Below are 72,089 nucleotides of genomic sequence, written 5' to 3' on the forward strand. Positions count from 1 at the left end.
GGCCCGGGACGCATCACTTTTCGGGCCCGCTCCACCACCGTACACGATATTGTCCGCTTTGGGCTTACCATTCCCTCACAGTTTTGTTTTTGGGAACTCACGAGCAACTTCCCAGTGGGTCACCCATTATGGGATTGCTCTAGCCCCCTTCTTGCTTAACTTCAGAGTTCCTACGGAACCCGAAGCCAGTGAGCTCCCAAAAGGCTTCGTGCTAGGCAGGGATGGAAATATACATATAAGGATCACTCCCCTGGGTGATGTGGGATGTCACAATCCACCCCCCCTAGGAACCCGAAGCCAGTGAGCTCCCAAAAGGCCTCGTGCTAGGTAGGGATGAGAATATACATATAAGGATCACTCTCCTGGGTGATGTGGCATGTCACAATCCACCCCCCTTAGGGGCCCGACGTCCTCGTCGGCACACACGGGGCCAGGGTTAGGCTCTAATACCAAATTTGTCACATCCCGGCCCGAGGGGGACCACTTCCCGGGCCCGATCCACCACCATAGCACGATATTGTCCGCTTTGGGCCCCGACCACGCCCTCACGGTTTTGTTTTTGGGAACTCACGAGCAACTTCCCAGTGGGTCACCCATCATGAGATTGCTCTAGCCCTCTTCTCGCTTAACTTCGGAGTTCCTACGGAACCCGAAGCCAGTGAGCTCCCAAAAGGCCTCGTGCTAGGTAGGGATGAGAATATACATATAAGGATCACTCCCCTGGGTGATGTGGGATGTCATAGAGTGGGTCGGTCAAGTCTCACAATAGGCTAGCAATAATGTGGTTCAAATTCGTTTTTGGTGAGAATCGAACTTAAGACCTCTCACTTACAAATGAAGAGAAATACTACCGGATTGTGATACTAAATGGCATAGTAGGATTTAAACTAAAAGTTCCTACAAAATATTTCCAAGTTTGAATAAAAAAACTAGTCCATAAATACAAAAACAAAATCATATGCAAACATACAAAAAAATATATATTAATCACAAGATTATATTAATTTAGATATAAATTTAAAAATATTTGACAACTTAATAAAGAAAGGGGTGAATTGCCAATTTAGTCCTTGCATTATCACCTGAGTGAAAGTTAGGTCCCTAAACTTTTTTTTTTTTCAGAAAAAATCAGTCTTCAAATTTTAAAAATCTACTAATTACATCCCTAATATTATATTCTAAGCTACTATATTTAATTTTCTATCAATTTAAGTTACGTTACTTGTTTGTGATATACATTGGAGGGTAGATTGATAATTTTACATAAAGAAATAGTTTATGGAGTTAACTTTAGAGGTTAAATTAGACATCAGATACACACCCTATATGAAATGTTAAGGGCTTATAAGCGAGAAAAGAACGGTATTATACTCTAAAGTATGTCAAATGACTTAAGTTGACGAAAAATTGATAAAATAGCTTTGAATATAATAGGTGGAAAAAAATTCCCAAAATTCCCAAACCAAACAAAAAAAATACTGATCCCAAACCAAAAATGTCCCAAACCGATTTTCCCAAAATTTCGGTATTCCCATACCGAAAAAATACCAAAATTTCGGTATGGGAATTAGGATTGCCTTTCCAATATTTTGGTATTCCCATACCGAACTGAAAATATATATTTTTAATTATTATATATATATTATTTTTTTAATTATAATTAGCGTTAATTTGAACCATTGGATTGTTTCACATTAATCTATTCCGTCCATCTATTCCTTGTTAGGCTTTCAGGTTTCAGCTTTGTTTGTCCCCGTTGAGGATTGAACTAACTCTACTCCAGTTTCTAACTTTCATTTCATTTCTCAGTCTCTCTCTTAGCTTGGTCTCACTCAAATCCAACTCCGGCCAGCCATTCACCGGCCCACCACCACATACGGATCATCCACCGATGTCTCTCCTTCCTTCACGATACACAGTCACAGCCACCACCGGTCTGAGGTCTCTCTCTCACGATTCTCTCTCTCGCGATCCTCTCTCTCAAGAGTCTTTGACTCTCTCACGCAATTCTATCTCTTAGATTTAGACACAGGTAAATAAATATGGGAATTAATTTAGGGTTTGAAATTTAATTTAGGGTTTGTGAAATTTAATTTATGAATTCTAGATTGAAATTTAATTTATGAATTCTAGATTAGGGTTTGTAATTTGAGGGTTTTTGAAATTTAATTTTCGAATTCTAGATTAGGGTTTGTTTGGTTTCACAGATTAGAATCTATTTAATTGATCTAATGGTTCAGGTTCTTGGGTTCTTGAGTTTTTGCAGATTGGTTTAATACTCTCTCAGATTCTGGTTTAATAGCATATGTGGAGCCGTGCAGGTTATTCTCTTCTAGTAGGAAGCCATTATTAATAAAGTGGATGTCACATTAGTGACCCATATTTACCAATGTTGATCAAAGTTTAAGCAAGATCAAAATTTTTGTCTTTTTATGAGAATTACTTGGGGTATTAGGTAGACAACATTACTGATGATATTTCAAATGTTGTTTTGTTGGTGTGTTATTGTTAACAGAGAGAAGTGTACAAACAAACCAATGCCACAAAGACATCAAGGACAAGGTAATTATGTTTGCCTCAACTGAGTAGGATTCATCTCCTTTCTAGCCTTGTCCAGCTTCTCCATATTTACCGTTATGAATGACTGTATAAACATCCTATATGGATTAAATCCGAGATGTAATGTACATGTACTGTCGATTTGCTGTGTCAACTTAGCCCATCACAATTTCTTGTTTGTGTGGTGAGCATGCTCGACAAGATTCTTCAAACTTGAAAGGTAAAATGCATAGTTGAACAAATTCTATCTCCGTCTGCTTTGTAGCGTTTCTTTTACTTTCTATTGTATATATTCTCATTTAAGCTTACCATCAAGAACTTAAAGGGTAAAATGCATAGTTTATCGCCCCTTTTGAATTTAGTTGAGACGATTGGTTGAATGCATTTTTAAGCGGGAACAGATCAAAGTTTAAGCAAGCTATTTCTAGACGAGCCAAATGTAGATAGGTTAGGTCAGTTCATGTTTTCTTTTATACTTTTTGCAGGCTATTTCTAGACGAGTCACATATAGATATAGTATAATTCTTTATATATACTTGCCACTCCATTACCTGCTTGAATTAAGGCTTAAGGAGATCGGTTTTGAATAGGCAGATTTGTGCACAAATTAGGCAAATTGGCAGATTGCTTTTGAATAGGCAGATTGTGCAGTGTGCACAGATGCTTTTGAATTGGCAGATTTGTGCACAGATTAGTAGAAACAAATTAGCAGATTGGGGCAGCTTATATGTCAAATTTTCAATATAAAATGTTGAATTTTAGCCCAAAAGCATAATATGTCAAATTTTTGTCCAAAAGCCCAAAACCATTTCGGGATTCTCGATTTGTCCCGAAATCCCGAAACTATTTCGGGATTCTCGAAAATTGGATTTGACATCAGTATTGAAATTGGGATTCCTGAAAATTTCGGTTTGGGAATTGGGACAAGGGTTTCGATATGGGATCCCATACCGAACCATCCCTATATAATAGTATGAATGAAATTAGAAATTTTTAATGAATTTAGGAACTTATTTTACTGAAAAAATAATTCAGGTACCTAAGTTTTATTATGATGATAGTTTAAGAACTAAATCAGCAGTTTACCCTCAAGAAAAACCAACTTAAAATACATGAATTATTAAAAAACTCATTTTCTTGTTTTGCTTTATTAAGTTGTCAGATATTTTAAATCTTTATACTTATAATAATTCCTTCTTTCTAGTTTGTTTTTATCAAAATTCCTTCTTCTAGTTATATACCCAAAAAGAGGGAGGAGAATTTAACCCAAAACAAGTGAGGAGAATTCTTTTCTCTCATAAACTATCTTCATTTGAATTACGTTAACATTTTGTATTAATTTTTTTTTATTAAAAGATAAAGAAGATAAATTTTTTTTTTTTATTAAAAGATAAAGAAGATTAAAAAAATGTACGGAAAGAGGAGTGGAAAGGGGAAGAGAACATAAGCGAGAGAGAGAGAGAGAGAGAGAGAGAGAGAGAGAGAGCGCTCAGAAGGAAACGTGGAGGGAGATAAAGCGGTGAGACAAAAGGAAATGGAGGGAGCAGCCGCAGCCGCAGCAGAAGGGCGGCATCCTCTCAAACCCCATCCTCGTTTCAATAACCGTAACAGCTGGAAACATAAGGTCTCTATCACACAAACCACGAACAATTCAAGTTTATGATTCATTTATTATTTCGTAATTTTAATCCTTGCTTGGATTCAATTTTATGATCCAATTGATTTTGATTGTACAAATTGTTATGCATAATTTGAAAATATTTGTTAGTTTGTGTTGTATGTAAGCTTAGCAAAGTGTATTGGTATCTGTAATTTGTTTTGTAGCTGAGAGAGAACTGTTACAAAAGGGTTCGAGAAGACAGAATGCGGTTGCTTTGGAAGATGAGAATGCTGCCCACTCCACAAATTCTCAATCACATTCCAAATGTACTCCACAGTCTTCACTCTGTCCCTAATTTTTTCTTTCGTTCTTTCCTATTATTTTTCTCTATGAAAATTTGGTTTGCACTTTCCAATTGGATGCTTGTAACTTGTGTTTGCAGGATTTGATCAAATCTGCATTCCAGGACATAGTTTCTGCTGAATTGGAAAAAATTAAGGAATCGTCATTGGATGAAAATGTAAGAAGTTCAACATCTGTCCCTGAGGCCAATGATATGTTATGGGAATACGATGGCCTTACAAATGTATACCAAGGTGATTGTGAAGAGATATTGTTAGAAATGCAAAGGATCTTTTATGAAGACCTGACTATTCATCCAACTAGAAAAGAAGGTGAAAAAGTCGGTGCTTTTTTCTCGATGAAATTAAGTTTGTTATAAGTTCAATTGTTGTAGTAGAAAGTCTTTTGACTATCAAAGGTTATAATTTTCTCTAGCCCTTTGCAGAAACTGAAATCTGTGTTGAAACATGGGAAGATGAAGAGGATGAGTATTTGTCCCAGGCAGTTTATGAGCATATGCAACTGAACGACAAGCAGGTATAACAGCATAAGTTATGAGTATTCCATGCAACAATTTATACGAATTTGTATCCAGTTTGCACATTTGATTATATGCATAATAATTAATAACCATTGAATTTATGATTAGTGATATTATCGATTAAATCTTTATAATGACATTTGATATTTTAATGAAAACCTGTACTCAAGAAACTTTATAGTTGGCATCTGAGAGAGTATCACTTTAGCTGATGATTAACTCCAAAATACGTTTAATGTTGTCATTGTTTCATTTAAATCCAATTATCTGTTGTAATGAACATTGACCCTGCCTATAAAGGGCTACTTATATAATTTTATTTCCCCCAGAGATGGTTTTAGCAAACTATGGAAGATAATATTATTTTCTAACTTTTATTGGAGTGATATTAGAAGTATCATATTTCTTGAGAGCACATCTAGTCGTGTGATGTGTCTAAACAACAAGCTATACTAGATTTCTTGACTACACCAGAGTTAAAACTTGATCTGACCTTGAGCTTCTAGATCATGTGACATTTGATAGAAGAATATGGTCATTCTAACATAAGTTGCCCCCCACTTAAGGAGATTTTTGGCTCCATCCTTGCTTGCCCTGCACAAAGAGGTGTGATCCAAAGGGTAAATTGTGAAGCCAAGATCTCTTGACTGAAAAACGGAAGATTACATGAGGCAGATGTAACCAAGATGGTTGAGGAGATACCGTGAGAAGAGTACAAAGTCCATTTGTTGAGTCTCACATGGCCTACTTAAGTTGAGGGGAAGTTCTATATATGTCGGCTTAGTATCTCTTATAATTGGAGGCCTTTCAGCTCATGAAGGCTAGGTTAAGCCCCAAGCGGGAATATATATGACCAGTGGATGTGGGTCATTCAAATCAGGAGTTAGAGAACCTGGGGCTCTTAATCAGGCTGTCTTGCGCTTATGGATCCTAAGATGATTTTTTATTAAGGAACATTCTCAGAATTTTATTTCAGGAAAAGAAAAAAGAAAAGGAAAGAGAGAAGTTGTGCCATAAATGAATGCTTGGTTGACTGACATAGAGTTGTGCCATAAATGAAGGCTTGGTTGACCAACTATGTCAGGAAATGAAGGTTGAAATGGATGATCTGACCATCGAGTAGGACCCAATTAAAGCCTTATGACATGATTAACTGATATGAGATCTTTGCTGTTTTCTCTGTTCCTGTTGCTTATTTTCTTGCTGTGTGAACAAAACCTGCATACTAGCCAATGTATTAAAAACGTGAGCCGTGGGCGAGGCGTCCGAGGGATAGCCCGGCCTAGGTGTGAGGTGAAGTCTCACGGGACCTAAATTTTTTAATATATACATTGAGCGTACACATATTATATTTAAAAAAGAAGAAGATTATTAATCAATAATCACCCTGAGCACACATATATTATAAATATATATACACACATATATATACATACATACATAAAGTATATATATATATATATATATATATATATAATAGAGGATGAAAAGCACAATGAGCACACATATAACAATGCACGCATATAGCACACACATCCATTATATAAAAAAATAAAAATCAGAAAAAAAAAGGCAGAGAGACGATGGTGCAAGGAAGAGGTATGAGGTAGTTAAAACCCTATCCAAAATTTGGGTTTGGGAGTTTAAAAAAAAAAAAAAAGCCCTGAGGCGCGCCTAGGCGGCTCTAGCAACACCTTCCGCCGCCTAGGAGGCTCCGGCGACGCCTTCCACCCACTCCCTCAAAACAGAGGCGGCAACCCTCACGCCCAGCCTCAGAAGGCGCCTAGGCGCGCCCTAAGGCGAGCCTTTTAAAACATAGATACTAGCTAACATTCTGTTACAGCAGCAGCAAGTCTGATACTATGGCTAAATCATTCCTCTGTATTTGTTAGTATTATAACTTACTTTTCCACCATCTTATTACAGCTGTGGTCTCAGCTTCTAATTATTTTTCCAGTCAAATTACTTCCCTATCTATCAAAGTGTAGTAAAATTAATAATAGAATGCCATATATTTTATATCCATGTGAGAAAAGGCTAAATCATTCCTCACTATCAGTTCTTTGGTACTGATTATATTGTTTTGGCCGTAATGCTAGATGCACAAGGAGGAAGTTTGGTGCCCCGTCTGTAAGCACGGAGTACTACAAGAGAATTACAATCGAATATACTGCACTCTATGCAAGGTTCAGCTCAACAAAGGCAATGAGGTATTGTTAACTCCTTATGTTTCTATCTATGCTTATGCGTTATAATGCAGATATCATAATCCAAAATTTGACCAAGTTCTCCGTAATTTTTGGAAGTAAAGAAATAAAAATCTCAACTCCCAAATTCCCAAATAGTCTATTTTGTGGTCTTGGAAGGGGCAAGAAATAAATCGTATTGGATAGATAGTGGATATGGGTGACAGTGCTGGTCAACTCCCAAATTTTGTTGTTCTTTTTCTCACCCAGTAAAAAAAGCAAAAGGAGTTTTAAACTTGTCTCAGTGCTGGTCACCGAGCTCTCCATTAATATAAGATACTAGCTATCAAAAGATTCTAAAAGACATCATTTATTAAGTTATGCATGAATGCGCTACTTCTGTAATTTTATCTTCTTTTTGTTTTGTTTTGTTTTGTTTTGTTTTTTTTATTTTTTTATTTTTATTTATTTTTTCTTGTTATATATATTGTGAAAAAGGTATCCTTGAAAATGAAATTCCAAATGACATTAGTATATGTAGTTTGTCAATTTGATTAATAATCATGACCGTCATATGGTTATTTAGTAATATTCCTTTTGCGACTGAAAAAAAATTTCATTTATATTACGAGTTAAAAATTCCAGGTTAATTTGGAAATATTGCGGGGCAGGCTAGCAGAAGTTCACACAGAGCATCTGGATCGTGGCTGCAAATTGAAACCCAAGTTTCGCATTGAGATCAGATTTAATATAACTGCACTGTACATTTTCTGTGCTGCTTGTAATACATTTGAGATTGTAGTATAGACTGTATAATGAATACTTCCATGCTTTAAAGATGAAATATATCATCATCATCAACTTGTTCACTTGGTTGTTATACATTTGAGATGGTAGTATAGTGAATACTTCCCTGTCGATATCTTTAAAGATCAAATATATCATCATTAGCATCATCTTGTTCACTATGTAATATTCCCTACTTATTTTCCGAAATTTTCAGCTAGCGCGTACTGTTTCCATAGGGAAAACCGTGGGTTTTCTAAATTCAAGAGGAAACAAGAAATGAAACTTGCAGGCTTCTAGAACTTGAATCCAGTTGGAGGAGTAACCCAAAGCCAATCGAATTCAATGCATAACATAAAACTTAGTCCCAATTGTATTGTTTGTCATGGTAACAAGCATCTTGAAAACTATTGTCACTTGTCAGGTGGTAGTGGCTGTAAAGATATATATGCATGAACAAATATCACATGCAATGCCAGGTTGCACATAAGGATTTCATCGTCCATAAAAACAGATCAGTGATGAGTGCTAACCACTAACCAGCAGCCTAGTCTAGATCATACTACCATCTTTGAAACTCCTGGACGCCTGAACCAAAGGCCTCTCATCCATCGGATTTGGTGTAGGTGCTATTACTACTGATTGGCCAATCGAGGAAATTGTAGCCTTCAAGTGAGGTTGGTAGATATGCCTGCGTGACACTGGCAGAGGGATTGTCGTGCATACCCAAGTTCCTTCATTAGCTTGGTAGGCGCATTCCTCAGATGAAGAGGCACTCCCTCATTCTGGCCGACAGAGTCCCTCACCACTTGTGTACTCCCTATTGCTTTATAAACAGCGAAAGGTTTAGGAGCCTATGCCAAGTAAGCCACACACTGTGCAAGAATGACATTGCACTCTGGCATTCCCAGAAAATGGCAAGCCCGATGACAAGCAACGGCCTGGTTCAGTGCTGATGGGTCAGCCAACCCAACATCTTCAATGGCGAACCTTATGAGTCTGGCGGGCAAGATAGAGAGGCTCTTGGCCTCCTTCTAGCATCTTTGCCACCCAATAAATGGCCGCATTAGCATAACTTAGTCTCATGGACTAGTGAAGAGCACTGATGAGATTATAGTGCTCTTCCCTCGCTTTGTCAGAAGCAACATGTTTGCATTACAAAGCCTCTTTGGCATCCTCTAAGGTAACAACATCAGTAGCCACTAAATTATTATGATCATCATCATCATTCGTAGAGGAGAGGTAGAGTTAGAGGTCGAGGAACTAGAGATAGAGGCCACTCGGGCAGCTGTTGCAGAAACTTCCAGGCATCCACACTTTGGGAGTCAATCCCTTATTATCGGAGGCACTGGCGGCCCACTTGAGAAGGAGCTCAACCACGTGGGGTCTCAGAGGGCGGAGAACAAGAACTCGGCTGCGAGACAGAGACGAGCGGCCTGATCAAATGGAAGGAAGGGTTCTCGGTGGTGGCCCCATGAAGACTATACAGTCTATACTGCCGTCTGCGATGACGGGCAAGAACGAGTCATGCTGGGACTTTTTGAACCTGTGAACCTCGTCCACGAACTGTTTTGTGTTTTCTCCGCCGCCTTTTTCTTCTTGAGAACAAATCACCATATAAACCCATGTATAGGAAAACTTGGGTCTCCAGTGTAAAGTGAGCCTTACAGACTTAAAAGGGAATCTTTGTCTCCCTAAAACTATCTCCAAACCATTGGAGTAAAACTTAAAATTTTTTGCTCAGAAAATTTAGGTTTGAACCTATAAATAGTTTTTCTGCTCTAACCTTCTAGCCTAAAATTTTAGCCTCAGATTATTGAAGAATGAATTTAGGCTAATTTTGTTTTTTAGATTAACTTTAAAAAAAATTGTGTAGACTATCCTAAATTAATTTTATGAACATTTTAACCTAAAAATATTTAATTCCGATAAATATTGAAAAATCACTAAATCGACACATGAAACTTATGAAACACTATGGAATAATATGAAACACTTGATACAGATGTATAAACACAAAGCACATGTAACACACAAAACACATATGAAGCACATATAAAACACATGATAGAGATGTATAACACACCAAACACATGAGACACACAAAACACATACCAAAATACATACAAAACACATGAGACACAACGAAGAAGCCGAATTTGCAAACTCTCTTATGCAATATGAGCACCATGCCAAATCTAGCTATTGTGGTTCCGTAACGGGGTGTTCATTTGTCCTATGTAGAATCCTAAATTTTAGGTTTTTATAATTTTATGTGATAATTTGGAATGTATACTTGGTGACATCGAGACCCTAGCGCGGGGCTAAAATTGGGAATGGTAGTTTAGGGTTTGAAGGATGTGGGCAGCAAATAGAATGAATATGAAAGAGATGGAAACCTCATTTTGATAGTAAGAGGATAACAAGACAAATAACAATCTAATGAATGAGATTGAGATAAAAAAATCTAATCCAATTGTTGCAATAATTGATCATGATATATGCATTACAAAACGCAATAATGGAGCCATTACTTACAAATGAAGAGAAATAGTGGTGTCAAAATTTTTTATTTTTATTTTTGTCAATATATTCCCAAAATATTTTACGACAATGTCGAGATGCTCTCAGTAGTAGTATATAAGATAGGGTAAATCTCTGTTTACTACCCTCATGTTTCATGGTTTTCAACATTTAGTACATCAAATTTTTTTCATCCTAGAGTCTTACCTAAAGTGTAATTTTGGGACAGTCTCATACATGTGTTAGTCAAATTGTTAACTCTGTCGTTAACTGATGACCTGGCGCCTATGTGGACAATGACTTAACGCCACGTGTCATTAAAGGGTCCACGTGGAATTTAAAAATTAAAAAAAAAAACACATAAACTGTCTTCTACCTCACCCCAACCCCCTCCCTCCCATTCTTTCCTCTGCAACCCCTATCCTTTACACACCCCTATCGCTCCTCTCCACTCTATTGTCCACCAAAAACACCTCTGATATCGCCTCTAGTATGAACTTTGCTGGATCGACACAATCGCCCAAAGCTAGAGGCATTTGCAACCTCAGAGCCTCCAATTCCTTCTTCTTGACCGTCACGAACCTCCAGAACCCATTTTCAAGAACAACGACTTGAGATTCATCAGCAACCCCTCACCATCGTCCACCCCTCAGTACTCGTCGTTGCTGTGAACCCTCCATATTCTTTACACTCCTCCTCTACTTTCTTCCACTTCTAAACCCTTAAAAAAAACCAAAGAAATTCACCTTTAATTGCAAATGGGCATCTTCCCCGAGCCCTAGAAACCCCATTGCTCAATCCCCACCCAGATTCAGCTCCAACCCACTTCATCCATGGCCGCATCTTCCATCTCCACCCATTTTGCCGCATTAGCTTTCCTCGTTTTCTTCCTCAGAACCACTTCTGCCCCTACGAGGTCTCCTTTCTCCGCCTACTCGAGAAGGTCTCTGATGACTAGGTCGTCGAACTTAACGAGCAAGTGACCTCCATGGTTAAGATCCACCTGGAAAAGCTTCAGGTCAGCGATGTGGGACTGGCAGCCATGTAGGATTGGTCTCCGTCAAGAGCCTTGAGTGGACCAATGTAGGATTGGTCTCCGTCGCTGAACGCTGCAAGCTGCTAAGGAAGCTTCACCTTGACGGATGGAAGGCTAATTGAGTAGGTGACGACGGGAAGACGAACCGGGTGGAGTTGTGGAGGGGTGTCGGGAAGACAAAGAGCGTTTTTTTAAATTAATTATTTTAATATTTTAAATTTGGGCGAAATTTTTTTTTTAAAATTTTAAATTCCATGTGGACTCTTTAATGACACATGGAGTCCAGTTATTGTCCACATGGGCGCCATGTCATCAGTTATGGTAGAGTTAATAGTTTGACTAACGGATGTATGAGATTGTTCCAAAATTTACACTTTAGGTATGACTCTGGAACAAAAAAAAAAATTTGATGTACTAAATGTTGAAAACTATGAAACATGAGGTAGTAAACAGAGATTTACCCTTTTAAGATATTAGACAACTGGGACTCATTTGTGGCGACTCGTCCGGTCAAGTCCTCCTAATAGGCTTTGGTGAATGGTGATGGAGAAAACGAAGCCAAGCCGATGCCTCTCATAACTCGTCGCTGGCTGGCTGGCTGGCTCGCCCGCTCACAGAGCTCAATTCACCTCTGGCCATGTCACTATGGTTCTCATTGCTGATCTTCCTCTCCAGGGAAGACTCCTCTTCAATCCTGACTTCCGCTGAGAATTCTGGTTATTTTAAGGAATTCAGCCATGGCTGCCGGTCGATACTTAGGCCATCTCCAACCGATGGTTGGCCAGAGGGCTCGATTTAGCCCTCTAGCCCTCTAAGATATTAATATTTTAATGAACAGTATAGGGCCATATTTGCCTCCGTCTCCAACCAAGGGTCAAAGGGCTAGAGGGCTCGTTTTAGCCCTATCACAAAAAACCGTCTCCAACCGAGGGTCATAGGACCAAACATAATTTATTATTTAAAAACTACAACTTAAATGTTGTTTAAGTTTCATGTTGTTAAATGTTTTTTTTTTAACAAATATGAAAAACTAGAAATGTTTTTAATAATTTGTTAAATGTTGTTAAAAACTACAAATTTTGTAAAATAAAAGTTATAGGAAAAAAATAGAATTTAAAAAAAAATATGAAAAATAGAAGTTACAGGAAAAATTTCGTAAATAAAAAATAATAATAAAAATGTAAAAAAAAAAAATTCAAATCATTCTGTCGGTTAAAACCAATAGCCCTCTAGCCATTTGGCCCTTTCAGATTCTGTGGGGCCCTCTCAGATTTCACGAGCCCTCTAGCCTAGCCCTCGGTTGGTGATGGTTTTCAGACTATTTTCGGCCCTCTGGCCCTCTGGACCTTTCGGTTGGAGATTGCCTCATGCCCGTAGTCCTAAATGTTTTGTTTGCAATGCAGGAGCTGGTGCCGCCGCCGGTATGTCATTATTTATTTATCGTTTGGTTTGGTTTGGCCGCAATTGGATCCTAATTGCCTGGCAGCCTGGGTAATTTTAATTTGATTTTATTTAGGGTTCTGATTGCGAATTGGAAGTCCATTTTTACTCAATTAGAGCACTAGCAGTCAGTGAATGATGTATTGATTCCCTACACACACATATCCATATATGTTTCATTAATTATAATGGCTGTTGGTTGTGGTTTGGATGTGAGTCTTCGAATTCTTCTATTCTTAGCTATTGATGTTTGAATTGGGCTTGGGCAGGGATTATTGCTGCAACCTTTGTGTGTCCCTTAGATGTTATCAAAACCAGGCTTTAAGTTCACGGGCTTCCAACACTCGGTAATGCTGCGAATGTTAAAGTTATGCATTTTGACTTTCCACACCTCTTTATTTTGTCTTGTAGCTCACCTTAGCGGTACACAAGTACCCGATGGCTTTTTTCTAGCCTGCCTTCTCCTTTACATTTATCTTTTATTTCAAACATTCTAACAGTTACCTTTTTTTTTTTATGAGTCTCATGGTCATGGGAGTTTTTGATGTTTATATGGTGAGTGATTTACGTTTTCACGTCATTAGGGAGTCTCATAGTTGGTGGTTTGGAACAAATATTTCACAAGGAAGGGTTGCGTGGCATGAACCGTGTGTTCTCTTCCATTGTGCTAGCGTTACTTCCTAATTGGGCGGTAAGTCTTCATAGTTCCTACTTCTTGCTTCTTGCCATTGCTGGTTAGCAAATTGTGGAGGACGGTTAAAAATTGACGTGTAGGAAACAAATTTCTTGTTGGTATTGATAAGCTTACATAAACTTGGGCATTACTTGACGACTTACTACAATAGTCTTTTCCCTCCTACCTATGTTTCGCGTACACACCAGATTTTAGTATCCATTAGGGATACACACACGATATGGCCGGATATGTAAGCATTGAGAGTATCCATTGAATTTTAGCCCTTTGACTTTTAGATACGACACCAATACGTAGAGGCAAGGTCGTTATACGGTTCTGATACAGGAAGGGTCGTGTCGCGATGTGTGTTTTCAGAGGATGGGGTCTGATTGCTATTCCAAAAACAAATAAAGTCAAGTTATAATTCTGTAATTTAATTTTACCCCTCTTTTCCTGGTTTGATAAAACAAAAGGGGCTAGGGTTTCTAATTGCTAGGCTAGAAGAGAGGAATTGAAGAGTATAGCTTGTAATAGCAATGCAATAATTCATAAGTGTTATGACAATCAAATGTTAAGTATTATATATTATACAACAATTGCACAGTTTATTTCGAATAGTAATTTCACAAGGAAACAATATATATATATATATATATATATATATATGTATATATCTATATATCTCACAATATAAACAATTACAAAACTGAATTAATGAATCACAAAACACTGACTTGGTTAGGAAGATAGAGGCTTGCAGTAGCAATCTCCTAAGACAGAAATACGCCCCTACACCAGTGCAGTAGTTCAAATGGACGTCTATCTTGCAGGATACAACTATCTAATCCAAGTTCTTGCACTCGAACTTGGATTCTTGGCGAATTGGTTGTGTGGTTCTCAGCGAAATATGGAGGAATGAATATGGAAAAACTTGATACTGGTTTCTGATTTTTATTGCCATATATATAATGGCATAATTCGAACTTCTCCAACCGTTCAGGCTTATCAGTTTTTGTAAAAAGAAAACCGAATGCAACTGTTCAATAAAAACTGAACGTAACTGTTCAATCAGTTTTATCCTTTTCGGAAAAAACTGAATCCAAAAAATCAAAAACGTAACTTGTGTTTTTCGTCCATCCGAGGCCCAAGATCCATGGCTTTGGCCCAATTCTTTTCAAACTATAAGTGAGTGAACTCACTTATAAAGACTTAATATGAAAGGTGTTTAGGCAATGTGGGACTCCAAGTCCCACAGAAAACACAAGTTCCAACAATAAGTAGAAAGGAGGTTTGGATTTTTCTGTTTTCATGTCTCATTTTATAAATTGCGTGTAGTCACTTACAACCAAGTATCAAAACCACCAAAAGGTGTACCTTCCTAATCCTGTACAATGTATCAACACCACAAGTATTGTCTTTGTTTCTAATGAACTTCCCCTGCCTTCTTACCTAGGAACTTCAAAATAAATAAATGAATAAAGAAATATTGTAACCTTTTGCAGGTTTATTTCACAATTTATGACCAGCTCGAGAACTTCCTTTGCCCTGATGGTTAGTGCATGACCATATACTTTTTACGCCTAAAAAACTTGTTTGGTAGGATTATTTTCAAAAACTGAACTCAAAACTAACTAAAAAATATACTCTATTATCTAAAAACATAAAAAGTAAGTTTTTAGAGTTTTTAAATTTAAACTCACTCATTTCTTTTCCCTTCCTCTTTCTCTCTTCTTCTCTCTCTCCTTTTTTTTTTCTTTTACCTTTTTCGTCTCTCTTCTAATCCGCTCTCTTCATTCTCTCGGTTCTTTCTCTCACTCATCTTCCCCTCTATCTCGTCTGATCCTCTTTCTTCTTGCTCTTTCCTTCAATCATCTCTTACTTTCTTTCCTCCTCTCTCATTTGTCTCCCTCTCCTACGACCTCCTCTTTTTAGATCTATTTGTCTAGTTTAAGTCATAAGATTTAAAAATTTTAAATCGCAAACCAATCAAGTTTTGAGTCTTAAAGAAAATTGTTTTCAAGAGATGTTTTTAAGAAATGTTTTGAGAAATGATAAAAAATTTCAAATAGGATACCCAACAGGCCCTTAGATTTTAACCATATTTCTCTTTTTAGGTAAATTCACCATCCTTCTATATCTTGTTTTTGAGTGTGTGTGGGTGTGTGTGTTTGGCATTGTTGCATATATAGACGAGAATCACCATCTTTCAATTGGGGCTAACATGCTAGCGGCTTCCCGTGCAGGAGCTGCAACAACTATTGCTACAAATCCGCTTTGGGTTGTCAAGACTAGACTTCAGGTGTGTCTCATTTCATTGTAGTTGTGTTTACTGAGGAGCATATTGTTTTTTTCTAGAGTTACCAATACTAGCAGCTTCAGGATTAAATTAATTACTGATTTAGCTGCCACTGTTGTTTTTCTAAGTATTCCCATTTTTCTTGTTCTTTTATGCAGACTCGGGGAATGAGACCTGGTGTGGTTCCATATAGGAGTACGCTTTTGAGGAGAATAGCTCATGAGGAAGGCATCCGTGGTTTGTACAGGTTCGGTAATCCATATGATTAATAAGTTGTATTAACCGATGTATATCTAATTATTTATATTGATGATGATATCGGTGATATGTTGTGTTTGATAGTGGTCTTGTACCTGCTTTGTAAGTTGACTTTTGTAGCCTCGTGCCGTCCTCGTGGACATTGTAGATGAAGTTGTTTTTTTGAGGGGTAAAGTGAGAGGATTGTTCTTGTACTTCACAGTTGCAGGGATGCGTTTTATGTGATTTGAGTACTCATGACATCAAGTCCCATTGTTTCTTTCTTCTTTTCTTGTGTTCTTGTTAGTACTAAGTGCTCATAATTTTGACTTCTCCTTGGAATTGACGCTTGTACGTTTCATTAAGTACACACCCCGCCCCACCCCGCCCTCAGCACACAAAATAACGTTTGTTGAATTGCACCTCCACCGTGTTCCGTTTATTACTCGCACCTCCCATGGACTAAATTGCCCAGAGTAAAAAAAAAAAATGGATTCCCTTTTATGTTTAGGGCAATTAGCATGAATGATCAGTTTTTGACTTTTGGTTGTAGAAATGATCATTTTTGTCATGAGATGACCTACACCATATGCCAGCACCATATCTCCCGGACCATATGCCAGCACCAGATCCTTACCCCTGGCGGAATGGTGACCACTAGATACGCAGAAAAACATTGAACATAGTCTTTCCAAACATAGGTACATATATCTCAAAATCATCATCATAGTATAAAGTCATCCATCATCTATAGTATAAAGAAGTGCATGAAAACATGCTATAAATAGTATATCGTCATCCATCAGATAACCTACAAGAACATGGGTTCGATAGAAAATATGGTATTCCAAAATAAGCTCAATATAGCATGAAAATCAATTTCTCATAAAACATTCACAAAATGCATTCAATAAATCATACTTTTCATGTATGCATTTCTACTAATAAAACATGCATTTTAGAAGGGTCTACTCACATATACTCTGTTGTAGATGAGTTGTACAGAAAAGGAATAACGAAATCGCCGCTAGTAATTGCACCTAAGCACATAAAGAGTACAATTAACAAAACTATATTCAAACGATTTAATTTGGGAAAAATGACGTAAAAAACGGGTCCAAAACGTCAAAATTATCCTAGGAAGGGTTCTGGACGAAACATCAAAAGTCAACGTTGACCATTGGCCGATCAAAATCAAAGTCAACTAGTCGGGTTGGTCAAACCGAGTCAAACTAGATTGGGCTTGGGTTCGGTTTAGGCTGAGGGCTTGGCCACTGGGTTGGGTTCTAAGGCCCAAGGGTTTAGGGTTTTGGGTTAATGGGCCGAAGACCCTGGTTCTCACGGCCCAAAGGTATGGGTTCAAGGTTTCAAAAAGGGCTTAAAGCCCTGGGTTGTTTAAAAGGGGCTTGGGCTTGAAGTTTGTTCTAAAGGCTTTTGGGTTTTTAAAATAAATAAATAAAATTAAAAACTAAACGGGTTGGGCTACTGGGTTAAAACAACTAACGGGCCTAAGACCTTAGTCCTATACATGGACCAAAGGGCATTGGTTCAATTGGGTTGGGATGAGCCGACCTAATGGCCTGGTCTTGATGGGAAACGAACGATGGAGCTTTCCTAGCTCCAGTCGATGACGACACTCCACCCTAGGCTACACAAAGGGTACCAAAAGGAAGCTAGAGATAAGATGAGGAGTTTTCTCACCTTCGATTCACTGTGGGATGACAGGCAGATCTTGCTTGAAAGGTCGCGGGTACGCTGAGGGATTTTCCCTGGGCTTCTGAGCTTCGCCGAGCTCCACCGAGGCTAGGGAGAGGGAAAGGAGGTCCTCGAGGGTGGTGATGGTGCTGTATCGTCGTCGGGGTATCCCTAGGGTATGAATAGGTGTGGATTGGGAAGAAAGTCCGAGAGAGAGGGTTTGAGTGAGAGGAAGGGAGAGTTGAGCTGAGAAAGGGAAAATGTTGAAAGTGTGTGAGAGAGAGAAGTGTTGACTCGGGGGAGAAAAGATGAGAGAATTCAGTGCTTACCATGTGGCAAGCTGTGAGAGGATGAAGGGTTTGAGAGAATCCAAAAAGTGGATCCGGATAGGGTAAGAAATGAAGGACCAAATTGTAACTTTTATAAAATTTCAAGGACAATATGGAATTACAAATTAATAACGAGGGTGGGGTTTCACATCCTTTTCGGTCAAGGACTCGTTACAGATTTTGAGAAGTGATTGGATTCGACAAACTTCATAATTATATTCATTCACAGACTTAAAGTCTTAGAAATGCAAATGCTGCCAGTCATGTCTTGGTTCAAGCAAGAAAATATCCTTTTAGTGGTCAAAACGATTAGCTAAAGCGACTCAGAGTGCTCGTGGATAAGTTTTAGGATGAAGATCATGGCAATGGCTTTCTCAGCTTCACCAACCGGGTTGTCCTTCTTATCTTTAATGGTGGGACACAAATTCTTTGCAGTGAGGTGGAGCTTCATATCTTGGACCCACTTGAGGTGGTTTCTTCCAGAGACCTCCAAAGTGCTAAAGTCGAGTTTGTTCAAATTCGACATGTTCCTATATCAAAATAAATGGACAAGATGTGATTAGTGTAATGGAGAAAAAAATCAATCCATTCACATAGGAGTAGAACATTCAGGTTCTAATAGACATTTATTGGTTTAAATTTACATGAAAAAACTTCGGGTTTTCATGGGTGATGTTTTGAAGGAAAACTTTAGGTTTTCAAACAAGACATGTTTCTAGAAACTTCAGGTTTCGAAATAATTATGAACTTCAAGTTCATATGTTCCTGTAGACAAATACAAACTTCAGTTCTATAATGATAATTGAATTAATTATTTTTAGACTTAAGGGCCAAATTTAAAATGTGGGTGAAAAAATTGCATAACCCAAATTGTGAAGCTTAGGGCCTAAATATCATGGACCAAAGCCCACAGGTGGATTGAGTAAATTTGTACCGTGGTCTAGGTAGGCTTAGATAAACACGGGCTGATTAGGCCTCAAATAGAATTTGGGCTGCAAGCATAGTAGCAACAAACAAGTTGCAAGAACCGGGTCAAAGAAACAAAGGCCCAGATGGGCGCTGATCAAGTGTAGTGCGGTGTAGGTGCACCAATGCACCAGCTGCAGGTTGGGATCATGTGCATGCGAAACATGGATGCACTAGCACGAGGTTGGGATCCGGTGCATCTCGGGCGCAAGGACACCTGATGCGAGATTTATACGCACACAAATTAAACCCTCTTTTTGTCAATTGTAGTATAAGTATAAGTAGGGATCGTTCTGGACCGGGGATTAGGAGGGATTGTTAACCACTTGGATTTGACTTCAAAAACGTAAAAACAAGTTTAAAACACTATACTAAACTCGAAGAATGCAAAACTAAAAGTAAGAAAGATTAAGACTAAAACTTAAAACAAAATATGGGGGGGATTGTGTTTGGACGAGATTAAATTAAATGGACAAATTGTAATTAAAGGCAAAACGTAAATATGAATGAGATGAAAATATGGATGATGGAATAGCCAAGGGGTTCATCTCCACACATGTTATACTTGCATACAAAATTGATTCTCAGTTGGTCTTTCGATAAATTATGAAACTCAACACTCCGGATTAATTAGGTCCGCTTAAATTAACCGTCAAGTTTTCTTTAAGTTAATGAATTGGATGGGTTTGCGCAACGCAATTCACAACATTCTCCAAAAGTCCTTTACGTGAACAGCACAATAAAGATACAATCAAAGATCATTAAGCATTATGAAAACTATAAGTGTTGACGAGGCATTCGTTACTATGATGAGCATGAAACTCGTGCCAAGAATTCATTTAACGCGATTGTTTATAAGCAACCTCCACTACTTGTGAATATAAGTTCATAACGATTAGGTGAAATTCACTTATATTCTAGCATCATATTTATGCATGAAAATTAAGCGCGCATTCTTAATAAACATTCATAAATAAGTTATCAATCAAACGGTTAAACAAATTGAATCCACAACTTATGAAATTCCAACGAAAGTTAATCAATTCATATTGCAAATATAAACATAGTTTCGAATCACCCCCTAGCTAAAGGGGGTTTAGTTCCTCATAACTTTGAAATCAAAGAAACACCTAAACATTCCAACAACTCAAAACTTGAATTGTATGAACGTTTAAGCACTCTTCTCTTCCATTCCTTATACGTACAAAACAAAGAGAATTAAAATGAAACTTTGAAATCAAAGAAACACCTAAACATTCCAACAACTCAAACTTGAATTGTATGAACGTTTAGGCACTCTTCTCTTCCTCGTTGTTGTAGCACAAGGTTTAAGGATAGGTTGGTTGGGGGGATGGAAGTGTGGAATGGAGTGGAAATGGAGAAGATGGAGAAGGGGAAGTGTTTGTGTATTACAATGGAAAATGAGATGATTTGGTGAATGGAATGAATGGGTATTTATAGGAAGAGAATGGGTGTTAATGGATGTTTGTTTAAGGTATTTGGTGGATGGGAAAAGGTGTGGATGGTGGGAATTATGGTGGATGGATGGTTTAGTGGATGTAATTTAGGGTTTATTTAGGTGAATGTGGATGCATGGTTTAGTGGATGTAAAGGATAATGGGATGGTGTGGAATTAAAAGCTAAAAAAAATGGGATAATGGGCATTTAAGTGTGAATGGAATGGTGGGATGCACTAATGGAAATTATGGAATGGAATGGTGGGATGCACTAATGGAAATTATGGAATGGAATGGTGGGATGCACTAATTAGGAGGAAGAATTAGGGTGAAGGGCTTAATGCATGGATTTGGGCCAATTAGGGTGAAGGGCTTAATGCATGGATTTGGGCCTAAAATGCCTCCCCTTGCATGGCAAGGGAAAGGACTTGGGCTAAAGCCCACGGCAATGGCTCTAAAATGGGCTAAGGTTAGGGTTTAGGTGCGGCATAGGCTTAGGGTCCACAAAGAGTTAGGGTTTAGGTCATCTAAAAGCCCAAAGCCAAGAATAGAAACTCACGACAATGGAAACCTCCAAGAATAGAAACTTCCAACTTTAGAAACTTTGGTTACCAATTCCGACTTCCTTGCTCTTCACTTTCATTTCTTCATTTCTTAAGCTCCTTTGACCTTCAACCTCGTTCATTCCTCGTGCTCCATTTGCATACACCACATTCCAGCTCAGTTTTGCTCCAAAAGCTCCCAATTGCATCATTTCATGTAATATGTCCTTTAAACCTCAAAACACATGAAAGTAGCTTAAAAGACTACTTTAACGAATAAAACATAACAAAAATGCATAAGAACTAGCTAACTAAGGCGCATAAATATGCTCCTATCAACACCATAGCCCTCAAGCTGGTGTCAAGTGTTGGGCTGAGCCATGGTGTTGAGCTGCTTCAGGCGAGTCTAGTTAAAATTTTTTTTTTTTTTTCACTGGTCGAGTAGGCCAGCCCAATATGGGCTTCGAGTTTGGCATAACACCCTAGCTTGTGCTAGGTAGCTTCACCGGAGAAGGAGATTGGCCTCACCGGTATGGGCGGTTGAATTCTGAATTGAAAATCATGGTGCGTGTCCGTGAGTTTGATGGGGAACAAGTCCAAGTGATTGAGAAAAGGTTTCTTGATCGACGGATTTAGAACCAAAGATTAAAAAAAAAAAAATTTGAAGGAATTCTTCTGGAATTCTGTGTAATCATCATCCAAGACAATGAACGTAGCCTAGGAACACGACTTCAAGTTGTGGTTGCCCAAAAAAGAAGACGGCAAGGTCGTGGCTCATAACGGCGAGATGGGTTTTCTGGGTTTTGGGATGACGTCAGGAACGACATTGTTTTGGTTCATTCACGGGGTGAAGCTTCAGGCTCCACAAGGTTGGGTCGGGTCCTGGGTTTGAAGAACCCTAGAAGAATCATATTTTAATTTTTTTTCAATTAGTTCAATGCATATGTATTCAAATAATTTAATGTATGGACAAATATTTGATGCAATTCATGGCAATATCAAATTCACATAATTAAACAATTATGGATATAATGCATACACAATTTATGTAGAATCTAAAATTCAAAAAATGTAAAGTTGGGTCATGCATTATGGTGAATGTTCATGCTATCAGGGCTGCAAAATATTGGGATAAAAACAGTTGTTTTGGAAGACCCTAATTGCATGGTGATATTGGTGAATTGGTTTGATGCAGAAAGCTTCCACGTCAGATTCCTAAGCGTAGTGGTAGAAGCATGCTGATAACGTATTGTGCCCTATACTTAACTGACAGGGGATGGGGGGGTCGACGGCACAAAGAGAATATAAAGAGAGATATGTGTTTGTAGGGTTGTGTAGAGGAATGTGTTATTCCCCTTACGCAGTGCCTTTATTTATAGTAATAAGAGAGACAAGAAATCCTTCTCCTCCAAGGAATACGAGTCCTAATAGGGAAGAATAACTAGAATCAAATCTAATATAGGATTTACACAATCATACTTAAAAAAGAAGTTTATAACATAGAGTAGTTTCTAATTGATTTACACAAAAATGTTAGTATAAAAATGTTAATATTTATATCGTCTCTAAATTATTATTTCAATTATTGGAAAGGCATGAAGACTTAAAACATTAAAATACGAAAATACATGTTAAATGTATCTACAATGGTGTTTAACTGTCAAAAAAAAAGAAAATCGTGGCAAAATTCTTTTTTAATTTCAAATTGTTAATAAAACATGTAGACCGGTTAAAAATGGGGTAAATGGGTAAAAACTTGGTGAGCGGTTATTGTGGATGCAAATTTTCGTCATCTTCTCCTTTGACGAAAATGCACCTACAAAATAATAACACTTAAGATTAAGGCCAAAAGCCTCATGGCCCCACGATGAATGGGGGGCTTTGGCTGAAGAATTTTTAATGCCAAAATTAGAATTATGAAAAGAATGTGTTTAGAAGTTTATAGGTAGCTAATGCCTTCGCTTTTTAGTGGGATAATATGACTATTTATAATGGAGTGGCCGATCTTATTTGGAGAATAGTGGCCAACCATTTATTGTGTAATTGGGTGAATAATTGCAAGATATTATGTGAAATAATATCTTGTAATTAACATGACAATTAATCCTAAATTAAATAGGATAATTGGGAGTTACCTTTTGAATAAGGATTTGATGAAGAGTGATGAGCGAGATTTGAATAAATACCATTTTGATCACTTTTTGACTCTTCCTTGATTAAGTCGTTATTATGAGTTACACGCGTGTGAGTATCCCGGTGCGCCTCGAGGGTAATTTTGTCCTTTTCACCCAAAAGTCCACGTGTCACCTCTATAATTTTCTTGATTATTTTTTACTCCACAAATGCCCTCACACTTGTTGGGCTGCTCATAGGAAAGGGCATCAGGTGTAGAATTCTTTTCTTGCTTTAGAAAACACAAGATTGTTTCCTATTTTGATGTAGATTCCCACTTTAAATGGAAATTAGATCCTTCTAGGAAAGGGAAATAAATTACTTCTAAAGTCTATGTAAGTCTACCTTATGTAGATGAATAAATCAACTTCAGACACCAATTAATTCTACCCTACACAAAAGAGAATGCTAAAGGATATTTGTTCCCCCTCTTTTAGCAATCTTCTTCACTTGCTCGTGTAAAGGATCGTCTTTCGTTGCTTTCTTAGTCTTCATGTTGCACCAAGGTAAGAAAAAAATTAATTTTCCTTGTCTTATTAATTTTTTGGAGCCTTGGGGCTTGAAATTTGGCTTGCCGAAGGTCGAGGATGTTCAAAAAGTGGCTTAGAAGGGCCACGACATTATTGTCGTGGGTGGCTTGGTACGGCGGCGGCTCGGCGTGGGCCGAGGGTTGGCTGCAGCGGCGTGGACCATGTAGACAAGCTGGGGCTCGACTTGGGTTCGGCTGGTATAGGCCAAGGGCTACTTGGCTTGGGCCAATGTTGGTAGGCGCTGATGGGCGAGGTCTGGGCCGTTTGGGCTCGGGCCTGTGCGAAGATAGAGGAATAAGGTGTGGAGGCCACTGCCCCCTTTCTGTTGGTTTTGGGTCGTCGACCATTGCGCTGGCCCGTATAAGAGATGAAAGAGGAAGGTGCAGGGTGCCAACCTCCCCTTCAATTAGATTGGGCCATGAAGTTTGCTGGGTCGAGAAAACGAGAAAAATGGGAGTCAGCGCAGGCTGGGCTCCCTTGGTTGCTACCATTGGACCGTAGGGCCTATTGCACATTTTTTTGGTAGCCGTTTAACAATTCTTCCTTGCGTCTTTGTAGAATTTCTTTGAGCATGTCTTATTCAAGCCACAAAAGTGATGATGGTGTGCTGTCGTTGTATCATCAAGGCGGGTTTTTGAGTAAAGTGGGCTACTTTAAGGCTACTTACTTCATAATTAATTTTGATGACTCGTTTAGAGATTTCCTTGAAGTATATAGGTATGCCATTCCGTCTAGAATACGTGTGAAGCGTGTTAAGAAGGGTAGCAACGGTGAGCCATGTAGTAAGGCTCGGAAAGCTATAAAGTTTCACTTCTACTACTTTGTGTTGGGATTTACTTTTCCCATGCAGCGTTTCTTCTAGGAAGTGCTTTGCTCCATGAAGTGTGTTATCACTCAACGTTCTCCAAATGTAGTCCATGTGATGGTGGGGTTCCTTAATCTAAGCCAATTTTTTGACATGGATCTAATTGTCAACAAATTCTAGTACTTCTTTAACATAGGCTATGTTGATGGAGTTGGGCAGATGGGATCCCACCATAGGTTCTTCAATCATTTGAGCAAGAGAGATCATGACTGGGCCAATAAGACTTTGCAGATAAGTGGAGAGTGGGAGTCTGATTCTTCCCCTAAGCTACTTGTTTCGACGATTTTCATCACTGGTAAGTAGACTGTTTGGTCTTTAGGCTACTTTGTGCTTTTGTTGAGCTGTCATCTAATTTGTTGATTATCCTTCTTTGTCTATGTAGATTCAGAATTTAGCTCAACTCCCAAGACTTCTCCAGATATAAAAAAGGTGCACATTGCTTTAGGTATCCTTGTTGAGTACCTTGAGTGGCGTTGGCTGCTTAGTCTTTTTCGCCGATAGAAATGTTGGCTGCCTCCAAGAGAAGAGGTAAAGCGAATGAAGGCGGATGCATTGGCTCGTCCGATTCTTGTTGTGGAGCCTGCTATGAATGAAGGCGGAAAGAAAAGATCTTCCATACCTGCTCAAGAGATGCCAGTTGAGAAAAAACCAAAGGCTTCATCCGCTGTTCGTGAAGGTTCGCCCACTGCCGATAGGCTCATGATTGAATTGACTTGACTTCTTCCAAGGGGAATAAAGATGAGGTTGCTAGATCTAAGCCTGTGATGTTTGCCATGCTGAAGATAGCTAGTACGATTGTTGATAGGATTGCTCAGTGTAGAGGTTCCATCATGCCTTAAGTGCCGAAGTCTGTGCCAATGCGTCCGTTGGGAGCTGAGTTCGGTTCACCTTTGGAAAGGCTTGCTACTAAGAAGAGCGATAAGGTGGACCTTGCTGCTAAAATGGTGCCAAGGCCTACTACTCTTGTTGCTGAGACTAGTTCGCTTGCTGAGAAATAAGAGACTGTTTGCTTGGGCAATTGTGAGAAATGTACCAAGCCTGTTTCTGGAGAGGTTGCTGAGATCTGTGTGCTTTCAAAAGAGACTTTTTGGGACCAAATCGGAGTTGATTTGGTCGGTCAAAAGATATTTTCTCATGAAGTCCAAATTTTAGTTCAAATAGGATACCTTTTACTTTCTGTTTTATCATTTAATTATGTTTTCTAATTTTATTCTAAGACCTTTTCAAGGTAGGATTTTATTTTCTAGTAGTATAAATAAGACTTTTTAGCCATTAGAGAAAAGGGGGCATCAATTTGGAAAACATACGTGGAAATTTAGCTAGGCTTTGATGCTTTGTATTTTCAAGGTGTTTTCTATCATTTTTCTATTTCAATATGATTCCTTGTGTTTTATGATTGTTTGTAACTAGTTTTCGTTTGCTAGGACGATGCCTTGAGCGTTAGCATGAATATGTAGTTTTTATTTAACTACTTATGATATTATGCATGCATACTTTGAATTATTAATCACTGTGCTTAAACTATCTCTATATCTTAATGCTTAGCTACCATTAGGATGTTTAGATAAGTAATCAGATGCAATTTAGGCGGAATGCCACCGGGGAATTGAGTGTTGCTTCTTGTGATTAATAGTTGTAATTTCACCTAGGGCGAATGTCACGTCTTAGGGGTTGCATGGTTTTTCAAAGGGTTTTCACAAAACGTAATGAGTCATGCATGTTTATATTTGATCTGAATGCCACAGACGGATTGCATGTTTGATATACGTTCTAGCTTGAATGCCACAAGTAGAATATGCATAAGGAAAACTTAACCTTCAAAGTTGCATGGGTAATTCATAAGTAATTGGTAAATCTACATAGGATTGTTAAAGAGACGACAGAACCCTAGGGTTTTACAATTTGGTTTTCAAAACGTTTTCCTTTGTCTTCTTTACTTTGCTAATTTCTTTATTCATTTTTAATTAAATTCATTTTTATTATTTTTAAATTGAAAACCAACCTCTTCCAATCCTTATCAATGCAGAAAACGACGATTTTAGTAGCCGAATATATGCTTATTGACCAAGAGGATAAAAGGCTGCCAAGAAGATGGCAACGATTATGGCAGCTGAGCCTTACTTTTCTGCTGAGAAGATCAAGAGGTTGGAGTATGAGCTCGTCGCTTTGAATGGGTCCAATATCTCTGCCCCTTCTTCTCTACAGCTTGAGACGTTCACCAGGAGATCATTGACTTGAAGACTAGGCTTGACGTAATCCAAGTTAAGTATGAAAGTGCAAAAAAGGAGATTGGATGTTACATAACTCATATTCAAGATCTTGAGTGTGCTGTTTCTAAGCTTCGTTTTGTTGTTTAAGCAAAGGATGAAAAGTTGATTGCTGCTTATAATTAAGTGATCCACCTCAAGAAGATTGTTGATAGGTTTAAACCTCAAGTGTTGGAACTCTAAGGTGTGTTGAAAATCAACGAAGGTCTGAAGAATGATGTGGATGAGCTTCTGCATTTTTGTGTTGGTTTGCTCGAGGAGAACGACCAGTTAAAGGTGAGAACCAACAGTTGAAGTGTAAGAAGTTTGGACTCGAGGCTTCACTTGTTCAGAGTCAGGTTGATTGCTACAAGCTGGGTTATGTAGATCATCTATTTGGTAGGTTGTCTGGCTTTGAGTTTGCTGGGAAAAGCTTCGAGACTTTCTCTATTTCTCTGGAAGACTTGCATGCCTTTACTTTTGAGCCTTCTATTGGTGAAGTAGTCGGAGAAGTTGGTACCCAAGCTGGGGCAGCCTGGGGCGAAGTGCTGGATGATGTCGCTGCTAAGAGTGTAATAGCTACTGAAGGTATGGCGATCGAGTAGTCGTGGGATGTCAAAGCTGCTGAAGAGTAGTCTTTTAGGTAACCTTTAGGATGCTTGTAGTGGCAGGGTGTGAAACCAATCTTGATCCTTGCCCTATAGAGTGGTGGCGAATATCTTGCACATGAGTGCGTCATTACTCCAATAAAGGATCATTGCGCTTCAGTAATGCTTTAGGTGTTTTTCTGTGTCTTCTTCCCCTTTAAAGGATGTGAAATGTGGCATGCTAAACTTGTATGGAGGCTCTGCCTGCTCGATCTTATCCGTGAATGGTGACCTGTTTATGTTGGTTATGTTTCGTCGTAGTGCCTCGTCAGTGACCTCGTTGCATTGGAAATCGTGCAATCGCTCAGTCATAAGCCTCTCTATTTCTTCTTGAATTTGCCTTTGTTAGGGGGTAGCGGAGCTCTCGACTATCCTCAGTCATGACTTGCTGGTCTAGGCTGTTTTTCCATGTGTTTGGCTTGTTTATGCTGCAGCTGGGGTGCATGTGGTGCGTTCTTAGCATGTGAACGAATTTCTCGCAAGCTACCAGTTGAACTTGAGCTGAATTGAGTGATTGTTTCTCTCTGTTCGTCATGCTGCTTACTCCAATGTGAGGTGAAAGATGCTCATTGCGGGTTTAGCCATGAATAAACATTTCGACTGAAAGGTTGCTCATGTTGATTATCAGAGCATAACCCCAACTGTGAGTGTATGCTCGTCCCTAGGCCTAGCCAAAAGTGCACACTCATCTGCGCTAAGACAAGTGTATACGTTATCTCGGGGGCCCAGTCAGGAGTGTACACTGCCCGACCACTCGGTTTGTGGCTGGTCAATGAGCTGCTTTCCAAGACGCTGCTAGAAAGGTTTGTCATTTGCCCTTGTCTTACTTCAGGACACCTGGTCTAGGGTGCGCTGCATCTCGGTACGCTGCAAGAGTTGATTCACCAAGGTCGTTTGCTATGCGAAGGCACTTGTCAACTCTATGACTTATCAAGACAAGTGTTGTTCGACATTTGGGTTGAAAAAGCTTGGACGGTATGCATCTCCTTGAGTAGTGGAAGTGTAATGGACTTTGGGCCTGAGATTTGAGTTGGGATATGTCAAATTTGCAGAAAAATATGGTGAAAAAACTTTTGGTTCAATCGTCGATCCAGAAATCTAACAATTTGGGATGCTAGATGGGCTACGAGATAGACTGCGGGAACAAGTTGTATCACTGGCACAAGTCGGACCGTGGGTGTGGGCTGGGCACTGGAGCACATGGGTGTTGGGCTTCTCCTAGCACGATTTGGGCCTGCGGGTCTTGGGCTGCTGCGGCTGTAATTTGGGCCTGCTGTGATGCTTTCACAATGGGCTTGGGTCTCGCCGTGAGCTACCACGGTGGCTGCTGCCGTGGTGGCTACCGTCGGCATAGCCACGATGGTGCCCCGTGGAGGTGGTGCCGCTCCACTCGTTGTCGTGTTGAGCCTCGTGGATCGTCGTGGTGAGGTTATGCCTTGATCTCTATTACTTGGTCCAAATCCTTGAACGTAGGATGTTTCGTTCGTTGTGATTTCTGAATTTCTACTAGTCATTATACTTTTCTTTTACGTTTATTCAAAGAACTTTATAAGAAATTCTAAGAATAAGAACGTACGAAAAATCTATGAATGAACAAGAAATGAGAAACTTTGAATGCAAGAGTCTTCTTTGAGCATGTAAATTAAGACTCTCAATGAAAGCACCAATTTGTGGATGCAAATTTCCGCCATCTTCTCATTTGACAAAAATGCACCTGCAAAATAATAACACCAAAGAATCTCTGATGCCAAAGTTAGAGTTTTGAAAAGAATGTATTTAGGAGTTTGTGAGTAACTAATGCCGATCGACGGCTAATTATTAAAAATCACATTTTAATAGAAATCACATTTATAAAACCAAGTCATATCCATAAAGGATACTAAATACAAAATTAGGGTAATAACCATATCACATATATTAAAGTCACTTATTAACCAATGTAGGCCCACTGGACTTCACTTAGTCTCTAGTAGTACTAATTTTAGTATTTAAGAATGATTCAAGACATGTGTCGAAAGTCAACTCTCTGTCAACGATGGGGTCTACAACCCTGCGTAATTCGATCTGGAACATCCGCCCATGGATTTCCGATCTGTAATTTTTGAAAAGTCTCATTAATCTTCTAGAACAATATCCTAAAATTTTGAAATGATCCAATGATCGAATCTCTGCTAATCGCTAATATTAAGAAGCGGTCAACGTTTGGTTTTTCAAACTTAGAAGTTCAATTTAGGAAGATCCGTACATCGGATTCCCGATCCGTAAGTTCTTAAGGTCCTCAAATATTGTGTACTATAACGCGTTAAAGTTTGGTGATGATCCAACGGTCGGATTATCAATGGTTATAATGATCAAGTAGCTTCCGGTTTGGTAAATCGCCACCAAGAACCCATCATATCCACCGTGTTGTTTTTTGCAAAATCAAGGCCAAATTCCGTTGGTTTTTGAGTGGAAATGGAAGAGGGAAAGATGCTAGGTTGATTACAAGGGGTGAGTAGCTTCAATTCACTAGAAAATCGTTGTGAAAGGCATCAGGAGTCATGGATTCCATCAGGTCGGGTCACGGGTTTAAGGGAAGAAATTGGGTGGACCGATTCCTTTCTTTCTCATTCCTTCATTTCCTTCCCTCCTGATTCGCCTGTCTCTCCCTCATTTCCCTCATTTCTCTCCTCATCTCTCTATCTTAGCCATACACGTGGCACCAAATCAGTGCTCCAGCAAATCTAGAGCCTTCCAGATAATGGTCAAATAACCATTTCGCCCTTGTCTTTGCTCGTTTATATCTCATTCGTTATAGATTCCTTTGGCGAACAGTTTTTGCCTACGCACTCGGGAGATCGAGCTCTATCCAAATATGTAAATAAAAGTGACAAAACATCTATGAATAAAAAATGTCATCGAAAAGTCCGTTTAGTTCATTAATGGTGTTTTCGTTCTTTTACTTATCGAAAAAAAAACTATACGCCATAATTATAAATGCGTCGAAACTAAGAATACGAAATACGTAATTTTAAATAGTGAAATTCGGGGATGAGATTTCATAGACGTGGTGCAGCAAAAGGGGTTTGTCATGCATCTTGAGTTTGAAACTCTCACTCCCTTAAATTATTGTAATAATATAAACATGTGTGCCAATACCAATTGAATCTTCAATTTTTAATTTTTATCACCTGAACTCTCTTAACTGTTGGAATCTACCATTTACGTTACTTTCCATCTATTTTACCAATAAAACATGTCATGCCTCACGTGAAGGGATATTTTTGTCAATCCACTTCCTAAGGCTTGTTGGAATCAATTTGAACAAAAAAAAAAAAGACATTTTGTTTGTAGTGTGGAGTCAAGTCATGAAGAGAAAGTGAGAAGTTGATTTTGGCAAGGGTTGTTAAAGATCGAAGTGCAACATATGCAAAAATCTAGTCTTTCGTTTACAATGAATTTTCATAATTTTTTTTTTTTTGTAGGTCAGCAAGTAGTGTGGTTCACCATAATTTCTTCAAATATTAATTTCTCAAATTCTTATGGAGGGATTGCCAAACTGGTGCTGTACAAATTCCCAATTTTGACACCATATTTTAGAGCCAATTTGATTCTAGCCAGCCTTGATGTCAATAGACGAAAATATCTCTACAAGTAACATGTTTTAAGGGCAAAATAGATGGAAAGTAACAAAAGTAACACAAGTGGTAGATTTGAACAGTTAAGAGAGTTCAAGTGGTAAAACATAAGAATAAAAAATTTAAGTGGTATTATCGCATATTCATACAAGTTCAGAATGTACTTCATCCAAAAGACTTCAATATAATTTATGCAATTTTTCTACAAAAACAAAAGTGAGAGTATAGGAGTTTTAAAGTCAGAGCAAAATAACTCGGTTGAGTGAGCTGGATTCCTTCCTCTAAGGCCATCTCCAATGGATCAGACCATAGGGGCATAGGCCATGTTTTAGCCCGAATTGAGACAAAATCTAACTCCAATGGAGGTTTGGAAAAAAAAAAAAAAAAAAGGGACCCACCACGCCAAGTTTTAGCCATTTGGCCATCGGGCAGAGCATTGTTAGCTAGCTAGCCAGCTCGTTTGTTGGGCCCAGTTTGTTGGAAATATTTTATTTTATTTTTAATTTTTAGGACGAAATTAGAAAAAAAATTAAAAAATTCTTTTTTTTTTCCTATAAATACCTAAGCCATTTATACAATATTCTCACATCATTTTCACCATTCCATACTATCTTACCTCATGTTATTTCAATTATTCACATTTTTTTTACCTAAGCCATTTTAAAAACAAACTTAATACAATTGTTGAATTCATGTCTAAGCTGTTGTAGTTTTAATATGGTAATTTAGTTCAATTAACCAATAAGTTAAAGAACAAACTTAAAAATAATAAATTATTGAGGGGCAAAAAAAAAAAAATATCCCATTTCGGTTGGAGATAGTATGTAAATATAACCTGTCATTGTTTATTTAAAAATAATTTTTTGAAGGGCTATAATTTTGAACGGGGCTATGTTTAGCCTTTTTGGTTTAAGACATTTCCAATTAAGGGGGCTAAAGGTTTAAAAACCAACAAATAGCCCAAAAACTCATTTCGAACAGCTGAGCTATAATTCTATAAAGCACCAAGCCATTATTAGGGCATCATGTTGGCCTAATGTAACTCCATCTTAGCCATTTTTTTGAGACCTAGCTCCTCACAATAATTGAACTAATAAATTAGAGGGGCTACATTTAGCCTCTTCAATTGAAGAAGTTATATAAATATATTTTGATACTGTTTATTTAATAATAGGGTTAATCTCAGTTTATTACGTTAAAATTTTTTGATTTTCAACATTTGGTATATGAAGTTTTTTTCATCTCAAAATAGTACATAAAGTTATAATTTTGGGATATTTTCATACATTTGTTAAGATTGCTATTAAATGTATCCCATTCCCATACATCTGTTAATATTGTTATTAAATTTGTTGTTAACTGATGACGTGACATCTATATAGATAATGACTAGGCGCCACATGGATATTAAAAAAATAAAATAATTAATTAAAAAAAAACTAAAATTTTTTAAAAAAGTACAGAAAAAAAAAATATTCAACACTTCAAGCTCTCCCTCGACAACGCCGACGCCACCCCCTACAATTGGCTTGGGGTCACCGCCATCAGTGTTAAGGTCATTGAAGGGCTTCCTCGCTCGGTGGAACTCAATACGCCTCTGAAGTGGATTCGACGCGGTTTCCGATTCGGGCATTAAATCCGCAAAGCCCTCCGATTGGATTTGGAGCTCAGCCGTTTGCACCAAAGCGTCGGCCATTTCCGGAGCCCAAAAAGTTGCGATTTTGCAGAGAAAGTTTCTATTTTTGTTCTATGCGTATTGAATTTCTCTCTCTGGAATTAGAAATTAGGGTTCTAATGGCAGAAATGTTTGTGGGGATTTGGGAGAAGTAGAGAGCTTTTTGAAGGCTTCTGCGAAAGAGAAGAGGCCATGGAGGCGATAGAGGCAATGGATGAGTCGGAATTGGGTGGGCGCAGAAGAAATAATGGAGGGAGGGTCGGGTGGGAGCGGCATGTGAAGTGAGGTAGAAGACGATGCCCTGATTTTTTTATTTTATTTTTTTAAATTTTATTAATTTATCAAATTTTTAATATTTAGATGGCCCATATTGACTTGGCGTTCAGTTATTGTTCACTTAGTTGGTATGTTATCAATTAATGGTTGATTTAACAGTAATCTGAAAATATCCCAAAATTACAATTTTAGGTACCACTTCAAAATGAAATAAACTTTATATATTGAAAATCAAAAAATTTCGTGGTAGTACTGAGATCAACCCTTGATAATAATATAATTCTGGATCGGGCTAGTTAGATCGGTTGGAGATAGGCCCAATAACTATAAACGAAAACCTCCAGAGGGCACAAGGGGTGCATTTGCTTAACAGGTCGTTAATACCTTTCTCAGTATAGGGCAGGCACCGGCAATCCATCGGTCATCTCCCGTAAATTCGAAATAATTCGAGAACCATGGTTTGGGGTTTCTTCCCTACCGACCCTCACTCAGGTAACATCTCTCTCTATTTTAGTTTTTTTTTTGCCCCGCTTATCCAGGAAATTTGAATTTGCATTTTCGATTAGAACAAATTTGTTCAAAATACTTATCAGAAATCATATGGTTCAATTTCGTAATTGTGAATGCAGGTGATTTTTTTTTATTCTTATAAAACTTTGAAAACATATTGGGTATTGAACTTGTAGAAACTGTTTTTGTTGAGTAACAACTTTCTTTTATTGGAGAGCCCTTTGAGTTTTGAAAACTTATCGAAAACAAGATGTTTTTGAGTCACTTTTAAGATTTTTGTTTCTAGAAAACTGGTCTTACCAATCAACAATTTTTCTTAATCTTTTGACTAAGAGTGAAGAGAAATCTGAGAGATTGGAGAGAAGAATTGGAAAAAAAAGATATTATTGTCTACTGATATGTGTTGAAACTTGAAAGAATACACAGAGAAGAGGTTCTGATATTTATACCAGAATCATAATAATGATTAGATAACTAATCACCTCATTATAATATACTAATTATAGACTAATAAGAGACTAATCATAACTAATCTGGACCCTGTTACAACAGTGATTAGCTGGCAAATACGGTTATTAATTTTCAGTTTTTCACAGTGTGAGCACATGTGTCTGTATCTCTTGTAGCTTCTATAGTTGTGAATGTGGATTGTGGAGTAGAAGTCATCACTGAAAAATGTGTATTTAGATATCTGTAACCTTTCCCTCCTCAATGCTTTAGGTTCTTGTAAATCTCTATCTTTTGAATATCTTGATAAGGATTCAGTTCACATCAATATCTAACTGGCGTAATCTGGCAGGTGAAGATAAATACTATATCTTTGCAAGGGGAACGTACAAAGTGGGTCGGAAAGGTATGCCAGAATTAGCTGAAATTTTTTGTGCACCAGTTCCGTGAAATTCTTTTTGTTGGATAAACTAGTTTCTCACCCTCCTCTAATTTCCTCTATGACATGCCCACTTTTCCAGTTCTAATAATGATTATAGTACTAAATTGTTTATATTTTCGTTATGTCCCCAGGTATTAAATCATCTAACTTTATGTAACATTGTAGGTTGTGATGTAAATATCACTAAAGATAAAGGAGTTTCTCGGGTTCATGCAGAAATAGTTGTTGATGCAATGATTGCCCCTCTTCCCCTGCAAACAAAATCTTCTATATTATCTTCCAAAGTTCGAATTAGAGATTGCTCAAAATATGGAACATATATTAACAAGAACCTTACATCAATGGAAAAGATTCATGAGTTACCCAATAGAGAAACATCGTTAAGGCAAGGAGACTTGGTTTCATTTGGAACTGGCAATGCAATCTACAGGTAATTTAACTGTTTATTTTTAGTTTACTTTCTGCATGTGTCACATTAATGAATAAAGCTGTTTCAGATTTTATATTATAATATGATAGTATCTTTCACAACTCACTTGGTTATATTTTTTAAATCAAATTCTAACTGCTGAAGGACGATACCTGATACAGCTATGTCTGTTGATAATGAACGCTATTAAATAAGGATTACACTGCACCGGTTATATATATGTGTATATATATATATATATATATTTTTTTTTTTTTTTTAGCATTGATATGCTTATATCTCGTAATTACATATCTAGCAGATTTTCCTTTGTTCCACTCATTTTCTTTGCGTGCTGCTCGGAACCAACCCAAGTGAATCACCCCCTTGAAGATAAACTTTCATCAATTGGTTAGTGATTCATGAGATACTTACTATTTACGTGAAATTTCCAGGCCCATATGCTGTTATGTTTCCTTGTCATTTTTCATCTGCAAATGTCTCTAGGTTGTTTCACGTGTGCTTTCTGACAACAACAGTTAAATGTTAATGTAGAAAGTATATGTTAACATAGAAAATAGGGGTCGGGCTCTTATAATTCATTGTATTCGGATGCTTGTGCTTTTAATAATTAAGCCCGATTCTTATAGACATTGGTTTACTTTTATTACTGTTTTTGAAAAATTAATCAGATAGAATATCAGCCTCGCCCTATTATTGTGGAGGATAGGAAATTGTGATTATTATATAAAATAAATAGTGGTAAGACAGAAAGTGATCCAGCAGTGCACTAAAATAAAAGCACTCATAAAAATAGACTCCAGTAACCTGAAAACAAACGTCAAAGGAACAAAATTGCCAAAATAATGAAGGAAGAAACAACAGCTTAGAAATTAGAAGAAACTGAGGCAACAATTTGGTTTTATCCCTTAAGTAATATGCTGCACTAAATTAAAAAAGTTAAGTCGCTCCTGTCTGACCAATCCATCCAAGAATATCAGTCACATTTTATCTAATACAAGACCGTTGTCTTCTTACCGGTTACCTATCTGAAAAAGTTTATTCTGCAGTCTCAAAGAAACAGAAAACTAATAACTAAGTGATTGGCTCTTCTGTGAAGGGCCTCACAAGTATTCATTCTTTCAGAAACTACCATTCGAGCTAGAAATTGTTGTTTATCCCTTCCATATCACTAACAATGGCTTGAAAGACAATATAATCATCAATTAATATGCAGAAAGAGACTTACCAGACTTAAAAATTCACTAGACCTTCTGTCTAATATCAAGAAAGTAAGGGATGTACTTTCAATAAAAGAGAGGAGAGAAGACAGCTCCTCAATCTCAACACCACTCAAATTTTCTCTGAAAAGATTCAACCCCGATGATGAAAAGTAAGTTAGACATTAGATATGTTGTTTATGGAAGTCCTATAAAGAAACATTGAAGAAGTAATCCCCTCCCTTCCCCTGTCCACATATTTGTTCCTAAAACTGATCCTCTTTGCATTTCCCAAAATGATACAAGGTTGGAAGAGAACATAACAAGATCCTGAGAAGTGTCTCCTTGGACATTTGTCCGAACCAACCACTGCTTTGGTTCCTGCTAAGATTTCGAGGACTACTATACATTACAGTATTTTGATGATTGGTTAGGAGGAGGAGAAAATGGGAAGGGGGGGGGGTTATGTTCTCCGCAAAAACTTCTTGTGTGCTTAGTGGTGGGTGTGCTTTTTGGGGTTGGAGTGGTGATTTGTTGAAACTTGAAAGTCTAATGAAACACATTTAAAGGTCTATTCCATGATGCATTTTGGTGTTATGTTGGAGTGGAATAGGAGAGCTTCCAATATCTTTACACGTATTTCTTCCTTTATTTGCTTTCCTCATGGTTTTTTGGTTAGCAGCATTTGAATCTAACTGAGTGATGTGTGTTTTTTCTAATTACTAGAGTGATGTTGTGATGGTTGCTAACTATTGTGCTTTCATTAGGTGCTCATGTCACTTATCATCTAAATCAGGAGTGCACACATGTCCTTGTTGACCAACTCATGCCAGTGAAAGAAGATATAGTGGATGCTATTGTGGCAAAGAAACCTATTGTTCTTGGTAGTTGGGTTGAGGTGGGTCAATGTTCAGATCATTCATTGCTATTCTTGAGTGAATTGTGCTTCAAATTATTGAGTATATATATTTTTTAAAGGAGAAATTAGGTTCTCATCCTTCCTTTTGCTACTCCATTGATTAAAACTTTGTTCCTTTTCAATTTTTGATCAAGGTCCTTGGTGTTAATAACATCATTAATTATTTCAATAATAAAATATTTTTTATTTCTAAATATATTCATTTAATGTTAAAATTGTTACAATTAGTATATTTATATTTATGGCTAAATTTTTTATCATATATTTTTATTTTTAGTTTGTACCCATTTTTAATTTGCAACCCTTTTTTAATTTGTACCAATTTTCTTTTTAGTTTTAATTTGTATCCATATTCTTTTTAGTTTTACTTTTTGTGCCCATATTTTATAAAGTTTTATTTGTATTTGTACCCATATTTTTTTTTATTTATATGTACCCATTTTTAATTTTGCTAAATGTACCCATGCTAATTATATGTACCATTCATGTAATTTTTTTAAAAATTTTTAATCTTAAAATGTACTCATTCTTAAATATACCAATTTGTTATATGTAAAATGTACCCTTTTTTTTTTTATATAAAATTTATTCAATTTTTTTCCTAATCCATTTTTAAACTTATACGGGTACATTCTTTTTTCTTTGATTTGAGAATGTATCCATTTTAAGTTTAATCGAAGAACTTTACTAATTTTATTAAGCCTAATATCTTTTTTTATTTTTTTATTTTTTTTATTTTGAAGAATGTACCCATGTTTTGATACAATAATTTTTTGGTTAATTTTGATTAATGTACCCATGTTTATATATATACACACACGCAATAGTATATTTATATTTTTAATCCCACAAATTATGGTTTTTTATTTAAAATCTCATTAATATAAACAACTATAAATTTCAATTTTTAATTTAAAAAATATAGTAACGTACATAGAAATAAATTATCACATTAATTTCAGGGACTTGGATCAAAAATTGAAAACCAACAAGGTTTCAGTCAAAGAATATTCATAGCTAGGGACCGCATCCGAAGTCTCCCTTTTTAAAATCTTTGACTGGTTTCTTGTGATAAATGTGTATTATAATGGCTTCGTAGCACTTGCTTTGACTTCTGTGTTTCATCTATTATCATATTTGTGGTGCTTACAAAAGTTTAAATGAGAAAAGCGGAATGAAGACAATATAATGGGGGTCTGTGCCTCACTTACTCAATTACGTAATCTTATTCAATGAGATATCCCTGTTGCATAACATAATAATCAAAGCTTCTATTAACAAAGGGGACCTTGTAACTGTCGCCTTGCTTAAGATATGCTTTTAAGAAATAAGACTCATTTTAGTCTTAATTACTGTGATCTAGAAAATTGTGATACAAAATGTTGGGGCCTCTTTATGCTTTGAGGATGAATCAAATATAATAGATCTTAAGGGTGATGAGACTAGTCACTTTCCTATTGTATAACTGATGGATTAAGACAGTGAAGGGGATTGTATTTGGCACAAATTATTCCCGACTAACTCTCAGTGTTGTGAAAGGAAATGGAAGTATGATCGTACGTGGATGCATATGCTTTTGCGAACTTCTTGTCAGCTCTTGTATTTTTATTGTTTGTTTTGCAATATAAATTTGTTTCTTCTTAAAAAAATTGAAAATTTGATTACACATTGACTTCATTGAACTTCAACTTCGTTGCAGTTTGTGTTTGATTTCCTTACCATTACTTCTTGTTTATACGTTGCTTGATGCGAATTTGACTCAAAGATCTTTCTTTAAATAGCCTGCATGTTTCCATCTGTTGTGTTTGTAGAGTTCTTCCTGTACTTTTTTTTCTTTCTTTTATGTTTTGAATATATTATCCCACATTGTTGGCATTTTCGAAATGAGCACTGGTATCAGAACATCATCAAAAAGTACTAATTTTCTTAAGTGGAAGTTCACACATATAATATAATAGTATAATACATTTTTTTTTTTTGTTACCTAAACCTAGAACTATTTAGAACTAAGTTGATGGGAAATTCTTCATAGCATAGTTTATTCCTGTTTTCTATTATTGCTGATTGCTGCTGTTTTTTTAGTTTCTTGCAGAAAAAAACATTCGCAATGAGCTTCCTGGGTGTGAATCGTGAGTGTTAATTATGATCTAGTTTTGGATTTAACTTCATTGAGTTCCTTGTAGATTAGCAATGGTTGTTCTGATAAAAGTATGCTTTCATCTATCCCGTAATCAGCTTTGCTCCAACACTAACAGTGGAAGGAGTATCAGTCAAACTTACAGATCCAAAAACTCGTGAAAACTGTTTAGAAGGATACACGTTTTTGTTGGACTCCAAACCTGTGGTAAAAGTTTTGACTCCCATAATTTTTTTAGAATATTCAATTTTATTTTACTTTTGCTGAAATCTAACAAGTTTAACTTTTATTAGTGGTTCGAAATGCATGAAGTTTCATCACTTTATTGGAGAATTTTTTTAAATGTTCATAACTGTGCATTCAGCTGTTGACAAACTGATAACCAAACACAGATTATCATGCAGACTCCACACTGAAAGTTTTATTGCTACAGTATGATTTATAGAAGTTGTAAATTGTTTCATGCAGATTTAATGAATTTTTTGTTGCTCTCTCCAATCCATATATTCATTTTGGGTGAAGTCCAACGACATCCCCTAAGATTGACTTATTTCGCTCAGACCCCTAAAGTTTCATTAATTCCGTTAATACCCTATATTGTTCACACCTCTTAATTCTTACTAACAGTCAAAGGGCACGAGAGTCATTATAGTTAAAAAAATTAAATAAGAAACCCATGTTCTCTAAACCTAAACCTGAATTCAGTAGTCGATAAATAAAATTGAATGATTGAAGGCAGTAGGCACCTGCAATGGAGGTGTTGAAATGACAAATAAATGCATCCCTGGACACCGAAAAGCAAGAAAGGAAGAGGAGGTACATGGTCTTTTACTTGAAACGGCTGTGATCTATTGCGTTATGTCAGTGGCGGACACTGGAGACTGACAAAGGACGGTTGAACAGAATAACATGCACTGGGTGAGGTGATGAGGACAGAGAGCCTGAGCAGTGTCCAACTCAGGACTTTTGAGTTAAATTTACGTTTTTGCATTTTTTCTTACGGAGTTGATTTAGTATTTTCAGATTTCATCCAGAGTTCATTTTTTTGTTTTAAGGAAATGATTTTTGTTAGAAACAGAAAAATTCTTGCTTAATTATGTTCTGGTGGGGTTAAATTGTTCCTTTTGTCTTTCAAATTTAGTTAAAAAGCATATTCTGTTAATAATCATCATCAGCAGAGGTTGTCATGTCATCAGTAATTGTGTCATCAGCATTACTGAAACCTGAGGGGTGTGAGTAGAATAAATGAAAACCTGTGCGGGGGTCTACATGAACTTCACCCATTTATGTCTTACAGTACTTTTGTGCTTTTACAAAATAAATCCATATTTGAAATCTCAATTCTTGTGTGTAGAGTAAATTGAAATGATTGCACAATATGCTAATCTATATATTTTGTGCTTTTACAGTATAAATTCATGGATCGCTTGCGGTCCTTACTGGAAGTGAGTGGTGCAAAGATACTTTCCATTGATGGGTTTAATTTGAAGAGCCAAGTATGATTCTCTGTTTTACAATATCGCTACATTTTTGCACGAACATTTTTTTAAGTTCCCTTTGCAAAATATGATGTCTGCTTTAGTGATATATTTTTTTTACTTTGTCTGTATTTAAAGTTCTTATATAAGAAAAATTCTCTCTATATAGTAACATTACCATTTTTTTTTCCATGTTTTTATTATCATTTGTGTGTTATTAGCTGGTTGACTCTTGATTTACTTTGATGTGTGGAAAATGTGATATTTGGACTCCTCAGTTTAAATTTTTTTGCACAAAACGAGATTTTTTAGTTTTTATTTTGTTTAAATAAAATTGACAAGAGAATTCTACACTTGAAAGATTATGGATATGTATGTGGTGTTTCCCGATTTTTATCAGCTAAAATACACTGCCCTTTTTTGTTGTTGGGATATTTGCTGTTTTGGTGAGAGAGGAACGCCAAAATAATGAAATATTCAAGAAAAGGCTAGGGTCACATCTTTATGTGAAAGAGTGAGGTGTTGGCTTCTTTATAGGCTTCTGTATCTGTTCTTTTTACAGATGTTCGTTTACTTTCTTAATTTGGATAGGGGGCAGCTGTAAGTTGTTCCTATGATCCTTTCTAGTTAGAGAGATGACTGCCATTTGTTTTCCTGGATGTAATAGGTTTAGCTTTTTAGAGTGATGTAGTACAAGATATGGGTCAATTCTAACGAAGAAGTATAAAGAAAATAAAATGTTTCAAATTCTAAATAACAAGAATTAGAGTTGAGAAATATTGGATTCAATCGATATGGAAACATAATAGGCATCGAGAAATATTGGATTCAATCGATATGGTATACCATGAGCTCGTCATGTTCTAAGGCCATCTGAAGTCATTTAGGCTTCCAAAACACAGTTTAAAGGTTTGTAATAAAAATCGGATCTTTACATCTGATTAATGTTTAATTAAGGTTGTTTTAATTCCTAGAGTCCTTTAAGTTGTTCCAAGCGGTTGCAATCTTTTATTTAAGTCGTTGGATGTAACAATTGTATTCATTCAATCATTAATCAATGGTTAACCTTTGGGGTTTCTCTCAATTTTCGGGTGGACTCCAGACTTTGTTCTACTAGGGATTATGTTGGTAACCCTTTGATTGCTTCATGCTGCGTCATAGAGCTTGGGCCAGATTGTGGAGCTCTTGTGGTTAAGGGTTTAGGGTTCGTAACAGTTGATATTCAATTGCAATTGGATAACACTACACACTATCCAATATGTAGAAAAACACAAATATTAATGTTATTAGTTCACCACAGGACCTTGATATATAAGTTTTATGCTATGAACCACTTTACCATATGGACTTAGGAATCTGTATATATTCAAAAGCAATTTGTGGTGGGTTGTCGGAGGAGTTGGCTTTGACAAATATCTGATAAATAGAAAGGGATTTGTGGTGGTAGTATGGATTAATAAGTTAATTTATTAGGAAAAGTTGAGGGAGACAAGAGGAGAGAACAAAAAAATATCACAGAGCTTTTGTAGTTACATACATTTAGAAGTGTGTGTGTGAAAATCCAACAAATTGTATTATTACACTTGTTTACCGAACCGTGTTCCCGTCACACTAAACAACGGTTTTTACTTGAAAAAGAAAAAGATCTCAACATTACCATTGTGATTAACCGAGCACTACACCTAACCTCACCAGCATATTTCCCAACCTTATCAAAAAATATCACAAAGCTTGACAAATATTTGGCTTGACAAATATAAAAAACATCAGTACATCTAGAAGTGAACCATGAAATTGAAAGAATTGTTTCATAGAGAGATAACGGAAGATTTTCAGTGTAGTTTTAGTTTTAGGCTTGAAGAAACAAGAGGACACATTGGCACGAGTCCGGCAAGTACTAGCCAAGGCCCAATGGATTAATAAGTTGATTTATTAGGACAAGTTGAGGGAGACAAGAGGAGAGAACAAAAAAAATATCACAAACTGATTAATCCATTGGGCCACAGGACACGTACTAATCACTTGTATTATGACACTTGGTGTACTACTGAAACAGTGTTCAAATCCAGACAGTGAGTGTCATCTTCTCTGGATAAAATTCATGTAGCTGTATGGTGAGTTTGGTTGCTTACAGTTCTTTCAACATTGACTGCCATATAACAGTTCATATTCAATTTTCAAATTTTGAGTGACTCATCTGCTTTGGTCTGTATGAAAAATATTAACCAGTTTTCAGTGTTTATCTGTTGCTTTCTGTATTCATGTCATTTTGGCCAAGGTAATAAAGCTCATGCTTCCTATGTACTTAGGCTTATAATTTATGGCATCATTTTATTGGCGTTTAAAATCTTGAAGATTAACTCTTCATCCTTCTTTACAAATAATGCCTTAAACCCAATTTTGTCATATGGAGCATGGCTTGTGTGATATTACATTTTGGCTTTTTTTTTTCTGAATCTTTTTAATGTGTATTTTCTTTCAGAGCTCAGTTTGTGGAGAAAATGATCGTGTTGTATGTGTTATCCCAGAACGATTATCAGATGCTGGGTTCAATAAGCTTGGTTCACTTTTAAGAGTGAATGAGATTGGGTTAATATGTGCCATTTTAAATGGACGGTTGGATACATCCATGTTAAAGTCACCTTGCGGTAAGTATTCTTTTTATCTGTTTGATAAATGTGCCCAACTGATTGACTCAAATAGTACTATGCATTGTGTTATTGGTACTTATGAAAGATTTACTTACATCGTCGTAGTGGATTGGTTGCTCTGCCTAACTGTGACAAGGACAAAAGATATTGGGAGATTATGAATCTGTAATTGTTTAGATAATGCACTGTCTTGTTATTTATATTAACAAATAAACATATAGATCCTCTATCTTTAATAGATAGCAATCTTGCTTGACGAAAATGAGTGTTTACTTCCATTCAATTTCTATTGAAGTGATAAGAGAAATAGGAGTTTCAATTGGGGATGCACTCTGGCTCATAAGGCCACTAGTCTTTCCCCTTGAGATTGTACTCTCTTTCAACATAAATCTGAAATAACACTTCTGAAATCAAAACTCCAGTTCAAGGGGTACAGATATGCACAGCTAATAGTAATACACCTAGTTGTGTTATTTTCAGACTTAATTCACTAGCCTTGCCCCATGTGACCAAATTCTCTTTTGACATAGTGAAATAATATAGTGACTAAAGATGATCAGATTGGTTTAAGAACAGAGATTACATTCCCTCCACAAGTAATGTCTACTGTCACAAAAGATGATTCGACAATACAATGATACCCTTTAACAATATAAGAAGTTTTTTTTTTTTTGAAGAATAACAAAGCGGACTATAGTTCTGACAGTTTGGACTGAGTAGCTAGACATTTATGAAGCTTGGCCTTCTGGAAGAAATATTTTGCACGGAAGTTTCAAAGTCATATATCTTAATTAAGCCTTTTTCTTTTGAGTTCTAAGTACGTTTTTGAAGCGATTTTGGTGTAGAAAAGTTTATAGTCCTTCCGAAATAGCTGTGCCCATTATGCCGTCGATCATATTGATCAAGAGACATGCAGTTTCCTTAACTACAAAGGTTTAATGGGTATTTATATATGTGGCTTGTGCTGTTTCTAGAAACCAGTGAAACCTTTATCTGTTCCAAGAGAATGCCACTAAAACTTTGAGTGTCAATAATATTTTAGGGTCTAATATCTTTCATTTTAACTTGAAATCCTTCTAGATTACCTAGCTCTCACCTTATATGAAGCAGATAATGTCACTAAAATAAAATTACTTGGCCACTTTTCTCTTTCCTGTGAGTACTCTTTGTATGACCTCTACACTATTTCTATTTTCATTGAAGTGCGAGAATATTATCTATTAGTGAGATGCAAGTACGTGGGTGTGTGTGTGTGTGTGTGTGTGTTCTGCAAGGCAGTGTACCTGAATCTTTGTTGTTTTGCAGTAGTTGTATCATCTTCATGCTCCACAGATGAAACTGTGGTAGCTGATTCTGATGCAGAAGAAATGGCCACTTCTGTTCTGGCAACTTCATCTGTTGGGACCAAAGGAGTTGTTGAAACTTTACCCCATGAAATCTGCATGAGTTATGCGGCTATCAAATCTGAGGATAACTATGTCATGAGCTCTAGACGAAGTAGTGACATGAGGGGCAAGCTTGACGAGTCTGAAAGTGGAATTGCAGATATTATTTATAGCCAAGATTTGATTGTGCGAAATACAAGCCTACCTTGTGCCATTATTACTACTGCAAACAACAGAGTTGTAAATTTCAAACGCTTCAGAAAGGTAATGCTCTAATCTTTCTCAGTTCCATATGGTTATTGGGTAATGGGTAGTGATATGAGCCAAACCCTTTAGTTCATACATTGGCATGTCAAGAGATGGTGCATTATCAACTTCTGAATAAACCTGGTGTATGTTGAGGTTTCAATATGTGCTAGTCTTTTAATTTTATATTTTGGCTTGTCGAGACAAAATACATCTTTAGATCCTGTCCAGTTTGGGATTTTACTGATTTATGCAGCAGTTAAATCAATCCCATATATTAGATAAGCCTATTAGTGTTTGGCTTATATATGAAAAAGGCTGTCCAAGGTTCTTTTTGCATGTTATGGGAAAAAGGATTATGCACTTTATGTTTACTGTGTGTTTTTTAAGTACACCGATTTATAACAGAAATGAATACAATTGTCTTGATATTTTGGATTTTGAAAGACCCTATGTTCTATCTCCACTCCAAATTGGAATTACAGACAAATACTCGATCCGGGAATAGCTTCAGCAGACTTATTCCATTCTTGAAGTCCCCATATAAGTAAGATCCATTTTATCAAGCCTGTCCAACTTGTTTATGATGTTTAGAGTATCATCAGGTTACCCTTATCTTTTCTTTGTTTCTTGATGATAGAGATTCTGACTATGGGAGTGAGGAAATGGTAGAGTCTGTGAAAGAAGAGAAAAGGAGAAAGCAAATGGAAGCCATTTCTGAAGAGTTATTCAGTAATGAAGTGTATCTCTCTCTCTCTCTCTCTCTCTCCACCCAACAGAAGAGGATATGCCTGAGAACTTACCATCTGTTTCAATGATATAGGGGTCGTCATCGCGGTGTAGCTGGTTCTCTTCGTGGGATTCTTACTCATGGTTAACAATGGTGAACTCCTCGCTCGAAAGAGAGCAGAAAGGTAAAATGTTATCTTGAATTGCTAAATAGGTGTATGTATGCATTGTGTCTATATGCGCACATTTTAGGCAAGATTAATTGATTTTTGGTGAGTTTTACAATTTTAAATAACTTATGGGATTTGTTTTTTGCAATTCAGCCGGTAGATTTAATGCACTAATCAAGCACAAATTTGAAGCCCAACCCATTTGATATTGGCTGCAATTCTATTTAAACTTGTTTAGTTGTTGACTAAAATTGCTATATCTAATATGATGCTGATTATCTTGAATTAATTTATTTATGGTAAAACTCTAAGAGGGCAGTGTGACAACATAGCATGTTATATTATGAAGAGAAAAAATGTTAGTAGATTGGAAGCGATCTTAGAGACTGAACGGTCTACAGTCTACTTAGAAAAAAATTGGAATACTGCAGGAAAAGCTATCACAGCAGCAAACCACACAACTAAATGCATGCTGGAGTCATAGGTAGTTCTCCCAAGCAATGTACAATTATAAATGAGGACCAGCAGGCAAGTTTGATCTGGCCAACGGTCATTGGCGCTTTTATTCACTTTCTGGTATGTACTTTACTGATATCAAAATTGATATCCTGAAATGGATGTGCATGTAGATTATATGACTACACGAGAAAAGAATACTATACCATTGTGCTCTTTTTGTTCCTGCAACGTGATTTGTTTGAACTTTTAAGATATTTGTTTTTGTTGAGGAAATGTGCTTTGATGTGAGAGTATGTTTCAGGTGGATTTATGATTTACAAAATAAAATTTATGGATTTTTACTAGACTGGTAGGTGAAATTGTAACAGCAGTACATAGTGCAATAGGTTGTTGCCCGTTCCCTGCCACTACAACATAAACCATGACACACCAAGGGAATGTACTTTCGAAACAATTTATAAGGTGTACTCATGAATAGCTTATTTATTTGAACTTTAATTAATGAATAAACAGGGAAATAATCAATAAATTATGTACAAATCCGCCCAGCGAGTGTGAAAAAACTCGAAAATTCTTTATTAATGGAAGAAAAGAAATGTGATATTACCAATAATAGAGAGCTTGCGCCTATGGGACAACAGACGACGCGCGCTCTAGCTATGAGCCTATGCCCTATTTATGAAATGTAATGTATTAATTAATTAAAAGAATAATACAATTAAATATTACAGCCTAATCCCCCGGAACTTGCAACTGCTGCTTTGAATTGTAATATCATTATTTTCCGAAAGTCTGTCCACTACCAACCTGCACCTGACCACGAAGAAGATCTTTGGGAGCTTGAAGCTGCCGAGTTTAATCTTTACAGGTTGTCTGACCCTGAGAGTGAGTGGAACATTACCCGTCTGTTGCTGCTGTTGTTGAAGAGCGGTCAGCAGGCCGCTTGCATCTTGGTTTTGTCCCGTCATCTGAACCAGGAGTTGCGTGGTGTTGCGGTGACCCTGGTAGAATTTTGGCAAAGCTCCTTCACAAAGCTTAGTGCGTGTATACCACACGCTTAAGCGGCTGCCACCTTCGTAGTAAATACCGATCTTCTTGTTGGGGTTTCGTGCGGTGATGTTCACGTCGAAAGTAGCATACAAGCTCGTCTGATCAGTGCTAACATTGAACTGGGTTATTTGCAATTGGTCCACCGAATATTTTGGAAGCTTTGGTCGGAACACGAGGTATATAATTCCACCAGCGATCGCAATGACCACCACTTGGAGCACGAGCAGGCATACAGTCCAACAGAGGCACCTGCGGCAACAACTTCTCTTCTTGTGAATGGGTGGTGGGGAGTGCATCACTGGAAAGGTACGTCGTTGTAAGGGAGGATACTTGCCCTGCTGATCGGCAGGATCACTTCTATCCGACTTAGAAGCTCCCCTTGGTACCAAGGGTACCTCAGCTGCTGCATGTGGTGCCTCAACATCTCGATCAAGTACTGGATGAATCTTTTGGTGATCTGCCATTTAGTTCGACCTATGTATGTACGACCCTATGTATTATCTAGCAACAAAGATTTGATCAGCGAGAGCGAAGATTTTTGGGGTCTGATAATTATAGAGAAAGAAGTAGCTCAGCGAGCGAAGATTTCCTTCTTCTGCTTGTATTAATCTGATGTTATATAGGCTGCTTGGACGGACTTTCAAGGCTACAATGGAGAAGAGTCGTATACATTACACGATTGAAATTTGAAGCTTCCTTTTTTGACTTTGTAGGCGCCTTTGTATCTTTATTTATTAGGAAGGTCTTACCTGCGCCCCTATAGTGCTAATATTCAACAAACATACGTCTGTATGCAAAATCGACGACTTTAAGTTCCCCGGAAACTTCTTCTTGCTTTTCTTATTTTTAAAGCAATATGTTCACGCGTCTGATAACTCCAAGCGTTAAATGGACACCTTTCTTTCTAGAAGACCTTAAAAATAAAAACAAAAGGAGAGAAAGACCTTAACATCCAAACCCATTCCCCGGCGTCGGGGGGGGGGGGGGGGGGGGGCAGTTGAGCAAAGTCAGATTTAGCCTCTTTCTTTTTAAAATGAGTAATGGTTTAGGGTGATGGGATCACCAGCGGTAGGGAGGTAACCGGTGTCGGAGTGGGGCGGCTGATGGGGTTAGGGTGGGGGTAGGAATGGCCAACGGTTATGACGGGCAGATAAGAGCATTCCCAATGGGGGTTCTATCCTCCATAGGCTACCATATTTGAAGTCCTAGTGATAAATTTCATCTCTAATAGGCCAGAAAATAGGGCTACATCCACCACAAGAGCTAGCAACTTTCTTTTTCGGATAGCAAAAAGTTAGACTACATCTAGCCTTAAAAATTAATGGGACCCACATCAGAAATGGAGCTGCGACTTATTTTTTTTGTTATTTTTAATTCAAAAATGGAGCCCACCATTTTCTGTTGCCGCTTTGCTATCCCAATTATTTTCCTTCTTGTTTTATAATTCAAATTGGGTGGGTGGCCCTCCATTTTTATTAAGGAAAGCTAACGAAAAGTTTATAAAAACTTTAGGTTTACTGAAAAATAACAAATAAAGGTGTAGTGAATAGTACAAGGAAAAGGTAAAAATGTGGTTTTTCGTTAAAAGTGGACAGTACCATAAGTGTTTCGTTAAAACTCCCTTTTTATTACCCTTTTTTTTATACCGTTGTTTTCAACGACTCTATTTTCATTTTTTTTTGTAATTTTTCTCTTCACATATTTACTATAAAACCCCATAAATTTCTTCAAAAATTCATATTTTTCACAAACTTCTTAATTTTGTTTCATTTCCAAATTGTTAGTTGCAACAATTTTTTTTTTCATTCTATTTGCTCTCATCATTTTTCCTCCAATGGGGGAAAAATCACAAAAGGGCACAAATTACTCAAGATGTCACCGTGTTTTGGTTCATTTTGCACTTGCGCAGCCTTTAAACATCTCTGGAAGTGCTCATACATAGCCCCTACCATTGCAAAAGTAGCATTATCTCATAAGACGAGGAGTTATCATTCCATGGTTGGCCCATTATAGTTTGGTGGTTGGAAGGTTTTTGAGAGTAAAGGGATTCGAAGCTTATATATTATGATATTAGTGTGATATAATTTATAAAAAGTGAATGACATTCGAGATGACGATCCAACGGGTTAGCTTGAGATGCGAAATCTGATCTAACGATTAGTGAAAGATGAAATCTTATCTTGTCTATTTTTGAAGAATGTACCAATCAGATAAATAAACCAACGGATGAGATTGAAATAAGATAAATCCAATCCAATGGTTGTGACGAAATGAAATCTTATCTTGTTTGGTTTCGAAGAATGTGCCAATCAAAGAAATAATACAACGAATGAGATTGAGGTAAGATAATCCAATCCAATAGTTGTAATGAAATAAAATCTTATCTTGTTTGATTTTGGAGAATGTGCCAATTAGAGAATTAAACCAACGGATGAGATTGAGATAAGATAATTCAATCAAATGGTTGTCATGAAGTGAAATCTTATCTTATATGATTTCATAGAACAAGCTAATGGATGAGATTGAGATAAGATAACCTAATCCGACGGTACATAAGTAATGAAATCTAACTTTGTCAGAATTTGAATTGTTTTAGATTCAAAAGTTCATTAAAAAAAATTTAAGATAACACGTCTAAAAATCAATTTAAGAAAAATTAAGACAAAAATAAATTTATATAGCCCCCTATAGAGCCCACAAGGTATATAAGAAGAGATTCTTTTATAAAGCCCAAACGATTCATCGGAACTCTAAAATAGGCTATATCCAGCACTTTTCCAACTCCATACAGAGCTCCTCACTGGGGATGCTTTAACCGCGGTTATTTACCCATAACCATTTACGCATTGGGTAACTGTATAAATGGTTATACACATACCCATAACCGTTTGTAAACGGTTAATCATACCTATAACCGCATACCCGTTTACTTTTTTTTTTTTTTTTTACATGTTTACCCTTTTTTTACACATCTACACATTTTTTTTTTACCCATTTATAGGTACATTTAAAATACATTTTCGTATTTCAATCATTTAAGTCTTCATACAATTCTAATAATTGAAATTATAATGCCAGTAACTAAATTTTCAAACACTCTAATACTTTAGCACATTCAATAAAAAGTCACATTGAATCGTTATCACCAAAAGAGGCCTACAATGTATAACATTAACCATGATTTATTTTCGTAAGTAACGTCAACTATATAAATTCTATAATGCCAGTAAATACATGTATATAAAAAAAGAACAACAACCATACCTTCTGAAAAAAATAAAGAAAAAGAATTTCATAGGTTAGATACAATATATACGTAAAGATTATTAAAAAAGAAACACAATGTATACACATAATAGATACAATTTACAGAACATCCATATATAGCTAATATAAACTACATATTAATGAAATCCTCTTTGTCAACCAAGAAAGGGTGAAAAAAAGTTAAGGACAATAAAGTACTTTCACAAAACAAAATTTTGCTGTTTTTTGTTTAAGTCTCACATACATGTGATTTTATCATCTCTAATTTAAGAAATATAAAAAACAAACATTTCTCCCTCTCTCCCCACTCCCACGTTCTCTCTCATTATATTCCTCTCTTCTTTAATTTAGAAACAAAAGTAGCTCTCTACCACAGTAGTGGAGAGGAGTTTTGCACTAACACCACGGTTGGGTTTGAACTCCTTCAGTTTCTTAATCTAACAAATCTATCGTTTGACAAAGCAAAAAAACCAAAAGTAAAAACTTTCACACTGTGTTGGGCATATACTAGTATTAATTAATACAATAGAATTACTATGTTTATTATGAAATTTGAGTTAATACATACTATGGATAACGCATCCAGGCAGAACATAGGATGATAACTCTAAACAAATGGTTCTAGCACTAGTTATGAAAAGCATTATTACAACGCCAATGGAAACGTAACAAACCAGAGTATCCCCAACGTAACTCGGGAGCAAGTCAATCCAGATTATCTTAAAATGATTAATCCCAAAGGCCTTCAATGCAAACATAATTGTCATTGACCTCTAGAAATGGGCAACAAATCGACTTTTTTGCCAAAGATGAGAGAGAGAGGTGAAGATAAGAGAGAGGGTAACGAGGAGAGAGACGAGCGGCGGGAGTCAGGGAGAGGTCGAACAATTTTAGGATTTTTAGTTATTTATTTATTTTGCATATATTAAAATAAACGGTTAAATAAGTATTCGTTTATAACCATGAATAATACTCGTGACTGCCTATGTCAAATGAATAATACTCGTGACTGACTATTTAAATTTCACAGATAAATAGTTATATCCGTAACTCTAATCGTAAATTTTAAATGAGCGAATAATTTTGCCATCCCCAGGCGAAGAGCTCTAGTGGCTTAGGGTTTCTTTGCTGACGAGTTGGGCTGTGTGGGGACTGGGGAGGAGTGGTTGCTCTAGATTGTTTATTTTCGGTTTAATTGTTAATTTTATTTGTTGGTAATAGTGTTTTAATTATCAAATTAAAGATTAAAAATATATTTAAGTGTACTAAATGACTTAAGCAAGCCACATGATATGTATTATAATACACAAAATATATTTAAGAGTATATGATGATATGTATTCGATATTATAATACGATACGTAGCCGGCCTGACTGGGTCATGCAAGACCAAGCCAATTTTTGTCTGTAATGAGCATTATGTGTATTTGATATTATAATATGATACGTACCCCGCCTGACTGGGTCATGCAGGACCAAGCCAAATTTTTGTCTGCACTGAGAACTATACAAGTTTACTCCAAAAAGCCATGTTAACCCTCGGCCCTAAACCCTATTCAAGGAAATGGTGAATATTAATACCCAAATCCAACGGCTATCATCCTTCATAATATTATTTAAGCTTTATATGAATTAAGGGCTTTGCATACTCGGTCTAAATTTGTAGTTTCAAACCCTATTCTTCACTAATTATATTCTAATATTCAATCTAGTGGTGATCATTCACCTAGATCAACATTACTGAGTCAATAAATAAAATGGTTGCTAAACGCGAAGTGTCATACTCATATGTGACTGGGGTGGTTCGGTTACCATACCGAAATTAGTATCTCGAATCCCAAACCGAAATTTTTCGGGACGGGAATTTGAAGACCAATTCCAAACCAAATTTTCGGGAATCCCAAATTTAGGGAATCCCGAAATATTTTCAGGATTTTGGGACAAATCGGGAATCCCAAATTGAAATATGAAATTATGAATTGTTCTTCAAATATATAATTCAAGAACACATTCTTGAACTAGGAATTTCATTTCATTTACACTACCATTTACTTGAACACTGGCATGCCTGATTGTTTTTATCATAGTCAAAATTCAAATTAATTAAACCCTTTTTGCAATCTGTTGAGAGACAAAAGAGTCAAGCCATCTAAAATCATCAGCCATGGCAGCAGCAATAACAAAATCCACATGAATATCAAACAAAACAGGAAAAATATGCAAGGTGTAGGTCATTCCAGGTTGCAGAGCATGAATTAGAAACTACTAGCATCAATTATAAAAGAATAATATATATATGTATAAATATATTTATATATATATAAAATAATTAATATTATATATTTTCGGTTCGGTATGGGATTCCCGAAATATCGAGAAGCCAATCCCGAATCCCATATCGAAATTTTGGGATCGGTTCAAGATAGCATCCCGAAAATTTCGGGAATTTCGGTTTGGGAAATTTTTGGTTTGGGATCGGGATTTTTTTGGTTTGGTTCGGAATTTTCGGGAATTTTTTCCACCCTTATATGTGAGGGTAGAAACTGCTCAGGGGGGTTCCACTATTTATGGTCAACAGGGAGGATGGAAGAAGAGTATTGTTCCAGTTCTTGTTGACGCTGCTAATTGTTAAATATAAGTTCCACATCCGGACTTGAAAAAATAAAATACAATATACAAGTTTATGGTTCCACTTCTAATAATACCGAATCTTCTTGTGATAAAATCCGACACCAAGTAATAGGTGATTAAGCTAGACAGTATCGATGTGCGTGATTAGGAGTGGGCTAGTGACCAAACACCACTATCAGAGGGTCTAGCGATCATGCTTTTCCTTTCTTCACACAATTTTTCTAATTCTAAAGTTTGATAACCCGAATTCAACCCAAGTAAATCAGAACTTATTTAAACTCAAACCTGAGTGGACCCGAGTGAAACCCAACTCGAACCTGAATTGTAAGGTTGAGTTAGAATTGAATTGGCTTTCTAACCCGCTCGATGCAGCCCTAGTTACAGTTGTGAGAAAAAATAAAATTAAGGTTAATAATGGTTCATCTCCAACTAGCATAAATTATATTAAATTTCCATCTTCAACTTTAAGTAAAGTCCCGTAGAAACGGTCGAGGCCCGATGGGTTGGCTCAAGCCCAGCTCTATTGTTTGGATTGTATGCTGGCCTGTCCCAGTCTTTAAAGTCGGGCTTTATCCGACTCGATTTTAAATAGATAAGGCCTGAGCCTTGCATTTTATGCCTTGAGCTGACCCATGGGCTGAGTTAGGTCCGGCCCGATATAGCACAATGTAGTAATATAATTAACTTATTTTTTAAGGGAGTTATTATTAGTACTTTAAAAATCTTATTTGGCACTCCAAACTTTCTATAATTAGAAGAAAAAAAATACACTTATGAGGAGTGTAGAATAAGATTTTTGGAGTGTTAATAACAGTTCCTTTTTTTTTTTTTTTATACTTGTATTATTTAATTGACTATATTAACCAAACAAATACTTTAGTTGAAACGGTAATTGAAAACTACTAAGTAAGGGAGCTTCATATACAGAGACAAAAATTTTCATTATATTTCAAGGAATTCTACTAGTTTTTAAATATATCAAGGAGAGACAAAAACATATAAAACAGAAAGAAAAAACTAAAGCCCAACAAAAACATGGAAACAATGTTTTAAAATACCAGCCATGCTCATAAGGCTTAAAACCTAACCCTAACAACCCCACAAAATTAATATATGTCATAAGCTCAACCCATCCTTGACTATTATGCAGAATCAGTTCAACCCGTCCTTAACCAGTTTTGCATAATCAGTTCAATCAGTCGTCGACCATTTTTGCAGAATCAGTTTCGTTCTCGACTATTTTTGCAAAATCAGTTCAACCCATATTTGACCACAACAAAATTAATATATGCCATAAGCTCAACCCATCCTTGACTATTAGGCAGAATCAGTTCAATTCGTCCTTAACTAGTTTTGCAGAATCAGTTTAACTCGTCCTCAACCATTTTTGTAGAATTAGGTCAACCCGTATTCAATCTTTTTTTTTTTTTTCAGAATCAGTTCAATCGTCGTAGGCTATTTTTTCAGAATTAGTTCAATTAGTCATCGACCATTTTTGCAGAATTAGTTTAACCTGCCTTTGATCATTTTTGAATCAGTCCAATCCGTCTTCAGTCATTTTTGCAGAATCAGTTCGATCAGTTATCGACCATTTTTGCAGAGTTAGTTCAATTAGTCATTTATCATTTTCGAAGAATCAATTCAAACTATCCTCGACCATTTTGCAGAATCAGTTCAACCCATTTTCGACCATTTTTGCAAAATCAATTCAATCAGTCATCGACTATTTTTGCAGAATCAGTTCAACATATTCTCAACCATTTTTGCAGAATCAATTTGATCCGTCTTCGACCATTTTTGCAGAATCAATTCAATCAATCCTCGACTATTTTTACAGAATCAGTTCGACTCATTTTCGACAGTTTTTGCAGAATCAGTTCAACCCACATTCAACTATTTTTGCATAATCAATTTCAAATACATGTAGAATTAGTTTTGTATACTTTTTTAGTAGAATCAATTTATAACGACATAATACCGACATGATTTGGAAGGGGAACAATGTCAGGGGGAGGGTTCAATGCTTCCCATCGTGATTCTATCAAACCTAAGATACATTAGGCCCTTTTTCTTGAAAGTAACTATAAACTCACATGAATAGTGTTGTTTTACCTGTTATTAGAGCAAGTGGTTTAAAGATATTTTTTTTTTCTACTAAGGTTCTTTAACTACTTAAGGTGCTTTATAAAGATTGAAAAAAAGGTGCTTTCTAAAGAGGGAAATGACATCAACTTGTGTATGCATATATCAATTCCTTCCACAAAGGATAACGGTTTCTTTATTACGGAATGAAGATGTGAAGAATTAGTTACAAATTCAAATCGTGGTTTTCCCATTAAATAAATTTTCGATAGATTCTTTTTTTCGTTAGCAGAAGTTGAAATAAAACAATAGAATTTTGGAGGAGAAAAGCAAGGAAAAGGTCTTTTGATTTAGAATTTGTTTGATTTGAAATTGAACTTAATTTGGAAGAAAATGAAAGATTATTTGTGATGAATTGTGTTTTGTTTGAATATCATATGCTTTACTATAAAGCAGCAAGAACAAACTTCGATCTAATTTCAAGGCATATTGAACTTGAAACGGAGAAAAAGAAAGGAATTATAAAATAATGACAGCAATAGTTTACAAACTAGCAATTAGTTTGTTCTTGTTGCTGCTATTATTCACCCGCAAGTCAAATTTACCCTATCGCCTCTTACCTTGTAGTTGTATAGCAGTAGGCCTTGGCATTTTCGAAGGTGCAAAATTCCTGGAGAGACCATTCAAATCATACTACTTGTACGAATTTATGAAAAATATGAAATTCATGGGTTTCCAATGTTTTAGAGTTTCACCACCAAATTAGCATTACACAGAGCGAGCACGAAACTAAACTTTTGTATATATCATAACTAAGCAGAGAAATTTAACAGAAGATGAACATGGGTGATATGAGCATATTTAGGCGACTTACTTAGCTTGTTTTCGTGCATTTATGTTGTTAGTTCATAGTTGTTTTAGTAGTTTAAGCTATTTTCGTGTGTTTTTAGGTTCATATGGCTAAGGAAGCAAAGAGGTGCATTTTGGAGCAAAATTGGGCTTATAATGGATAGCTTATGTTTGGAGCAAAAGGAATGGACGAAATTGAAGACCTAATGAAGTTAGGATTCCTAATCACAAGTGGATTCCTAATCAAATGAGGAATCCTAGTCAAAGAAGGTTTCCTACTTGAAGTAGGAAAGTTAAGCCAAGGTTTCCTACTTTGGTTTAATCTTTCCTAATCCTTAAAGACTCCATATTTCAGCAAGATCAAAGGCTCCTACCTATTCTAGGTCACAAAAACAACATTCCCTTTCTCCTTAAGCCTTGCCGTGTGTCCCTTAGTGTTTCCCTTCCTTGCCGTGCAAGGAAGGGCCTTGTTTCCTGTTTTGAGTCACTTAAACACTTTCCTTTTTCCTACCAAGCTCAGCCATAACTCACATACCCTTTTATATTCCTAATTCCTTACCTAAATTCAAAAATAAATGACATTCCCTTTCTCTCTAAACCTTAGCCGCAAGTCACATTTTTATTCCTTTCAATTTCTGATTTTGTGTTTCCTATTCTTCAAAGATTTAGAATTAATTCCTTTCCTAAACCAAGTAATAAAGCCTTTAGGTCTTTTCTTCCCTATATATACCCTTGTGCCGCAACCTTATGAACCTAATTTCCCCTTCCACACAACCTGCCTTCATTCACAAAGTCATCCAAGCCTTGTCGTAGCCTTTCATCCCAATTCCCACCATTCTTCGACTTTCAATCATTCATCCAAACCACCCTACATCACCACTAAGCTTTGCCGCACCACCATACCTCCATAAACCCAACTTAAACCCAGAAACTCATTCATACACCCACCTTAGCACTTGTGCCGTGACCTAGCAAAGAAGAGGAGAAAGAAGACGAAGCTTTGGATGTTTATGCATTCAAGTTGGAGTGTTGGAACGCTTCTAGGTGTAATCTATCTTTTGTTTTCAATGTTCAATTCTAATTTCCTTTGTTTTGTTATGAACATGAGAGGCTAAACTCGTTTTAGCCTAGGGATGCTTTAAAGCCATGATTACATTTATAATATGAGTTGATCAATTCCAGTTGTGACTTCATAAATTGTGAATGCAATTTACTTAACTATTTGATGGATAACTTATTCTTGTATGTTATTAGGGAGGCCTACTTAATTTGCATGCTTGAATTTGGTGCTAGAATATAAGGGAGTTTCACATAATCGTTTCAACCTTATATTCACAAGTAGTTAAGGTTGTTTTCACAATCATGTTAAGTAAATTCCTAGCATGCGTATCATGATGTCATAGTTACAAGTGCTTTGTCAATACTTATGATTTCCATTAAACGTAATGATCTTTGATTGTATCTCTATTATGATGTCATGTAGGGGACTTTTGAAGAATGCTTTGGGTTGTCGTATGATGTCATCCAATCCAATAACTTAAGGGAAATCTGAGGGTTAATTAGTGATGTCACGATTAATCTGGGGTGTTGAGGTTCATGGTTTATCGAAAAGCAACTGGAAATCAACTTATGTTTGAATGTATCATGTGTGAAGAAGTATCCCTTGGCTAGTCCATCATCCATTGGTTTTATTCAAATTCGTCCAAAAATCTGTTTTAAGTTTTAAGTTACTTGTTTTCTTTTAAATTCGTCTAAAAACAAATCCCCTTTTCTTACTTGTTCCAAATCTGTCCAAAATTGTGTTTTAGAGTCTTTTGAGTCAAAACCAAACCTATTTTCGTCCAAATTAGTGTTAGGTGTTCAAAACTGCCCAGATTGTGTTTTTAAGGCAGTTTTGAGTGTTTTGAGTCTTTTGGTTTGTTTTAGTGTTCTAGTGCTTAGTTTTGCATTCTTTGAGTCTAGTTTAGTGTTTTAACCTTTGTTTTACGTTTTTGAGTCAGTTTTCAAGTGAATTAGCAATCCCTCCTAATCCCCGGTTTAGAACGATCCCTACTTATACATATACTACAATTGTCAAAAAAGGGTTTTAATTTGTGTGCTTATATATTTCGCATCAATGGGAAATGCCCTCTACGATTCACAAATTAAAGAGAAACGAATCTTCACAGCTTTAATTGCTTTAGACTACCTACTATTCCACATCCTATATAATATGATGGACAACGACAAGGACGGGCAAAGAATAGAAATAGTAAGATAAAATTTGGGGGGAAAATTGATTTGTCTTGCCAAAATATAAATTTTTGAAAAATATTTGCTGGTGTTAAACCGTAGAAATAGCTTATGACACACCCCAACCTGGAAAGTCTACTTGGATTCCGAAATCGAGTTGTGTTGGCTGACACCTGGAGGGTGACGAAGCTATAAAGTGTAGTGTAGTGGAAAAAGAATATGAATAAATTTAAACCTAAAAGTGCCTAAACAAAAGAGTGCGTGAGTGAGTGGGATTACACCTATTTCACACGTGATGGTAGAGCATAGGAACAGTACAGTAGTTAGGGTGAGGGTTATACCACTAAAGATAACCATCTACTAAGATTTGCCAAAATCCTCGTTTACACGTAAGCACATCTACTAAACCTGGAGGGGCGAAAAACAAAGTTGAGTGGGTCAGCAAAACAACATTTTGTAAAAACCTTTATTTTCGAATATATTAACCCCTTGCCGTAAAACAAGTATAGTTTCCTTAAAACATACTACGTAAGTATGTAAATAATAATACAACAACATTATAACCAGAAATATGCCAAGTCATGATATATCAAATGCCACAGTAATATAATCATGTGATAATCAAGTATAATCAATTGCTCATCATTCTATGCTAGCACAAGAGTCGGACTTGCATAATGCAACCTGTGCAACAGGATTGGGTGTAATCAATATGCTCTAGTACTACGATCACATGAAGATTAGCGCTGAAGCTCGGTCACATATGAGTCGGAATTGCCTAATGCAATCTGTACGATAGGACTAACACCTAACTTGGATCCAAGGCGAGCGAATGGTGCGTATGTGAACATACACATGAAGGACTGGCCTTAGCCCTGGGCGGAGTACTAACACCGGAGTGCAGCAGATGAGCATGTACAAATATGTATGAATGCCATGACAGTAATATCTCAACCATATAGCAGCATTTATCACAATTTATATCACAATAATGAATACTTGGCAATAACTGTAAACAATGAAGTAAATACACATTTAGGGAAACTATCAATATGTATAGGTATAAAATAAATTGCCCACTCAACTGGAGTCCGCGCTATAACTCCCTATCACGAATATCAAGGTGTCACGAACGATCGTCGCCTAGAACAATTATCAAATCACAACTCAGGATTCTTATCGATAGAACACGCAACTCACGTAAAACACATCCTCAAGGACGTGCTAGAATGATTTGAAACCCATTGACTAAAAGCTAACCGTCGGTCAAAGGTCAACGGTAGGGTCCACAACTTTACGTAACTCGATCCGAAAGATCGGTACCTCGGATTTTCGATCCGTAACTTCCAAAGATCCACACTAAGCTTCTAGAACAACATCCTAAAGTTTCGGAATGATCCAACGGTCGGACCATCAATTCATGCAAGGACCCTGTGACGGCTAACTAGGTGGTTAACTACGAAACTACATTAAAACATCGTAATTTAACTACACAGATGTCAAATATAGAATCGGAGCATCCAAATTAGCCTAAGATGGTCAGGTGGGGTCTCGGCTCATGCACTGCCGCACACGGTTGCTGGCCGAAAAAATTCCACTATTTTTAAAAATTCTCAAATTTATAAGAAATGAAGATCTCAATGAGAGGAACAACTTTCATACCTGCCGCAAAAGCCAAAAGTGGACGGAAGATGGTCAATTTTGCCCACAAAGCTGGCGGGTGCCTAAAGCTTCCCAACGTCGATTCGTTGTTCACGGTGGTCCAACGAGGTCAAGGTTGGTTGGGATTTTCTCCTGGGATGATGGGCTACAAAGCTCAAGTGGTGGCATTGGCCATCGCTTTGCTGATTTGCGGAAAATTTGAAAAGAGTGGCCGGAACAATGTTGATTTTTGTCGACTTTCGTGGCCTCAAACCACCGCATACTGTGGTTAATCAAGGTGGTTCTTGGGTGGATTTTGTAAAGGGGAATGAGAGCCTCATGATGGTGGTGGTGGGATTGAAAAACTCCACCGGAGTTGGCCGAAATCGGCCTTGGAAAATGGGAGGTCGTGGAGGTGTGGGTCGATGGGAAAGAGAAGTTGAGATCCCACATCACCTAAGGGAGATGATCCTCTATGCCTTATATGTACATTCCCACCTCCATATAGCACGAGGCATTTTGGGAGCTCATTGGCTTCGGAGTTCATCGGAACTCCAAAGTTAAGCGAGTTCAGGCGAGAGTAATCCCATGATGGGTGACCCACTGGGAAGTTCTGCTCGAGTGAGTTCCCAGAAAAAAAACCGTGAGGGTGTGTTCGGTGCCCAAAGCGGACAATATCGGGCTACAGTGGAGTCGAGCCTGGGATGTGGTCAAACCTGGGTCGGGATGTGACAGCTTAGCAAGTGAGTAGAGAAAGGAGAGAGAAGTAAAAAGCGAGTCAATATTTTTTTTAAAAGAGAAAAGAGCAATAAATGAAAGAGATATAAGTGTTAAAAGACTTTACCACTATAATGGGTATCTTAGTAACTTACACTCTAGAGAAAAAAGAAGAAGCTAAGATGTCATGTTTCACATGCATTAAATTTTGTCTCTTCTTGAAATGTTTAAAAAGTGTTGTCTTAATATAAATTAAGTATTAAAAGAATACTCTATATGTAATTTTTCCTAAAAGTAAAAGGTTGGAAACAGTACACATAGAGTATATTTTTAATACTTAATTACATATTGAGACAATATTTTTCATGTTGGAAATGTGCCCTAAAAGCTAATCATATGATGATACTTTACTGACATTTCACATGTTAAACTAATCTAGTTTAATATAAAGGGCAAAGATTATTGTTTAAAACCATCTCATATAAACGTTATATGCTTAAACGATAAGTCCAAGGAATACGTAATTGGGAGAATGTGATCTAAAGAAGTTAGGTACATGAGACCATTCTCTTTCGTATACATATCCTAAATGTTCCTGATCATAGGATTGCCAATTGGGAATTGATAGTCTGTTAAAATCAGTACGTGTTATGTCTTCTCTTAGAGAGAGTAACTGGTCTCGAGTCATTGGTGTGATTGACACCAAGGCAAGCATGTAGGTGCTCAATAGAGAATGATTCCACTGAAAGCGATCAACAAGGAGTTCTCATACTCATGTCACATGAGAACTCATGGTTGGGATAATGCAAAGTAGTCATTTGACCTGAGGCATCATAGTTGTCTTGTGGTTAGGTCACTGATCTTTGACTATGTCAAAGTCACTCCATCAAAGGGTGTCCACGACATAGTTGGGGTTAAGCCACTTAGTCATGGAGGCAAGTGAATGCACAACAAGGGATCTCTAACCTTTAAACTGTTTGAGGGAGAATACTCTATGATATAATTAAGAATCTCTGGCCAGAGTATGAATAAGATTTAAGAAGTTGTTACAAATCACATTCAAGGTAATCATATAAGTAAAAGAATCACATTGGATAGTAGACATGAATAAACTATCAAACCAAACAATGTGGTTCAGAGTATTGTATTAGAGAAAGACCGTATTGCATTGTAATCTTAAACTGAATAGGTTCTCCACCTTTTCTGATTAGCCTGGGTAGCCATGATATACTGTTAGGTGTCACTCATGGTTTGTGGAAGCCCTAAAGGTGTATAATCACTAAAAGGAGAATTGAAAGTAAGTTTCAATTCACAATTGATTTGAAGAGTTCTAATCGCCCACTGCCTTGCTAAAAGGAACCTAATGGATCACACACCATGTAAGGTAATGATTGAAGGATATAACGAAGATGAATAAGGACAATTAAATAGTTTAATTGTATATGGCAAGGATTAATTAAAATTTAATTAATCTAGAATGAAAGGTTTGTTTTAGGCCTTAAGTTAGTTTTGGGTTTTAGGACACAAAAGGGTTTTGGTCCACAAGGCACATAAGGTTTAAGTTGTGTGACAACTAAAACAAAATGGGCAATTAACCCACTAACAATAGGGAGGCCGGCCATGCATAGAGAGGGAGTGGGTTTTTGGACTTATTACAAGTTTGCCACTACAATGAAGGTAGGTATAAATGTGACTTTATAGCCTTTTCTTCATTAGGGTTTTCTTTGAAGAAAAATGAGAAAACTTTGGCTCTCTTTTTCTCTCTAGAGAGGCCGGCCACCATGGAGGAATTTACTAGCATCTAATTCTTCCATGGTTATTCATCTTCTTCCTAAACCATCCTTGGTGTCGGAACTTAGAGGTCTCCAACTTTGGGGACTTTTGGAGAAACCAATTCTTCTATCCATATCCAAGAAGACATGGAGCCAAGAAGCAAAGTTCCTCCATCCACATCCATGGAGCCAAGGAGCAAGGTGACAAAGGGAAGAATGCCTTCATATGGGTGAGTAACCTTTGCTAAGCAAAGAGGTGCTTCAAAGGTATAAAGAAATCTGAACTCTTTCTCTTAAATCTTGAGTTGAGTCTTGGTTCACCATAACTACTAGGCTTTGAATTTCATGGGTTAAGTTTTGTTTTTGAGTGCATACAAGCATGATTCAGCCTTTAATTGTTAATTGCATGCATAGATGTTGCTCAAATGAACTAGTTTTCACAAATATTCCCTTCGTTTTAAACATTTCAAAGAGAGACAAAGTTAATAATGTAAAAATGACATCATTAACATTTTTCTCTAGACTATAAGTTATGAAAATACCCACTTCTATCTCTTTCATCATTCATCGTTGTTCCCTCTTCTATTTCTCTTTTCAATTCCCTCACATGCCATCGCCTCGTATCCAAAACCCATTGCTTCCTTCTCCAAACCGTCACTCCTGAAGATGAAGGACCAATCTTCTTCCTCGTACGGCTCAGTTTACGTCCCCCCTACCACCATATCTGCTTTGTCATCTCCACCCCCAATTTTCCATCCCTTGCTTTAATAGGCTCCAAGCTCCGCGAAACTAAATGATGTTACCGCTGCTGCTCTCAACCGGAAGAACAACACCAATGGTGCTCTGGCGTACTACCAAACTCAGCAGTAGTATGAGCAGTTGCAGATCAATATGAAATGATGATTTATAACTTTCGAAAGAGTTTGTTTTTGTTTGGTCATGACTGAGTACAAAAGAGGTCTAAAAAATTGTGATTGTATTTGGAGTCATAGAAAGTGAAGAAACTTTAATTTCTCTTTCCCTCTCGATCTTTCCAAACAAATCAAGAAGACTGAATCCTTGATAAAATTTAAAAAATAAAAAATATTATATTAATATCCTAGTTAATAAAGGATACAAAGTGCATCTGCATGTACTTTCAAAACTGATTTTGCATAATTAGTCGATGATGGGTTGAGCTTGTGGCACAAATTAATTTTGTTAGAGTTGTGAGAGCTAGGTTCTATTAACAGCCTTAAAGCCTTAGGGGTATTGTAATAACCTTTCCTTAATTTTACGGTTTTTATAATTTTAAAGGTATGAGTTGACCAAAATGCCCCGAAAGGCGAGATTTTTGACTTTCGTTAACCCTTGTATTGTGAGACGTATAACCCATTCTATTAGGGTATCCTTGTAGTACTCATTGTTACAAACGCATAGAACGACGTTTTTACGAAATTCAAAACGTTAGGGGTATTTTGATAATTTTAGGTTTCGCAAGATATTTCCCTATTTCATCTTTTTTAGCCTTGTTATATGAGCCACTAGGGCCAACATATGTTTCCTTGTTCTTCAAATGCCCTCCCTGTGACTTTCTTTCTCTCCCTTTAGTCTTTCTCCCTCATCTCTCCTTGCAACTCTCTTTCCGAGCTCAACACACACACACAACAACAACAACAACAACAACAACACTCCCACCACCATCCTTATCCTCTTTGTCAACCAACGAGCTAGAATCAAGAAAAAAAAACACCCCTCGAACTCATCCATCCCTCGCTGCACACTAACGGTCACTAAGCAAAAATATCTTCGGTGAGTTCTCGTTGATTCCGACGAAGGTAAGGCTTGAAAACTCTTTAGAAATTTGTAGATCGTGTATAGGAGTACGTTTGGCTTGTTTTTGAGACGTTATGTTGTTTGGACACAAAAACTTCTCAGGGAAAGCTTCCCTAGTTTTCCAGCAAAACTCTACCGTTTTACAAGCTTTTTTTTGGCCATATCCGACCACCTTTTGGCTTCCAAATAGGTATAATCTTGTTCTGCTCTTCTCTAGCTTCATTTTGATATATTATGGGTCAAATTTAGATGAGAAATGAGAGAGATATAGCCATATGAAAATTTCCTAACTCGAGACTAAGACAGTCACTTTTGAGCCGTTTTTAGGCCAAACCACGGTGAGTTAGCCATCGAGAAAGGTACCATTCTTTTCGTCTTGTCAAGAAGTATGATTTTCGTTTTTGAATCACTTAATTTTGTTGAGTATCGAAGAAGTTATGAACGTTTAAAGTTTACCAAGTTTCTGGCGAGTTTTCCAATTACATTTCAGGCTATTTTCTGACCATCTTCGGCAACCATTGTTCTTTCAAATAGTTATAATCTTGTTCTACACTTTCCAATCTTCATTTTGATATATTATGGGTCGAATTTGGTTAAGAAACGATTGAGTTACGAAGCTTTGAAAATTGCCCAAACTTCAGGCCAAGAGCTCCGGGACATTTAATAGAGTTTTTAACAGAAGGACCAAAATAATGGATGGTGGACAATCTCCGGGACCATCTCTATTGATTTTCAATCTCAAGGAGTAAAGTGATGTGTTATGCAAATCTCATGGACCATTTTGGCTAAAAAGCCTAAAAATATTAGGCTTGCATTCATGAAAAACATGATTTCATAATTCTACATTTCATGAATTATTTATGTTTATTAATACGTTACACTATTGAAGAATTTATGATTTATTTAATTTATCCTTATGAAGTATTTACAATTTATCGAATTAACGTTTAATGAAATTTCATGCTTATGGAAATCACATTTATTGAAATGTTTATGATTCTTGGTTATGACGTTTTGAGCTAGAAAGCTTCCATGGTTTTGTGATATGATGTTTGAGGTTTTAAGCTTCGAGGTTTGACATGAAAAAATATGATTTATGTTTTCCGTGCTTATTTAGTGTGTAATCATACAACACATACACACAACATGAGTATGTATCTGTCTATTGTCATAGGACACAATTGATGAGTAGTGAGATGTTTATGACATACTCCCAGCTTTGCTGGCGAAACTAGTATCGGACAACTTCACTACCCATGGCTAGTGTCGGTGTGTTATGTTATATTTCTTCTCTGACGTAACCCAGAGTCGTACATCTTCACCTTCGTGTGATGAGGCCTAACATGTTTCTTCACTAACGTAACCTAGTGTCGTACAGCTCACCATCGGGTGATGGATATGCCTTCGGGCAACTATGATACCCCTAGTTAAATACACTATCTTATGATTTACAAAGGTTTTATGGATTTGTCTTCGGGCGACTATGTTGCTACTGAGCACTGTTTTATACATACATGTTTTACGAAGGTTTTCATGGCATGTCATGGTTTTTAGAAAACCTACTATATAGTACTACATATGTTTTCAAAATAGGGGGTTAGTATGTTCAGAAGAAAGATTGGTTTTATTTTATTATGTATATTAAACTTTGGTCCACTCATGTTTTGTTTTGCGCCCTCTTCAGGACTTGTAATCGAAGCGTACGATTCCGACATTGAGGCATTCTCGTAGTAGTAGCTTCGAGTCCTTCTCCCGGCGTAAGACCTCTTCCTTGTAATTACACTTTTAAATAATATTCTTTCCGCTGAAATCTTGATTAGTTGTATGCTCTGAACACGTTCTCGCTCTTGCATATTCTTTTATTATATTTAAATTTACATATTTCATTTATAATGTAAATTACGCTATGCTGGACAACCCGCTCATAAGCTTGAATTTTCTCGGGCCATCATTTGGGTCAGGGCCTTACATATTTAGTAGAGCGCTCGTGCCGGCCCAAGGTTGTCTCTAAACCCTAAAACTTAGGGCTGGGTAGGACTTAGGCCTTGCCTTCTATTTGGACCCGATTTTACACTATCGGCTTGAGCAATCGAGCCCGTTGAATGAGTAGAATTTTAGACCGTTGAAGGACAAAATGGTTGAAATAATTTTCAATTATTATTGAGAAATAGTATTGTGATTTTAATCATAATGTTATCTCTTAGTAATATATTAAATTATTTGAACCTAATATTTGTCTAAATCCCAATTGATTTGAATGATGATGGAATATGGGGATATGCATTAAGGCATGGTATCAAACAACAACATGCAAAGATATTGGGGATACGTTTTGTATAAGTGGTATTGCTTTGGCCACATGACACATGCATAATTAGGACTCCTATGCAAAGTGGTATTTGATGGTAGATGGCATCTCAAGTGATTAGCTGATATTGCAATTAAAATGTATGCATGGTTGCACAGGTGTCGTGGGAGAGAAAGATTTATAGTTTGCATTGGGAGTCTTGGTTATGAATGACAGCTTAATGGGATAAAGCAAGGCTACTGATGGAGTTTTGATCATGAGGTAAGAAGCCTAGGTAGGCTAGGCTTTTGATGTAATGTGATAAGCCTAGATAGGTTTTTATCTTGTTTGAAAAGTCACAAATAGTAATCTGAAGGATATGCTTTGGCTTTTGACACAGATCAATTTAAGGCCCGCGAGTTAGAGTTGCAGTTGGACTTTACGAAATATTGTGTTGTGCCAAGCAAAAAGTATGGATGCTATAAGCCTATAAATACAGAGTTGCATGCATCAACTAGAGCCCCAACTCAACACACAAACTGCCCTGCGCAAACTCTCGCACTACGCGAAACCTCTCAACAACCTTGAGATTTTTATTTTCCTTTTTCGCCAACACATCTTCCATTTGAATAAACAACACTGTGAAGGCAACTGGTGACATCTTCAGTTTGGATAAATAACACTATTGCCGTAGAATCAGCAGCACGTGGATCACCTTTAGTTTAGATAAACAGCACTGCATCGAGGCCGACTGGTTATCTATCCAAGTCTCGGTTGAGAAGGATTTTCGAATCCTTATTGGCAGAGGTCATCTCATTAGCCTTCTCGACGAAGTGAAGTGTTGCATGTTACTACATTCATCACATTGAAAGTCGAATTTGATATTGAACTTCGCAAAACTAGCAGCCTTGTCTTCAGGCTCTAGAACCCGAAGGCCAAGATGTATTCCTTCCTCAGCCGCAGTTGCAAGATCAAGAAGTCAGCAGCGCGCATAACGCAACATCAACACATTTTACTCCTCATCCGAGCTCGGCCGACGAGTTGGCATGCTCCGCACACAACCGAATGACGTAGTTAGCTTATTAATTACTCGGCTTGCATGCCATGTAGGCTTAGTAGTTTTTAGGGTCAACACCTTCAGAGGAGGCGGGATGACCCCGCCTGACTATTTTATAGTTTTACTACTTGCAAATCAGATCAAACATTGAGAAGTTATAAACAATTTATGGATACGAGAAAGGGGCCTTTTTAACTTTAATCCTTGAAGAAGAAGAAGATTAAAATTCAATAAAAATTTAGTGTTAGATTATATATTGATTGTAGTCATTTAAATTGTACTTAATTCAATTTTATATTATATATTTGTTTTAACATTTAATGGATATCTTATTTAATGTCTCCACATTAATTTTTAAATTTATTATTATGCACATTTTAATTAATTAATTTTGTTTAACGTCCTCTATTTAGTGTACCTAAACGTGCGTACCATAATATATTTTACTAAGTAGTGTACTGAAATGTTGGTATCTAAAAATAGTATAATGAATTTGTGGCACATAAGAAAATATGAAAAAACTTAAGTATATTGAAAAATTCATATCTAAACATATTATTCTAAATTAGTGTACCGAAATGTTCGTACCTAAATGACATACTCGACCCGAAATGTCCACCTGGACTCTGAATCGAGTTATGATGGCCAACATCAGGAGGGTGACAAAGCCATTAAGTGTAGTGATGTGGAAAATGTGAGTAAATTTAAACTTAAAAGTGCCCAAATGAAAGAGGGTGCTTGTGAGCGGGAATGAACCCATTTCACATGTGATGTCAGAGCATAAGTAAAGTACAATAAAATTAGAATAAGAATTATATCATCGGGAGTAGTCTCCGATATCAGCGTTTACTATAAATCCTTGTCAACATGAACATTGCCATTAATCCCTGGAGGGGCGAAAAATAAGGGTGAGTGGGCCTAAAAATAAAGTTTTGTAAAAATCTTTTCAAAACGTAATAACCCCTCGCCGTAAAACAAGTATAGTTTTCAAAATATACATACTACGTATAGTATGAAAATGCTTACTGTAGGTTGCAATATCTTAAGAATTTAATACGTCACAATATTTTGTAAATAGACATCTAATGTCCGGTAATCACATAATCTCGCATACACAAACAAATCATATCGAGTGCTTATCGACATATGCTAACACACGAGTTCATGCAGAGGTATTCTGACATGAACATGATTGGGTGTAAAAATAATTTACGCTCTAGTACTACAATCACGTGAAGACTGGCGCTAAGTGTGTCAAATACGAGTCCTAATTGCCTATAGCAATCTAGGACAGGACTGGCACCTACAATGAATCTAAAGTGAGCATACAGTGCGATGTGAACATACACGCGAAGCTTAGCCCTGGTCCGGGCGAGTACAAACACCAGTGTAGCATGCATGATGAGCAGTAATATAAATATGATCATACTACATAAATCTCGTAATCCACAATAATAAAATAATAACATTCGCGATCGTAAATATATTTATGGCATCACATCAAAATATGCATAAACGTGCATCCCGTAGAATTTATGAGAATTTCATAAATTCTGCCAGTACGCTAATTCTTAAAACGTTAGTCAAATCATGGTATAACGTAGAAAATTCTTTATTAAGTATATATGGAAACTAATTAAATATAAAATATTTAAAAGCAAAGATCTACTCACAAATCATGTCGTCGGGTCGAACTCGCCTCGTGGGCATCGAAGATCCTTGAAACGCGTTTCACCTAGAAACGAAATCATTTATGTAAATATATAACGAACTAACGTAAATATGCGTTTTTGTACAAAGTACAGCTAATAAAGAAACTATTTTAAAACGATCGAATTTCGAAAAACAGACGACGAATTCGGGTTTAACACGTTGAGAAACCTAAAGAGGGATCTCGAGTTCCTCCACGTGTCGCCGCACGTGCCACCACATGGTGGATGCACAGGCAACTGTGCGCTGCATGTGCCGGCTAGCATGCTCGCCTCACGCGCCGGCCAGCACGCGTGCTTCACGCGCCTTCCTCGACTTCTAGAGCTTATTTTAAGCTCAATACTCAACCAAATTCAGTGATTTAAAAGCCAATTTAAAGCTAGGAATGTAGAGAACAATACTATACCTATTGGAAGCCCATTCATAGCTGGTGTTGGTCGAGAAAATGGTCTAAAAGTGGCCAAATGGTCACGGATTCTAGTTTTCTAGAAAATCTGAAGAGGTTCTTCCATGGGTTTTTTGCATTAGATCGTCCCCCTCGTATTATAAACAACATCAAGACTTCAAAATAAGAAGGAACTAAAGGGTTTTCGAGGCTCACCTTGGTTGCACAGTGAAGTTTTGCTCTGAAAAATGGCGGTGGTGTTGATGTGTTTTCTCTGCACTTGCAGAGATAGGGAGAAACGAGAAGGGGAGGTAATGACAGAGGGAGAGTATGTCATGACAGTCATTGGTGGTTTTGGTGGAGTTGGCTGGGGAGGTGGTATGTGTGGTGTTGCCGTTGCACCTTCTCGGTGCTTGCTGAGGAAGAAAAGAGAGGGATGACAGTTGAGAGGGTCTGAAAAATGAAAGAGGGAGAGAGCTCAAGAGTTTTGGAAGAGGGAACATGGGAGTAAGGGAAAAGAGTAAGGTGTGGGTCCCACTGGGCACACAGCCCAAACCACAAAAGAACGAAACAAAAAAATATCTTTCGAAAATGTGAAATTACCTAACCGCCCTTCACATTTGTAGTTCCGTAGAATTTTCATCGTAGCTCTAAATTCGATTCCCCTTGCGTTTACGCATTTGTATTGTCGAGTATTACCCAAATACGCTAAAAGAAGAGGTCATACGTCTTTCTAAACAATGGTCAACGAAAGTCAAAATCCTCGCCTGTAAGGCATTCTCGTCAATTCACTCTTTTAAAATTAATAAAATCATAAAATTAAGGACGGGTTGTTACACTAAACATATTATACTAAACTAGTGCACCTACCTATTCGAACCTAAATATACTGTAATACATCAGTGGCACTTTAGAAAATATGCAAAACTTGAGTGTATCGAAAATTCTCCATCAAAATATTTTCTTATATAAGATACTTACCATAAATTGGTGGCGCAAAATGTCAACAAATAAAGATAATTCATTTGAATTCAAATGAGTATTAAAATTAACAGTATTTTTCATAAATTTAATTTATGGACACAAAAAATAATAAATTAAAAAAAGAAATTGAATGCATATGTTGACATTATAGTCTAGGGACTAAAATCAATTTTTAATCTTGTATAAGACATTTTTCTAGTCTTAGCATAGTATGGTTTATATATTTTGTGCTCGGTGCTTGCCGCTTCTTCTTGGTCGTAAGAGCTATTGGGCCTTTTTTTTTATTATTAAGAAAATGGACTCTCCACCTATGACTCCCGTGCTTTCTTGGTTGGACCAACCAAATTTTCGATAAGTCTTTCTTTTACAGTAAGAAGCGGGAACTCTCTAAAAAATGACACTCTTCATGAACTCATTGATACTTCATGTTTTTAATATAATATTTTATAATACTAGTATGACAATTAAACTGTAAGATAATAGAAAATTTATAAATAATTTCACTTTTAAAGAGTTCCCCTTTAAGAACGCGTAGAGAGAGGATACAGCGATGCAAAATTGAAACTCGAAAGTAGAAACGATCGGGCAGAATTTCTCCAAATAGTTACCAAAGTGGAGGTGACGTGTGTGGTCACTTGGTGACCGGTGAGTTATTAACTCCTCCGCTGAATGAAATGATTTTCAATTTGAGTGGTCGAGGTACTAACTAATGGGGATGGGGTGGCTGCTATCCTCAGTCTCAGCCTCAGGCTTTTCTTTCTGCCGCTGCGCCAGCTATTGCCTTGTCTCCGTTGCTATTGCGTCGCCAAGCCGCCATTCGGTTACTGGTATCAGAAGACGAGGTAATGGACCACTCGCACTCGGTCCTCCTCCACTCCCATGTTCTTCCACTTGGACTTGCCTTCCTGTTTCTGTTTCTCAATATAATGGAAGACGACGAAGCAGTGACCCGAACAATAATTTTATTGCCAATTGCACCCTTGGTAATGGTAGTGGTGACCCCGAACTCCAAGATTCTACAGTCTTCGTCTGCCGTCGATTGCTTGGGGACAGGCCAGGACGTAGAGCACGTGGTCTCTTCCGAAGAACCTCAACAGCAGACTACCGTTGGATTAGATTTGGAATTGATACAGCAAGTACAAGAATGGGCAGTATTGGTCTCTCCCTTC

At 36.9% G+C, this 72,089-nt stretch overlaps 4 protein-coding genes and 2 pseudogenes across 12 annotated transcripts in view; 4 read left to right on the forward strand and 2 right to left on the reverse strand.

The window, feature by feature from the left end:
• The first annotated feature begins 3,999 nt into the window (after nt 1-3,999).
• Nucleotides 4,000-8,527, forward strand: LOC103931996. Of its 5 annotated transcripts, none has more exons than XM_048585412.1 (7): nt 4,000-4,183; nt 4,384-4,485; nt 4,602-4,841; nt 4,937-5,038; nt 7,142-7,252; nt 7,900-7,989; nt 8,232-8,527. In XM_048585412.1, exons 1-6 carry the CDS (start codon nt 4,094-4,096, stop codon nt 7,963-7,965), a joined length of 711 nt encoding a protein of 236 aa, XP_048441369.1. In that variant the 5' UTR covers nt 4,000-4,093; the 3' UTR covers nt 7,966-7,989; nt 8,232-8,527. The 5 variants fall into 5 exon arrangements, with proteins under 5 accessions (XP_048441369.1, XP_048441368.1, XP_048441367.1 ...); XM_048585410.1 differs by having other exon boundaries at nt 4,005-4,183; nt 7,874-7,989; XM_048585411.1 differs by lacking the exon at nt 8,232-8,527 and having other exon boundaries at nt 4,001-4,183; nt 7,900-8,184.
• Nucleotides 8,528-8,618: 91 nt separating this feature from the next.
• LOC125477915 lies at nt 8,619-9,718 on the reverse strand (annotated as a pseudogene).
• A 3,161-nt stretch (nt 9,719-12,879) lies between these two features.
• Nucleotides 12,880-16,349, forward strand: LOC103932010 (annotated as a pseudogene).
• Nucleotides 16,350-32,757: 16,408 nt separating this feature from the next.
• On the forward strand, nt 32,758-46,714 carry LOC103931997 (nijmegen breakage syndrome 1 protein). Of its 5 annotated transcripts, none has more exons than XM_048585414.1 (15): nt 32,759-33,731; nt 34,549-34,602; nt 34,804-35,068; nt 35,370-35,458; nt 37,035-37,165; nt 39,269-39,315; nt 39,422-39,530; nt 40,733-40,819; nt 43,284-43,449; nt 44,758-45,101; nt 45,569-45,630; nt 45,724-45,823; nt 45,907-45,997; nt 46,414-46,434; nt 46,465-46,714. In XM_048585414.1, the coding sequence occupies exons 1-15, from the start codon at nt 33,695-33,697 to the stop codon at nt 46,494-46,496; spliced, it is 1,635 nt and encodes a 544-aa protein (XP_048441371.1). In that variant the 5' UTR covers nt 32,759-33,694; the 3' UTR covers nt 46,497-46,714. The 5 variants fall into 5 exon arrangements, 3 of the variants coding, with proteins under 3 accessions (XP_048441372.1, XP_048441371.1, XP_048441370.1); XR_007258768.1 differs by having other exon boundaries at nt 32,760-33,731; nt 45,724-45,815; XM_048585413.1 differs by having other exon boundaries at nt 46,414-46,714.
• A 282-nt stretch (nt 46,715-46,996) lies between these two features.
• Nucleotides 46,997-48,093, reverse strand: LOC103931998 (NDR1/HIN1-like protein 6). The gene has a single exon (XM_048585417.1). The coding sequence runs from the start codon at nt 47,953-47,955 to the stop codon at nt 47,167-47,169; it is 789 nt and encodes a 262-aa protein (XP_048441374.1). The 5' UTR covers nt 47,956-48,093; the 3' UTR covers nt 46,997-47,166.
• Nucleotides 48,094-71,469: 23,376 nt separating this feature from the next.
• The window catches only part of LOC103931999 (WAT1-related protein At3g02690, chloroplastic), a 4,361-nt gene continuing 3,741 nt past the window's right edge, over nt 71,470-72,089 (forward strand). Inside the window, 2 exon segments of the mRNA XM_009341532.3 lie at nt 71,470-71,938; nt 71,940-72,089. The exon segment at nt 71,940-72,089 is cut by the window's right edge and continues 249 nt beyond it. Coding sequence (XP_009339807.2) covers nt 71,630-71,938; nt 71,940-72,089 — 459 coding nt within the window. The 5' untranslated portion in view covers nt 71,470-71,629.

The sequence above is a fragment of a genome, unplaced genomic scaffold, assembly GCF_019419815.1.
Source record: "Pyrus x bretschneideri cultivar Hongxiangsu unplaced genomic scaffold, Pyrus_bretschneideri_v1 Contig227, whole genome shotgun sequence".
Lineage (NCBI taxonomy): Eukaryota > Viridiplantae > Streptophyta > Magnoliopsida > Rosales > Rosaceae > Pyrus > Pyrus x bretschneideri.

Coding starts and splice junctions, on each gene's coding strand:
- LOC103931996 (XM_048585409.1), top strand. CDS start 4,094: ATGGAGGGAGCAGCCGCAGCCGCAGCAGAAGGGCGGCATCCTCTCAAA. Junction 4,842..4,936: donor CTAGAAAAGAAGGTGAAAAA/GTCGGTGCTTTT, acceptor AATTTTCTCTAG/CCCTTTGCAGAAACTGAAAT. Junction 7,253..7,873: donor AGCTCAACAAAGGCAATGAG/GTATTGTTAACT, acceptor TAAAAATTCCAG/GTTAATTTGGAAATATTGCG.
- LOC103931997 (XM_048585413.1), top strand. CDS start 33,695: ATGGTTTGGGGTTTCTTCCCTACCGACCCTCACTCAG. Junction 35,459..37,034: donor AGATAAACTTTCATCAATTG/GTTAGTGATTCA, acceptor TGCTTTCATTAG/GTGCTCATGTCACTTATCAT. Junction 45,102..45,568: donor ATTTCAAACGCTTCAGAAAG/GTAATGCTCTAA, acceptor TTGGAATTACAG/ACAAATACTCGATCCGGGAA.
- LOC103931998 (XM_048585417.1), bottom strand. CDS start 47,955: ATGGCAGATCACCAAAAGATTCATCCAGTACTTGATCGAGATGTTGAG.